We start from the raw sequence: 60,948 nt of genomic DNA, 5'->3' as shown, positions 1-60,948 counted from the left end.
GGCCATATCCGATGGAGAGGAAAGGGAGGGATTAGAGTGAGAAAGCGCGCGTTGACCATGGAGTACATGGGTCACTTTTTTGCGGATTAATACGTGGGCCACCTGGATGTGGAATAGCGCGAGCGAGCCAAATCGTGCGGCAGCGACAGTGTGCGCCCGGCGGGTCAGTTTGGCACGCGCCCGCCCGGAAGAATTTGGGATATAATTGTAGGCGAACATATGCATCATTAGTTCATCACTAGCCGTGTCCGACCCGGTCCACCCTATTTAAGTTGATCGTTCTCCGCACCGATCTATGGATGATGGCTGCATGTGTGATCACCATTTGTAGCCAGCTGCATCGTTCGTAATCAGGTAGTTTTAACGTGTGAGTCACCGCAGACAATGAGACAATAGATGCGACGAGACGACTCATGGCCTCCACGCAGTGGGCATCTCTCTCGGATCGTAGCAATTTAGTTTTTGTTTGAACGTCGACGACTCCACCCTCGGAATAGTCGGTCACGCTGGCCGCAAATTATAAGAGAAAGAACCGCGCGCCCGTTCGGAACAGACAAACACTGAACCCTGTACGTAGCTATACACAGCGCTGCTCGTCCGCTATGCATCGCTCAATCGCCAGGCTCGTCTTGCTCCTTGCCATTGCCGCCGTGTCCTGCGGCTTCTTCGTCGTTGCCCATGCGAGCTGCTGGCCGCACGAGAGGGACGCGTTGCTGGCCTTCAAACAAGGCATCAACGACACCGACGACGTCCTGGCCTCGTGGCAAAAACGGCACCATGACTGCTGCCAACGCTGGACAGGCGTCACCTGCAGCAACAAAACCGGCCATGTGACCGAGCTCGACCTTGGTGAAACGGGTTTGGTCGGCCAGATAAGTCCTTCCTTGCTTTCTCTCCAGCATCTCGAGTACCTGGATCTCAGTTTGACATACCTGCATGGCCCTAGTGGTCATGTTTTCCCTGAATTCCTGTGTTCTTTACACAACTTGAGACATCTCGATCTCTCCTACATATCATTCTCTGGTAGAGTGCCTCCTCAGCTAGGCAACCTTTCAAAGCTGGAGTACCTGGATCTCGCCTGGACATCCCTGCATGGACTTAATGGTCGTGTTTTCCCTGAATTCTTGTGTTCTTTACACAACTTGAGACATCTCGATCTCTCGAACACACTCTTTTCTGGTAGAGTGCCTCCTCAGCTTGCCAACCTTTCAAAGTTGGACTACCTTGACCTCTCCAGAACGCTCTTGTCCGGTATACTGCCGCCTCAGCTCGGAAACCTTTCAAACTTGCGACACCTTGGCCTCGATTCCATGGAAAATATACACACAGCGGATATCTCATGGTTAACGCATCTACGCATCCTAGAATATGTTGATTTGAGTGACATAAATCTCAGCGCCGTCGATGTGTTCCTTGTGGCAAACACAATTCCAACTCTAAAGACCCTTATTCTTATCAACTGCTCACTTCCAAATGCAAACCAGACGCTCACACACCTAAACCTCACAAAACTTGAGAACCTTGATCTCTCCATAAACTATTTGGGCCATCCAATTGAAACCTGCTGGTTTTGGAACTTAAAATGCATCAAGCACCTAGCACTAGTTTCAACCTATCTCTATGGCCCATTCCCTGATGCGCTAGGAGATATGACAACCCTCCAACACCTAGCGTTCAACGATAATGGTAATTCTGCCACAATGACGGTAGACTTGAAAATTCTCTGTGATCTAGAAACCCTATGGCTTGATGGTGGCCTCGCGCTTGGGAACATAACAGAATTTGTAAGGAAGCTGCCACAATGTTCGTCTAGCAAATTGTTCTTCCTGAGTTCGTCTGACAACAACATGACAGGAACATTGCCAGATATGGTGGGGCACTTGACCAGCTTAAGATATCTTTACCTTTCTAATAACAGCATTACTGGAGCCATACCATCTGGGTTAAGGAAACTCACTAGTTTGGGCACGCTACAGCTCAGTTTGAATCAACTAACTGGCCAGATACCAATGTTACCAAGAAGCCTCACCGAACTGGCCATCTCTATGAACTCCTTGTCAGGACCTTTGCCATTAGATTTTGGAGGTCCAAATCTTACACAACTAAGTCTGTCCTCCAATTACCTTACTGGTCATGTTCCTAAGGCTATATGTGAATCGAAACGCTTTGCTATATTGGATTTATCCAATAACCATTTTGAGGGAGAATTCCCGCGTTGTTCTGCAATGAGCATTGCATTTCTACTCTTAAGTAACAATAACTTCTCCGGAAATTTTCCATCTTGGCTCAAGGCCAGCCATTTTCTGATTTTCCTTGATCTTGGGGTGAACAAGTTCCACGGAATGTTACCTGCGTGGATTGGAGAATTGGTGAACTTGCGATTCCTGCAGCTAAACCATAACATGTTTTACGGGGATATTCCAGTCAACATCACAAATCTTAAACTACTTCAATACTTCAGTTTAGCGAGCAACAATATATCAGGATCAATTCCGTTGTCCTTGTCCAAATTAACAGCAATGACCCTAGACCATCCGCCGAGATTGGAGTCTAATTGGTTAGAAGAGGAAAAAGAAGAGGAAAAAGGGAAGGATATTTTATCTGTGGTGATGAAGCAGCAGGAGCTTAAATATGGCACATCTGCATTTAACGAGATGGTCAGCATTGACTTGTCACTCAACCGCTTAACTAGTGAAATTCCAAATGAGATAGGTTCTCTTAATGGATTGTTGAATTTGAATCTATCGAGGAATCTCCTGAGCGGGAAAATTTCTATGAAGATTGGGTCTATGAAATCACTAGAATCGCTGGACCTCTCAAGGAACAACCTTTCCGGTGAAACCCCATCAAGCTTGTCAGATTTGACGTATCTAAGCTCCTTGGACTTGTCATACAATAGTCTTGCGGGAAGAATTCCGACAGGAGGTCAACTTGACACCCTCTACAATGAGAACCCGTTCATGTACAGTGGCAATAGCGGTCTTTGCGGGCCTCCTCTTGAAAAGAGTTGCCCAGGCAACGATGAGCCTGAGCATGGTAATCAGCATCAGGGAAGTGAAAATGGTTATGATCCAGTGTTGTTCTTCTACTTTGGGCTAACAGCTGGCTTTTTGGCGGGACTCTGGGTTGTTTTATGTGCTCTACTGTTTAAAAGATCTTGGAGGAATGCTTATTTCCGCCTCTTCGATAAGCTATATGAAAATGTGTATGTGTTCTCCGTTGTTACATGGGGAAGGATAAGCAGTAAGGCAACTGCAAGTTAACTTGTGTGCCAAATCAAATAAGGCCGACCTGGTGCTGGTATCATTCTACTATTGAAGTATATGAATGCATAGAGGTATTTAGTAGCTTGTATAAGTATTTGTGTAATACGAACTTTTTTATGTATGTATGTGACTGTTATTGGTCTGTAGTCGTGGGCCATGTCAACCCCAGCCGTTTTGGCTCGCTGTTATGTTCCCTTCCTTGTTGATGTTTCGCAATCTGGAACTGAATGTGTTGTAACGGTAGACAAAAACGAGCTGAAAGCCCAGCAAGTAGAGGAGAATGCACGGCAGCGCGAGAGCGGCGCACCCACCACGCGACCAATCTAGATCGGCAGGCTGCACGCGTCGCCAGAGCCTGCTCGTGCCCAGGCTCTCTTGCTCACATCGCGCAACCTTGTGTCATTCCGGCAGCTGCTGGACGCGTGTTGCTATCTGAGGTAGCATGCACGACAGGCAACACTATCAACCTGAGGACCGACCGCCTTGAAGTTGAAGGACCCCCAGTTATGCCTGAAGGGTTCCTTGCACTTCAGGGCCCTTTAAATTTCAACTAAAGAGCCCGAACTGGGGCTCAAAACAGAGCAAATACCTGAACATGTTGCTGCAAACGAGGATCTTAACGGGTAGGGCGATGATATCGCAGAGTATTAGGCTGTGACAGAGCACCCATCGGTCTCAATGTGTCGCTCGGTTGCTCAGATCGCCTTGGTCCTCCTAATCGCCACCGCCGTCCTCTTCCTCGTCGCCGCCGACACGGTGCAGCTCCACCCGGCCGCCTGCTTGACAAGCCGAGAGGGAAGCGTTGCTAGCCTTCAAGCAAGGCATCAACGACACCTACGACGTCCTCCACAATTGCTGCCGGTGGATAGGCGTCGCCTGCAGCAACGTGACCGGCCATGTCGTCGAGCTCGATCTTAGCCATACATATTTGCTCGGCCAGATAAGCCCTTCCTTACTCTACCTGGAACATCTGGAGTACCTCGATCTCAACTACACGTTCCTGCAGGGGGCAGCAGGCAGCTGATGGGCGTGTCCCAGAGTTCTTGGGTTCTCTCAACAACTTGAGGCACCTTGATCTCACCGGCATGTAGCCTTGCTAGTTCACAGGTAGTGTAGTGTGTGGGAAGAAGTCTGTTGTGTGATGCTGCCAAAAGCTTCATGCAGCTTGTATTGCATAGTGCTATTTATAGGATACAAGCTAGGTACAACAACTAGATTTCTAAAGCCTTCTACAACTTTCTACTGTAAACCTAACCTTCTACAACTTTCTAGTGCTAACCAAAGTTAGCTTCTGCCTAGGGCTTACATATGAATTGTACTCCTAGAACATACTAGAACATACCAGCACCTACAGTATTACTAGAAGGTACTAGCTAACTCCTAAGCAAAGATTACTCTAACAGTTCTCCTCCTAATCCTTGTTCTTCATGCTTGACTTGATTTGGACCATTCCAATTCTAGCTCTTCCTGAAACTTCACTCGGCCAAGTGGTTTTATCAAAATATCAGCGAGCTGATCTGAAGTATGGATGAAGTTGGCATTGATGCTTCCATCTTCCAAGCAGCCTCTAATGAAGTGATACCGAATATCGATATGTTTGCTGCACTCATGGAAGACTGGATTTTTGGCTAATGCCAGGGCAGACTTGTTGTCCACCATTAGCTCAATTGTCTCGGCTTTTCTTCCTTGAAGTTCTCCAAGAAGTCGAGCCAGCCAAATTCCTTGAGTTGCTGCAGTTGTGGCTGCGACATACTTTGCCTCGCATGAAGACAGAGCAACCACCCTTTGCTTGAGAGATTGCCAACTCACCAAGCAGTTGCCGAGGAAGAACAAAGTGCCGCTCGTGCTCTTCCTAGTGTCAATGTCACCGGCTAGGTCACCGTCACTGTAACCAATTAGATGTGCATCCTTTGTCTTCCGTCGGTAGTGAAGACCATAGTGGGTCGTGCCAGCGACATAGCGAAGAATTCTCTCCACCGCCATCATGTGCTCCTCCGTGGGTCGTTCCATGAATCGACTGACAAATCCAATAGCATCCACCTCTTTTGATGTACTTTTACGGCTAAGCTTGAGCCGCTCCTCCATTGGGGTGCGTGCTGGATTGCATCCTTCCATTCCGCCCAGCTGCAGGATGCGCGAGGCATAGTGTGCTTGACATAGGCTGATGCCATCGCCATGCTGCTGGACTTCAATTCCGAGATAGAATGACAATAATCCAAGGTCACTCATCTGGAATTTTGTCTTCATCTCGGCCTTGAAACTCTCAATTGCTCCCTTGGACGAACCTGTGATGATCAGATCATCCACATATACTCCAATGAGTAAGATTGCGTCACCTGTGATGCGCCGGTAGATTGTGTGCTCGTGCTCGCTCTCCTAAGCGTGGAGTCGATCTTCGCATTCTATTCCCGCGGAGCTTGCCGCAAACCATAGAGGGCCTTGCGCAACCATAGGACTTTTTCTTCTTCTGCGGTGACGACGAAACCCGGTGGCTGCTTCACATAGACCTCATCCTTCAATTCTCCATTGAGGAAGGCTGATTTTACGTCCATGTGGTGGACGGGCCACCCCTCCTGGGCAGCCAAAGCAAGCAGCAGCCAGATTGATTCCATGCAAGCGACGAGAGCAAAGACTTCATCAAAGTCTATGCCAGCTTGCTGGACAAAGCCGTGAGCGACCAACCGTGCTTTGTGTTTGATTACTTCGCCGGCTTCATTTTTCTTCAACTTATAGACCCATTTGAGGCCTATTGGTTGATACCCGTGTGGCAGGTCAACAAGCTCCCATGTGTTGTTTCGCTCCACTGCTTCAATTTCTTCGCGCATGGCTGCCTGCCATGCCTTGTCGCGCTCAGCTTCTGCGAATGAGCACGGCTCCCCCGTGCTGGCCAAGTGTAGCTCAGAGTCGAGATTGCGTGGTGCGAGCCCAGGTACTGGTTCGTCTCCAATCAGGTTTTCGACCCTGCGATAGCGGACAGGTGTGTCTCCATGCGCAGCATCCAGTCGGTCATCATCATCTGCTAGTGGAGTGACGAAAACCGGGGTTGATGCGGTTGCAGCACTTGTTGCTGGAGCTGATGGAGGAGTATGTGGGGCGTTGGTTGAGGAACCTTGAGCCCCACGTCTCGAAGACAGAGATCTGTCCCCTGCTGAACTGGACACCTGGCTAGGCACTCTTGTGGCATGACGGCTGATATACTCCACGTCGAAGTTGCTGCTGGGGATTCAGCTGTGAAATAATTAAGACAATATTTTAGCATTGAGTTTCTTTTTTGTTAACTGGAGCTTGATCTTCCCTTAAATGCAAATATCTTACCAAAAATTCAATGTTCTGCTAAAAAAGGAGGGATGTTCTGCTAGCAAAGTATCGATCTTTTGGTTATCTTGGACAAGCTTTTGAGACTGAATTTACAGAGTTCATTTGTTATGATTCTAGATAAGTTGATTCCCAATGACTTATTACTAACATAGAACATATGCTGCATTATGGAAGGAGTCTGCGGGGAGCAGCTGCTAACGCATTTGTAATAACAGAGTATGATGAACTAGTCCATGTGTTACTTGATCACTTCAATAGAGGATTCCTGGATTTTCTTATTATATGTCTTGGAGCATACTGATGCATTGAAAGGTTGTGTAGTGTTACCTAGTTTTAGGGTTGCAGACCGAAAGATCTCGAGATAGTTCAACTGAAAAGTAAATTAAATATCTTGATGGTATAATAGGACATTGGTAGGAATTATTGATGACTACTTCAATGGGTACTTCTCTAAAGAAATATCGAGTATCAGGTATTTATATATTTTTAAAGCTTGCATATACCAGTGTTCTGACCCAAGCACTAACCAAGCTAGATTATGCCAAGATGGCTGGTCTTGCATGATATGCTTGCACATCACATCCAGGTAGAACTTGAGCAGCCCTAACCACTTGTCAGCTTTGTGTGTCGTTCGGCTGTTGTACCTATTTTACTCTTAGCAATGGTAAGAATTTATTGTCCGCTGTCGTGCAGGTAATGGAGAGCTGAGCCTTCTTTGACCTGTGGTAGCTGGACGTGATACCGGAGCTGTCAGATGTTGTGGCGCTTGCGAAGGGGAGAAGTGGAGTCGGCCTTTATGCAGCGACAGTGGAGGAGCAGAGGTAGCTAGGAGGGATCCTTGGCTGCGAAAAGTATAATGCTTGTTTTGGACCTGAGAATGGATAGTTGCATGTATCTAGTAGCTACCATATATGTTGGCATAATCTAGCTTGGTTAGTGCTTGGGTCATTTTGGTTCCGGCGGCTGCTAGCAAGTCCGTATCAACTTTCCCAGATTTGCTTTTGTCTAATAATATACACTCTTTTTTCCATGATTTGCCATAACAAATTGTGAGCTATGGCATCTTTTTGCCGAACTGTCTTTTTGAGGTGCGGCCTATACCAACATGGGTGTTTTGAGCATTTCCTCCAGTGATGTATGTGCCAAAAACTTTTGTGGTTGACAACCTAATCCTTTTGTATGCATGTGATGGTACCTGTGTACCGATTCGAGCAATAGATTCCACCGAGTTGAGAAAAGACGACCAAATATTGGCTCCTCCTAATCACCCGAATGCTTTATATGAGGTGCACCTCATTTGAGTTAGTTACTCGATGTGGTCAGGAAAACTAATCACCGGAATCTTAGAAAAGAAAATGGAATAGCTGCATGAAACGTATTAAGGAAAAAAAATCACGGTTTCTTAAAATGAAGGAAAGCAAGGAAAGCAAGTCCCTACCCAAGCCAACGGTGAAACATAAATCCCGTTTATCTTGCCTTGCTACGCGTGGCATAAATTACTCCAGACTTAATGCTCTTCCAAACAAACCCACGTCCAGATACCAACGAAAATCAGGGGTCCAAAAGACTATCCACGACTCCTAGAAATGAGATTAAACGCCCCACGTAATTAGCTAGCAGGTTCCTTATTTAACGTGACCTTCCTCCATGTCACCAATCCGTGGCAGCAAAATGATCTGGACGGTCCATTCTCAAGTAAAAACTTCTCCTTAATGGTGATGAATAGATGGATTGGAACAGAAGATCTATCGGCAAGAAATGGCGGGAGGCGAAAAGCAGCGACGAAAAAGTGGCGCCAGTGTTTCGAAATTTGAACAAAAACCTCTAGCCTTGACCCTTCTCTATAAATATGAGATGGGGTGGAACCAACGCGTGCGTCGTGTGTGACGACTTAGACTTTGACTCTTTACTCGTCGAGGAGAGGAGATGAGATGAGAAGAGACTCTGCCTTGACCATCGTAACGTCTTCTCGCCTGATAAGTCGTGGTCCGTGAGGGGCAGTTGTAGGCGGTGGTTGCCATCGTCGGATGGATCTCAGGCTGTGAGCTATCATTCACCCAGGAGGTATGCATGCACGCGCCTTTTGTTTCCATGTTCTGTACAATCTCTTCGGTTGGTTCAATTGCCTTGTTCGATCTATTGACGGATGGATCCGTGGAGTTTGTTGTAGTTGCGATCGATGCAGACTTTGAAAGGCCCCTTGGAGCGGGAGGAGAAAAAAAAGGAGAAGCGATCGATGGATGGATGGACGGTGTACGTCCGGCGGGCGAACCGATCGACGAAACGGTGCGTTCTACAAACTTCTTTTTTCTTTTGCTTCTATTTTTGAATCCAGTGGCCCATCCCGATTGATGAAACCTCAATTGATTAATTAGTTCTTGCGCGCGTGAACAATTTGCGTCCATACTCATCACCCCATGATTTGTTGCTTCATGGCGATCAAACATACACGCGCGTGCAGGCGAGGATTGTACACGGCAAACACGCACATGCTGGCCGCGGCAAACTTCCGTACTGCAAGTAAGCCTGCAATGTGAGACGGGGCGATGCGATTCAGTAACATCGCTTTTCATAGTTGGCAATGAAGATTTGAGTCCAACAAGAACAAAACGTGCAACTAGACTTTCTTTGAACAAATATGAGCATTTCATAAATTAAATTAGTTTGCAACAGTTATTTACATAGCCCAAGTTACAGCCTCCCAGAAAGCTGTAACGTTTCGCTTCGTGTTCCCGAACTGGACGAGAGAAAAAGCTCCAAACTGCATCTAATGGCGTCCACCGGTCCAACTCCCCGGACGACCTCGCCGGCGTGCCTCACCATCTGCTTCCTTCGCGCTGCCCCCGGATCCGCCCGAGGCAGGGGAGTTGTCGAACGGACGCCGGCCGAGACAGGGGAAGGGCGGAACGGACGCCGGCGCGGCCTATCAGCGGCGGCGAAGGCCGCCTGAGGAGAGACGGGGTCTCGGGAGGATAAACGCCAAGCGGGTTGGTCGCCGCCGGTCTACGAACATGTGCAGACGCGGATCGATAGGGAAGCAAAGGCATGCAACAAAAAGTTATATTTACTACCTCCGTTTTGATATAAGTGTCTCAGTTTTGTTCAAAAACGGGTGCATCTAGACGTGTTTTAGTTCACCATAAAGCTTATACATGAATTTATATACCCCCTGATAAAAAGAGAAACCATGTGATCATCAATTTCCGTGACTGGATGTTTCTACCTTTTCCTGGTTTACTCTTGCAAGTCATGGACATGATCTGCTTCTTGCAGTCCTACAAAGTGAAGTAACTATAAGGTTAGGCCATCTCGTCCTGCGTTGTCCGAAACAGTCCGCACGGACATGCGAACAGAACAGGCACGCTCCATTGGGGCGATGCAAACGGAAATAGCATTCTACTCAACAAATATGGTGCACAAATATCTCATAGAGAATAATTATTTATCAGAAATAGCATTCTACTCAACAAAGTACTCGTCTACGAACCTCTCTAAATTCTAACATCACGCTATGATAAATTGAGATGTGCACACATTGGTGCACGTATACTCTCTAGAACATAGTACATTGGTGCACATACACTCTCTAGAACATAGTTCAGAGGTCTCAAAACAGAATGTGCAAAGCACATTCATTGGCTCATCTTGTGGTAGGGGAACAGTAGTTCTAACTACCTCTACTGCTTGACGAAGTCCTTGAGCTTGTTCAGCCAGAAGAGGTACTCCCGGCTGTCCTTGTTGATCATGTACTCATGCAGGAAGTTAGTAGTCAAGGCTGAGATTCCACGCAGCTCCAGGTACTTGTGGAATGCCCTCTGAAGGTTCTCGTCGAGGTCGCTGCACAAGACAGACCAAGTGGGGCACAGCATCAGCAAAGCAATTCTTAACCAATCAGTAGGGTCTTCAGTTAATCAGGAAAGAAAAGACAGAGAAGTGTACAAGATCAGCAAGTTTGGTTATAGCATGAGCAAGTAGTTGTTAGCTGGGAAATTAAAATGGCTAAGCCATGGTTTTGTGTTCTTACTTGAAATCGGGGCCCTCATATGCGATTAGCTCCTCATCATCGTTCGATGCAGGCTGCTTCACGGACAGGGTGTCGATCAGGATCTCGTCAGGGTAAGCCGTGCAGGTGAACTCGAGGCTTGGGCCGTCGCTCTTGGAGACGGTTACTGTGAGGGGGATGGTGGACTTCGGGGCCTTCTCCCCGTCTTCCTGATCATCGTCTTTCTCTTTGTCATCCTCGTCCTGGTCATGCTCCGCCTCGTCTCCGGTGACTAGGCTGGGCATGGAGACCAACACCTCGATCTTCTCGCCCTGGTAAGTTCTTGAGAGAGTGATCTCGTTGAGCCCCTTCTTGTCGGTGATTTTGAAAGGGAAGTTCTCTGGGATCTCCTCAACCTGTTTCACATGGAAAAAATGAGGTTCTGTACAACACTCATAAGATGAACACGAAAGTTGCTCATAGTAAAATCAGAAGTAAAATAGTAGTGTTTGCTCCAAGATAAGCATGCCAGAAACTAATTATTTTCCAACCCTCATGTTTCCCCTCTGTGTGCACCACTTAGACTAAATCATGACAATTCATGGAATAGATACCAAGCAAAGACAGAGCAAGTTGCTTGAATTCCTTCATACCCTCATGTTCCCCCTCTGATAGAAGATTGTGCACCACTTATTTAGACTAAATCATACTAATTCATGGAATAGATACGAAGCCAAGAAAGAACAAGTTGCTTGAATTACTCAACCTTCGGAAAGTACTTGAAGATTACATTACTGATTTCACACACCTTTAGACCCTATACCTTCTGTCCTACTACATCTAAAGAAAACAGCTTGATTTCTCAAGCAGGATTTAAAGAATAAGTAAAATCTTGCTTTTATGTTGGAACCCAACTCAAAGGAAGAGGAAGTAACTAGACCACCGATTCATTGCCCCCATAAACTTGACTTAGTGTATGAGTTGACCGGTTCAGGAAAGCAACCAGTAACCCCTTATCATAACAGAGAAGGACATAAAACCATTCGGGGCAGTTTAACAATTCATCATTTTAAACAGCAGAACATAGATGGTTTGGTATGGCTAGCATGCGAGGTGTACAGTGAAAGGTAAAAAACATTCCACGCAAACATATCACTCAAACTGTACTAGCATAGAACCTTCTGAAATGAGTGGAAATGTGGAACGGTTGTGGAAAGCAACCAGCACACCTCATCATCTCATACAAAGAGATAAAAACCATGCAGCAAATTTAACAGTACATCAGTTTAAACAGCAGAGTGCAGAAGCATGCAAGCTGTGAAGTCACAAGAAAAACGACATTTTAACTGCAAAAATTCAGTCCAGCCAAGCACATATACTGTAATACAACCTAAGCAGGATCAAAATTATAACAGCACCTCGGCTATGAACAGAGCCACACTACAGCAGCAAGACTACAGTAAGATGTCACGATACCCAAAAGTAGAGAGTTCTCATGGCAGCAAAGGCAGATGCAAATCCTTATGCAAGACAATTGAATTACAAAAACTAATCACCCACCACTATAGTAATTCAGACGAACTCAGAATCATGCACAGTGAAGGTGAAATCTAGTGAGACAGCGATAAGAACTGCAACTAACACGGTCAGCAGTGAACTAAACAAATAGAACATAACCTAACGTAGTGAGGTGAACCCCTGAAAAGGAAATCTACCGTGACCATGATAGGAATTGCAGTCAACATGGACGGCGAGAAACTGAAATAGCTAGGTAAGCCTGCAGATCATACTACGAAAGCAGGGCCGGCTCTGGACCAGGGCAAGAAGTGCAACGGCCCGGGGCCCAACCAAAATGGGGGCCTATTATTTCGGGCACAGTGCATATAGGAAAAGGAACAAGAAAAAAATTAGGCCCATCTAGCATGCACGCAGCTTAAATTGAGCCCATTTATAGAGTTCGCCCTGTGGCCCTCCAAATCCTAGAGCCGGCCCTGTACGAAAGACAACTCTAGACTTGGAACTACACTACCAATTGCAGCAGGAAGATATGGGTATGACAAGATTAACAAAATTCACAAAATTACCTAAAAAAGCTTCCCTTTTTGAATAGTGAATCGCAAAGGGCAATTACCCATAAGAGGGGCTGCGGTTAAGATGGACAGCTAGGAACTGAAAAAGAAACGAACGAAACCTAGATTGGCCAGAACAATCTTCAGATCTTACATGACCATTTCCAATCCTACCGCTGCAGGCTAGCCCCAATCGACACCTCTACGAAGTAGCTCCCCTGAAAGCATCTGACTGAAGCTACTACGCAGATGAGAGCCGGGGACAGATCGGAACAGCAACGAATGTGTAGGATTGGGATGCGGGGAGGATTCGGCGGAACGCACCCGGTCCTGGTCGTCGCAGTCCTCGGCGAACTTGATCTCGGACTTGATGACGCGGAGCAGCTCGTCGTCGGAGCTCGGCCTCACCGCGGCGGCCGACGAGAAGGGCATCGGCCGCGCCGCAGCGGCGGCCGCGGCGGCCAGGGGGCGGAGCAGCGACGTGGTGGATGCGCGGAGGAGGGGGAGGGAGGAGGTGGCGGCGCGGCGGGCGGCGGCGAGGAGGGCCATGGCGACAGGCGGCGTCGGCGGTGGAGAGGGGTTCTTCAGGGTTTTGGTCGAAAATGGTGGTGCGTTGGGTACATGTCGGTCGGTATCTCCATCATCTGATTGGGCCCGAGCTACACATCTCGTGTTTCTTCACAAAATTCGAATTCAACATTTAGAGTTTCAAAAAAATCTGGAAAAAAATATTAATATAGACAACGATGTACTCTACCGCTTGCAAATTTTCAGGATGAAATACGTTATATTAGAGGCTACAAAAAAATGACAAGTTCTGACAAATGTTGGAGGTTTCAAAATTTGTATTGTTCACGTTTTCAGATCCATGGATTTGTGAATTTTGCACAGCCAGAAATACTGAGTCCTTTGTATTGCTTTTTTCCACAGTCTTAGGGTACATCATTGTCTACCTGTAGATTTTTTGTTCCTAATTTTTGAAACTATAAAAGACGTCCTCGACGAGCAGGCCTTCTAGGCGGCGAAGAAGGCGGAGCACAAGGCGTAGAAGGACGCCATTCGGGCGCAAGAGCTGGATCGAGGCGCAGTACGCCGGCCCGCAGACCATCGACGACGTTGATTACCAGTGGGCCAATTTGGTCTTGACCGAGCCATCAGACTCGTCGAAATCGAACTTCGATTTCTCTGATTTTTAGATTAGTTTTTATCCTAGTTTAATTTGTTGCAATGTCTCTGTTGAATTATGTACTTGTTTTCTATTTAAAATCTACTTTCAGCACTATATTTGATCCTATTTTTAGTCATATGTGTGGACAATCTAGTTTCTAGCGGTGTATTTTAGCACGTCTGATAAATCATTGTTTCCGCGCGCTACTTTTTTACGCATTCGGAAAATCTCGAGCTGTGCACACGCCCAGAAAAGCCAAAATTAGCTTTGTATAAAAAAATTAGCGGGCCGAACTGCGTGTGTTGGAGATGTTTTTATTGTTGAGCGCATTGTCTGGCTTAGTCATTCTCGTGGCGAACTAAACAAGCAAGAGCAAGAGCAGACATCAGTGATAACTATAAGCACAAGGGTTAGCTTCGAAGTAAGCTACACGGTGCCATCTTTACATAGTGAGCACAGAGGCACAACAGGAGCAGGTCAAATAGTGAGCAAGGTACCCTAAAATAGTTTCAACTATTAATCGGTACTGCTACCATCTTACTGCCACTAAATACATAGCTACAAAATAGGATATTGAATTAGCAGGCACGTAAGCATGTGTACCACCACGCTAGTCTACAAGATGATACTCGGAGTTCATCTTATGCAGAGGATAGCATCAATCTTTCTTGAGAAAACTGCACAGCTTCGTCAGAAACACCAGATTATTCCGCTTGTCCTTGCTTGCTGTCTTCGGCAAGACGCGCGCGCCTGTCCTTGCTGATCATGTACTCGTGCAACAGCTTTGTGGCCGTCTCCTGCAGCTCCAGATACTTATGGAACGTCTCCTGCAGGTTCTTATCCAGCTCACTGCACGCACCAATAACCAAAGAACAGTTAGCAAGCAGTTAATCCAAGTTTTTGGCTTTACAGAAATCAAATTGTCCAAGCTTTAGTCGGCTCTACTTACTGGAAATCAGGACCCTCGTCGTATGTGACTGCATCGCCTTCGTCAGCCCCTGGTGGCTTCCGCCTCATGGACAAGCTCTCAATGACGATATCATCAGGATTAGCAGTGCAGGTGAATACCAGGCCTGAGCCATCACCCTTGGAGACAGTGACCCTGACAGGTAGGCTGTATTTTCCTGGGGGTGTATTGCCTTCACATTCCTGATTCTCCTTCGAAGATGACAGCAGACCCTCATCGTCCTTCCCATCCTGGTCAAGTTTGGGCGTGGAAACCAAGACCTCAATCTGCTCACCCTTGAAACTTCTTGTAAGAGTTAGCTGATTCGGGGAAACTTGATCGATCAGCGGCCGGGGCAAACAACAGACATGCTCGTTTAACCACCACCTGTGAGATTTGTTTGAGCACAAGATCCTCGCGATTTTTTTTTTATAATACACATTTTTTTTTTGTTTATTTCAGAAATAATACTCGGTTTTGAGATATTCCAGGACTAATACACTGTCGGGTTCAGGAAACCCGAAATTTATAACTCAGGGTAGAGGAACCCGAAATTTCAAAATCAGGGTAGAGTAACCCGAAATATGCGGAAATCTCGGGGTCGCCTAACACGATTCACTAATATCGGGTTTCTAAAACCCGATTCTTTCTTTTCCTTTTCTTTCTCCTTTTTCGCCTCTCGCCAAAAGAATGAGTCGGGGTTGTTGCCTGCCCCGATTTTAAGTATTCGGGTTCTTCTACCCCGATATTTAAAAATCGGGTTCAACGAACCCGACGGTGTATTATTCGTGGAAAAACCTAAAAACGAGTATTATTACTAAAATAAACAAAAAAAAAGTGTATTATTTTTTAGAAAAATGCTCCAAGATCCTCAAGGATCCATCGCCATTATTATTAGTTGCATCACCAAGAACAACTAGCTAGTAGCAGGCGGTGGAGGAATTGTCTCCATCTAATAGAAAAATATTGAGCTCCGCGCCCAAGGATTCCTAATGTACTATTAACAACCGATCAGGCAATGGCCGTGGCACGCTTTGTTCCGCTGCCCCTTTGCGGGGCGGACAACCTCTCGGCCTACTCCGACACCATCGTTGTGGAAACAAACACGACCTGCACAACTGCCGTAGCTTGGCATGGCCGGTGTCGCTCCTTATGCGGCTACTGGTGCCCCTCCTCCAGCCTGCCCGTCCCACTTACCGCCATCCTTCCTCCGGCTACCGGCGCTCCTCGGCCCTCCTCCCCACCTGGGAGGTTTGTTTGACGAGGACAAAAATGGGGCAAGCATGATTTGGTTCCCCACACGCCGGAGATGCATGCAACAACCACCGGCATGTCTGTCGCTCGGCGCTTGGGGCCTCAAGCCTGTCCAAGCTCGCCGACATGGATAAGGTTTGGTTTCCCATCTCGAGTTTCTTCCTTGCTGCTACCAAGTAAATGCCACGGTGACGCGGATCTCTAGAGGGCGGTGTTACAAACAGTCGGCGGTGGTGCTGCCAGAAGCAAGTGACACTGCTGCCGGCTGGGGTCACGTTCGAGTTCTTCACGGTGCTACAAATGTTCCGTGGTGGTTCTGCTACTTTAGTTTTTTTTTTTTTTTTTTTTTTTGCTCCAGACATTGCTTCTAGACGGGAGCATTACAATACCAACCCGACATGAATATTACAACCAATGAAGCATTTTTTTCACATAGAGAAGCTGCTAGGGCTGTCCAGACAGCCAGACCAAACGACATGGCCTGGCCTCGTTGTCCTCAATGGGTTTAGTAGATGCATCCAAAGTTTGGCAAAGTTAAGACATCCTTTTATACACAGAGGGGGTAGTATATTACTACAACGATTCGAAACATAGACTAAGAACCAGCAGCACAACCCGAAAAGGACGGCCGACTCAATCAGCAAAAGATGAGCCACGCCTACAGCACATAGCCAGGCCATGTCGTCCTAGCCGGCGACTCACCATCCCCTGCACCAAACGACCAATGCAGAGTTTCAGCATTGCAGCGCTCAGACATATAGGGTTTCCTAGCAAGCTTTCTCACCAATTCAACTACACGTGTGGAATTATTACTGTAAACATCACGGGATTGCTTTTCTCCTACCAACAATAAAAGCTCAGGATTACGGACAGCCTGACATTACCAGCAAGCAATCTACTTAACACCATATTTCAAACGAGCTTCATGCACATACAACATATTGAAAAACACACAGGCTCTTTTTTTTTTCAAAACCAAAACAAAGCATCCGAAGACACAAAACTGGAGTCTCCAGGCCAGCACTGAGCATGTTACTCTAAACATCACGGTATCCTTCTCCTACTTAACAATAAAACATAAAGATTCCATACGGCCTAACATTACCAACAATCCACCCTGGCTCAGCGTCCCAGAAGCTACCTGCCACCACCAGACAATGCACAAGGCTCAGCCGCAAGCACGTCCTCTGTCCACCACCTGCATTGATTTCATAAAGCCAAAACATTCAGGTCAGGAACACAGAGACAGACCGACTACATCAACAATAGTTTCACACATCATGCGTCAAAGGCACAAAGAATGGATTCAGGTCTACCCATGAACATAATTACGCTTGGAAAGCTTCAACCCAGGACTCTGGGAGTAGCAACTTTAATACGAAAATCACCAGTGTGCGTCGGCACGACGATGAAGCCGATGATGCTCAGCTTTCTTTCTTCACTCAGTATCCACTGTTGCCATACCTCCAGCGGTGCTCCACCATCTTGTGTGCATGAGGCTCCACCTGCAAGATCACCAAAATCACAATCACATAAAGAACTGACATACCTAGTAAAACGTTAATCCACCTTAACCACAACATTGATCTCACCATCACACTCAATGCTTGACGTGGCATGCAGATCACGAGCAGCTTCCTCCCACACGCAGAGCAAAGCATTAGCCATTCCACGGGTTTTGTAGCCTTCTGCAGAGTCAGGGTTGATCTTTAGATACAAGGACTGGTTAATCACAGGGAGCAACTATATAGGCTAATGAAAACCTGCTTAAGAACATCTGAAACTTTAGTGTTTTCTGCGGCCAATACTACTGCACATGTTCTGGAATCCTCCAAGTCGTCATCCCGGTGCTCTACATTTAAAGAAAATGCAATGATATTAGTAGGCAGTAGCAACATAAATTCCACGAGTAACACTTAAACTCCTTTAACAAAAGTGTTAACAGAGACGGAGAGACCCCGGAATCAAACATTTTTTGTGGGTTTCCATTAAAGTATCAATCCAGGCTTGCCCATTAACATCACATCTATTGTTCACATCACTAGTTGTTCATATTCTTGCTAGCATTCATCGATTAGCTCCGTTAATACTTCATATCAATACAACTACTGAAAATATTCATCACCTCTTCTCAAAAAAAAAAAAAAATATTCATCACCTTTGATATACACGCAAAGTTTTGAACATGAAAAGAACTCCACTCGCTGAAAATGAAAAGACGAGGATGAGAGGTCTCACCGACAAATGATCTGCATGGTGTGTTTGATGAAGACAGTATGGTTGTAGCCGAAGAAGACTACTGTCGTCACCACAACAGTGACCACTTGAGGAGGATACCACTGTATACAGCACCCATAAGACCAGAAGAATACACGGTTGCTGAGTTCAGATTCAGCCTTGGCCAACATCTTCTTCAAGTTTCCCTGACGAAAAAAGAAAGACACGATTAGAGTAAATTCCACACAACAATTTTAACCTTGTTGACTAAAAGGGGAAGTTTATCGGAACATTACACACTAGCATTTTTTGCAGCAAGGTTGTTCTGATCTAATATGTGGATTAACTAGTCCTAGTGGACATACTAAAAAGATATTATTGACTACTCCTATGAGTTAATTAAACAGGCAAGATTAACATTCCAGTTTAACAAAGTACTCACACTTAGCAACAGTGTACTGCTGCAATTTGAGTCAAAGCACACAGGGACCATTAAATTCGGAAATCAAACCATTTGAACTATTGATGCTTACTTGATTTGCTTCTTCCAGTTAATTAACCTCAAAGATTGAACTGATCTAATCTATGAGTAAACTAGTACTGACAACAAACAAGTGTACTGACAACGAACAAAAATGCTTGCAGATGCATCATCATTTCACGTTCAGGAAAACGACACCGCCATGCTTACCTGTATCTCACAGCCACTCGAGCACTCAAACTTGAGGGCCTACTTGGCCAATATGTAGAACGTGTGCCTCGTCTTCCCATCCTCCAGCACAAAGGTTGGGAGCCGCCGTACATCCACCAAGCCACATAGCAGTGTCGATTCTTGTGGGCTCAGGTCTGAAAGAAAATTCACCGCAACTTCACTGTCAACCTCAAATTGAAGTTCGGAGTGACAACAAATATGATGGGAAGAAAATGTGATAGTAAGAGGTGAATCGGACAGAAACAAGTATAGTGCTTGCATAGCACAACACCCAGGTTGCACCATGGTTTTAACAAGGTACTCCAAAAAAGAAGATACTGGTATTTTTGCAGCAAGGTTGGCTCCTTGAGTTAACTAACCGCTAGAGCTTGTGCTGGTCTACTCTATGGAGAAACTAGTCCTCCTGGGTAACACACTGACAGAAAATAAGTGTGCTGTTATCGAACTCTGTACATGTATTTTCTTTCAAAAATGGACCAACATGCATCAATCTAGGTAATTTACATATCACATAAATGGACAACCAAAGGCATCCTAATTCTGATCTAAAAACTATGTACGCACTGATATTGCATTTCTAGCACAAACGGACTGCAATTCCCAAATCAGAGCCCAGCTCAAGTCAAATCGAGATCGGCAAAATTATTTACTGGTTCGTTCTTCTAGGGAATACAGAGAGACAGGAAGAGAGAAGAGGAGAGGAGACTCACCGGCCACACATCGGAGACCGCCTGGACGCAGCACATCGGAGTACTGCCGCGGCGTAACAGCCTAGTGGAGGACGCCGGGAAGGAGGGATCCCCGTGGCGCGAGCTGCGCGTGGAGGACAACGGCAGCCAAAGCCCTCCATGGCCTGCGTCGTCGCCGGCGTGCAGCGGCAGCCGCCCTCGGCCACGCGCGTGACGCAGGCTTGCGAGATCGACGGATCCGCGCGCAAGTGCAAGGCAAGTGCGCCGGCGAAGGGGCCGGCCGCGCCGCCGTGGTTAGTTGGCGACCGGCGCCGCCTCTGTCGCGGTCGCGGGAGATGCAAAGGAAATGGGGAAATTTTGTTAATTAATTAAGGATGCCATTTGAAATACTAGAAAATTTGGAAGGTCACATCCCGTGAACCAGGAAAAAAATTAATTGTCACTAGAAAATTTGGTACGAATCGGTCGAATTTAATTCGTGCCTAAAATGTAGGAGAATTTACCAAGTGAGCAAAAAACAATCGGGAATTAACTTTGGAGCGAAATTATAGGGGATCCAGGTTGACGGTTATTCTCCTACCCAATCAACTAGCATGTTTGTAGGAAAGTAATACGGAGATTAATTAGGGGTGCAGATATTTGGAGAATTAAACGTCTCTCCTACTTCCTCCTTTCCAATTTAATTGACTCCTTTCCGATTTATCTAGATAAAAAGATTTAAACGTCTCTCCTACTTCTTTTTTTCTAGTGAAATCTCTTTCACGTGACAAATTGAAGGGTTAGCTTGCATAAGGACAACTAAAAAAGGCAAACTCTTGGCAGTTTAAAAAAGACATAGTCATAGTATACTCCACTTAGTGGCAATTTAAGAATAATATGCACTTGCTACTCACTGGAGTCGGTACTCTATCATGAATCTAGCAAATAAATACACATATCTATATATCTTAGACCTACTTAAAAATAGAGATGTATTTGCTTGCACTTGTATTATGCACATAATCTATGCTACACCCTCCATCCTGAAAATGGCTTCTGCTAGATAAGCATCTATTTGGACATGTTTCACTTTGTAGATTTTAGGTGTGCGGCGCTGATAGTGGAGCCAAGCAACCGGTGTCGAAATGCATGGCTCGTCCGAGGAGGGTGGGCTTGGAGGTTGGTCTTCAATCGGTGGTAGTGTGAGGGCGGAAGATGGTTCATTTGATGGGACATGGGAGGCCCCTTCCCGCGCCTTGAAGGAGCATACACGCATCCATCGAGGCTAGTAGTTCTCGGCTGTGGTCTCCTCGTAGTCATTCGTGTGTGGCTATCAAATGACACCGCCATAAGGTACTCCCAATATATCCACATCATTAGGCAACCTTGAGGCGACATCTCTAGTGTGAACGTGCTCGCTTCATCGCCGTCCCCACCCCATCACACCCTCCGCATGACCAAAGTAGGCGATGGAGTAGAAAATTTTGATATCCCATGCTGATTATCATTTTGTTTATTATTTAGTTGAAATGTATTCTTCTAGAAGAAAACTAATTAAATTTCTCTGATTTCAGTTGGCCAGTCTAGGTACAAAGTTGCTTAGTTAGTGGGCCCTAGATGCTTCTATCTATATCACTTACTAAGCTAGCCAGCTTCAAATTTGATGTCTAAGTTAGGCTTGCAGCTACAGAATACAAACGAGCTAGTCAGGCTCCTTCCCAACCTGGTCGAGTTCTACGCACTGTAACACTCAGCAACATGCATGTATTATCTCATCTCCTTAGCTAACATGTGTGATTTAACTAACAAGAAATTCCATCCACCTGAATATAGCTAGGTACTAGCACTTTTATTTTATGCGGAACGAGTGTTGGCTGGGTTGTTGATGCTTCTCTGATGGAAGGTGGGTGGCGTCGACGGTGTCATAGGCAGTGAGCAAGGGACTAGCCATCCGTCGCTGAAGGAGGAGCCTAGTTCTGAATGATACTCCCCCCACGGCCTAACCCTCTCCACCCTCATGCGGTGGTGCGCTGAGCTGCACCGGGGTGCCCGACACCTTTAGTGGTATCGGAGCTTAAGCCTAAATAAGAAATAAATTTTCTAAATAATGTGGGTTTAATTGATCAGGTAATCCACGGACTTCTATGCCTTTTAGGTCAAACGGGTTAGGTTATGGCCAACGGGCATGCATAGTTTGTTGGAATGAGGCATATCGCGCCCATGCGTGTGCCCTGGGGTGGGAATCAACGCTATGTGTGGGGTTTTTCCATCGTGGCCACGAAAAACCCGTTTTCCATTTTCCGAGTGCTGAAACTGTTTTTTTTAAGCAAGTACATGGGGCGCGAACTAGGCTTGTGGTAAACCCGTGCACGACGATAGAAGAACACATACACAATGCGCTTCACACACTCGCCCCACGCGCTAGCTCTCCGGGAAGTCGTAGGATCCTCCACCGACTCCCGCCGATGTCGCTGGTTGAACTATGCATCCACTTTTCCATGCCCTGATTTTCTTGAAAAATCATTTTTAGCTCCGGAACATGTCATTTTATGTGCCCATCTTTTACGGTTTTGCGCGCCTCCCAACAGGAGAACCGGGACGTCCGGTGCATCACATTATGAGCACAACTAATTAAAAAACACATATAAATGTGAGACCTTTGGGAGGTACCAAGTTGCAAGGAAAAAAATTCAAACTTGGAATAAGACAGTCATTCCCGAAAAACATTGAAGAAATGAGTTATCACATAGAGTTCTATGGCTTTTAGGTCAAATGGGTTAGGTTATGGCCAACAGGCATTCATAGTTTGTCGGAACGAGGCCATATCGCGCACATGTGTGTGCCTTGGAATGGGAATCAACACTATGTGTGGGGGTTTTTCCATCGTGGCCACAAAAACCCGTTTTCCATTTTCCAAGTGCCGAAATGTTTTTTTGTGTGAAGCAGGTCATGGGGCGCGAACTAGGGTTGAGGGAAACCCGCGCACAACTATAGAAGAACACATACGCAAGGCGCTCCACACACCCGCCCCACGCGCTAGCTCTTCGAGAAGCCGTAGGATCCTCCACCGTCTCCAGCCGATGTCGCTGGTTGAAATACGCGTCCACTTTTCCATGCCCTGATTTTCTTGAAAAATCATTTTTAGCTTCGAAACGTGTCATTTTATGTGCCCATCTTTTTCGGTTTCGCGATCCTCCGAACAGGAGCACCGCTACGCTCGAAGCGGTGAAATGGGATGTCCGGTGCATCCCTTTCCGAGCACAGCTAATTAAAAGTAGAATCATAAAAATGTGAGACCTTTGCGAGGCGTCATTTTATGTGACGCAGTTGCGAGGGAAAAATTCAAACTTAGAGCACGATAGTTATTCTCGAAAAACATTTACAAAATGAGCTATCAGCTACGGAGTTCTATGGCTTCTAGGTCAAACACGCAAGGTTATGGCTAATGGGCATGCATAGTTTACCGGAACGAGCAATGTCTCACACATGTGTGTACCCTGGGATGGGAATCAACAATGTATGTGGGGGGTTTTCCATCGTGGCCATTAAAAAACCTATTTTCCATTTTGTGAAGAAGGTGGCGCAAACTAGACCCATGCACAATGATATAAGAATGCATACACAACGCGTTTCACACGCCCGCCCCGCGTGCTAGCTCTCTGGGAAGCCGTAGGACCCCCTTCCCCCGCCCTCTCCTGCCGATGCCGCTGGAAACGGGCCAGATTTGAACTACGCGTCCAATTTCCCCGCCCCTGATTTTCTGGAAAAATCATGTTTAGCTCTGGAATGGGTCATTTTATGGGTCCATCTTTTTCGGTTTCGCGCACCTCACGTCCGGTGCATCCCATTCCGAGCACAACTAATTCAAAAAAAAATCAGAAAAGTGTGAGACCTTAACGGGGCGTCATTTTAAGTGACCCGGCTGCGAGGGAAAAAATCAAACTTGGAAAACAACAGTGATAATGGAAAAACATTCATGAAATGAGCTATCACCTATAGAGTTCTGTCTTTTAGGTCAAACGGGCTAGGTTAAGGCCAACGGGCATTCATAGTTTTCCGGAACGAGGCCATATCACACACATGTGTGTGCCCATGGACGGGAATCAATTTTGTGTGCCGGATTTTGATATCGTGGACACATAAAACCCGTTTTCCATTTTTGAAGTGCCGAAATGGTTTTTTTTTGTGAAGCAGGTACATGGACGCGAGAGTTGAGGGAAACCCATGCATAACGATAGCAGAACGCCTACGCAACGCGTTCTACACACCCGCGCCATGCGCTAGCTCTCTGGGAAGGCGTAGGATCTCCCGGCGTCTCCTGCCAATGTCGTTAGAAACGGACCGGATTTGAACTACGGACCCACTTTTCCATGCCCCTGATTTTTTTGGAAAATCAGTTTTTAGATCCGGAACATGTGATTTTGAATGCCCATCCTTTTCGATTTCGCGTGCCTCCCAACAGGTGCACCGACGCGATCGTCGCGGTGAAACAGGACGTCCCGTGCGTCCCATTTTGAGCACAACTAATTGAAAAAAATATCAGAAAAATGTGAGACCTTCACAAGGCGTCATTCTATGTGACCCAGTTGCAAGGTAAAAAATCTAACTTGGAATCAGGAAGTTATTCAAGAAAAACATTCATGAAATGAGCTATCACCTACAGAGTTCTATGGCTTTTAGGTCAAACGGGCTAGGTTATGGCCAACATGCATGGATAGTTTGTCGGAACGAGGCCATATCGCGCACGTGTGTGTGTGCCGTGGGACGGGAACCAACGTTGTGCACGAGGTTTTGCATTGTGGCCAAGGAAAACCCTTTTTCCAATTTTGAGTGCCGAAACGGTTTTTTTGTGAAGCAGGTGCATGGACGCGAACTAGGGTTGAGGGAAACCCATGCCCAATGATAGAAAAACGAATATGCAATGTGTTCCACACACCCACCATGTGCGCTAGCTCTCTGGGAAGACATAGGATCCATCGTCTCGTGCTGATGCCGTTGGAAACGTGCAAGATTTGAACTACGCGCCCACTTTTCCCCACCCCTGATTTTCTAGAAAAATCATGTTTAGCTCTGGAACGGTTCATTTTATGTTCCCATCTTTTCGCGCGCCTCCCAACAGGTTAACCGCCGCGCTCGACGCGGCGAAACGGGGCGTCCGGTGCATCCCATTTTGAGCACAACTAATTTTAAAAAATCATAAAAATGTGAGACCTTCGGGAGGCGTCATTTTATGTTACCCAGATGCGAGGAAAAAAATCAAACTTGGAATACAACAGTAATTCCAGAAAAACAATCATGAAATGAGCTATCACCTACGGAGTTCTATGTCTTTCAGGTCAAACGGGCTAGGTTAAGGCCAACGGGCATTCATAGTTTGCCGGAACGAGGCCATATCACCCCACATGTGTGTACCCATGGATGGGAATCAATGTTGTGTGCCGGATTTTGATATCGTGGCCACAGAAAACCCACTTTCCATTTTCCAAGTGCCGAAACGGGTTTTTTTGTGAAGCAGGTACATGGACGCGAACTAGAGTTGAGGGAAACCCATGCACAACGATAGAAGAACGCCTACGCAACGCGTTCCACACACCCACCCCATGCGCTAGCTCCCTGGGAAGGCGTAGGATCTCCCGGCGTGTCCCGCCAATGTCGTTAGAAACATGCCGGATTTGAACTACGGATCCACTTTTCCATGCCCCGGATTTTCTGGAAAATTAGTTTTTAGATCCGAAACATGTGATTTTAAATGCCCATCCTTTTCGATTTCGCACGCCTCCCAACAGGTGCACCGCCGCGCTCGTCGCGGTGAAACAGGACGTCCCGTGCGTCCCATTTTGAGCACAACTAATTGAAAAAAAATATCGGAAAAATGTGAGACCTTCACAAGGCATCATTCTATGTGACCTAGTTGCAAGGTAAAAAATCTGACTTGGAATCAGGAAGTTATTCAAGAAAAACATTCACGAAGTGAGCTATCACCTACAGAGTTCTATGGCTTTTAGGTCAAACGGGCTAGGTTATGGCCAACATGCATGGATAGTTTGTCAGAACGAGGCCATATCGCGCACGTGTGTGTGCCGTGGGATGGGAATCAACGTTGTGCACGGGGTTTTGCATCATGGCCACGGAAAACCCGTTTTCCATTTTTGAGTGCCGAAATGGTTTTTTTTGTGAAGCAGGTACATGGACGCGAACTAGGGTCACCTGAAATTCATGCACAATGATAGCAGAACGAATATGCAACGCCTTACACACACCCGCCCTGCGCTCTAGCTCTCTGGGAAGACGTGGGATCCACCGTCGTCTCGTGCTGATGTCGTTGGAAACGTGCAAGATTTGAACTACGCGCCCACTTTTCTCCGGGCCTGATTTTCTGGAAAAATCATGTTTAGCTCTAGAACGGGTCATTTTATGTGCCCATCTTTTCTCGCGCCTCCCAACAGGTTAACCGCCGTGCTCAACGCGGCGAAACGGGGCGTCCGGTGCATCCCATTTTGAGCACAACTAATTTTTAAAAATCAAAAAATGTGAGACCTTCGCGAGGCGTCATTTTATGTTACCCAGATGCGGAGAAAAAAATCAAACTTGGAATACAACAGTTATTCTGAAAAAACAATCATGAAATGAGCTATCACCTACAGAGTTCTATGTCTTTTGGGTCAAACGGGTTAGGTTACGGCCAACGGGCATGTATAATTTGTCGGAACGAGGCCATATCGCGCACATGCATGTGCCCTAGGATGAGAATCAACGTTGTGTCCGGGGTTTTGATGTCGTGGCCACGGAAAACCCGTTTTCCATTTTTCGAGTGCTGAAACGTTTTTTTGTGAACCAGGTACACGGGGTGCGAACTAGGTTTGAGGGAAACCCATGCACAATGATAGAAGAATGCCTACGCAACACGTTCCACACATCCGCCGCGCACGTAGGTCTCCGGTAAGTCGTAGGATCCCCTGCTGTCTCCCGCCGATGCAACTAGAAACTTGCCAGATTTGAACTACTCGCCCACTTTTCCATGCCCCTCATTTTCTAGAAAAATAATTTTTAGCTCCAGAACATGTGATTTTAAATGCCCGTCCTCTTCGGCATCGCACGCCTCGCAACAGGTGCACCGCCGTGCTCGACGTGGCGAAATGGGACGTCTCGTGCGTCCCGTTTTGAGCACAACTAGTTGAAACAAAATTAGAAAAATGTGAGACCTTCGCGAGGCGTCATTCTATGTGACCCAGCTGCGAGCAAAAAGATGTAACTTGGAATCAGGAAGTTATTCAAGAAAAACATTCACGAAATGAGCTATCACCTAAAGAATTATATGGCTTTTAGGTCAAACGGGCTAGGTTATGGCCAACATGCATGGATTTTTTGTCGGAAAGAGGCCATATCACGCACGTGTGTGTGCCCTCGGACGGGAATCAACATTGTGCACGGGGTGTTGCATCGTGGCCACGGAAAACCCGTTTTCCATTTTTCGAGTGTCGAAACAATTTTTTTGTGAAGCAGGTACATGGGCACGAACTAGGGTTGAGGAAAACCCATGCACAATGACAGAAGAACGTAAACGCAACGCGTTCCACACACCCGTCCCACGTGCTAGCTCTCCAGGAAGCCGTAGGATCCACCGTCATCTCGTGTTGATGCCGTTGAAAACGGGCAAGATTTGAACTACGCGCCCAATTTTCCCCGCCCCTGATTTACGAGAAAAATCATTTTTAGCTACGGAATGGGTCATTTTATGTGCCCATCTTTTTCGGTTTCGCGCGCCTCCCAACAGGTTAACCGCTACACTCGATGCGGCGAAACAGAATGTCCCGTTTATCCCATTTTGAGCACAACTATTTTAAAAAAATAAGAAAAATGTGAGACCTTCGTGAGGCGTGATTTTATGTTACCCATATGCGAGAAAAAAATCAAACTTGGAATACAACAGTTATTCCCGAAGAACAATCATGAAATGAGCTATCACCTAGAGTTCTATGTCTTTTAGGTCAAACGGGCTAGGTTACGGCCAACGGGCATGTATAATTTGTCAGAACGAGGCCATATCGCGCACATGCATGTGCCCTGGGATGGGAATCAATGTTGTGTCCGGGGTTTTGACGTCGCGGCCACGGAAAACCCGTTTTTCATTGTCCGAGTGCCAAAACGTTTTTGTTTGTGAACTAGGTACACGGTGGTGCAAACTAGGGTTGAGGGAAACCCATGCAAAACGACACAAAAACATCTACGCAACGTGTTCCACACACCCGCCCCGCACACTAGCTCTCCGGGAAGCTGTAGGATCCCCTGCCGTCTCCTGCCGATGCCGCTAGAATGGGCCGGATTTGAACTATGCGCCCACTTTTCCATGCCCCTGATTTTCTGGAAAAATAATTTTTATCTCCGGAACATGTGATTTTAAATGTCGATCCTTTTTCGGTTTAGCGCGCCTCCCAATATGTGCACCGCCACGCTCGACGCGGCGAAACGGGACATCCCGTGCGTCCCATTTTGAGCACAACTAATTGCAAAAAAAAATCAGAAAAATGTGAGACTTTCAGAAGGCGTCATTCTATTTGACCCAGTTGCAAGGTAAAAAAATCTAACTTGGAATCAGGAAGTTATTCAAGAAAAACATTCACGAAACATTCATAGACCGACACAGGTTGATCCAAAGGTAGCACATCCTCCAGCCCAACCCGGCCCAGGAAAGGTGGGGCCATCAGTTGACATGCACGTCGATCACGCCCTTAGTTTAACGAGTGGGTTTGTCCCGGAAATGGGTGGAGGAGGCGGATCACAGACATTCACCGCCGGCGAACTCCGCAACACCCTCTTCAGGAACTGCCCCAACACCGCGGGAGGGGACTCGTCGCGGCGGAACAGGACCTCGCCAAGTTCTTGCCCTCAGGTTCATCAAGACGCAAACTCCCATTGGCCAAGATGACCACAACCTTGATGAGGATCGATGGCGGCACAACATTATCCAGGGAGGTGCCACAATATCTACCGCCAACATTTCCGTCGGAGAACACGCCATGCTTTCCACGTGCACCTACGGCCTGCAATCACCGGCAACAACATCAACCATAGCTGCGCTATTTGCGGAACGAGCTTCCCAGAAACGCGACGCCGGCGTGGGAAAACGGATATCCGACTAGAAAGCCTCCTTGAGCTCCTCGTTTTTCCTCCTTCCACTCCTCACCACAGTGGACCACCCTAGCTCCGAACCGGGAACATCGAGAACCTCTAGTGCGGAATCAAACGGAACCTCGAAAGAACACGAATCGCCGTCCGACGCCCCACCCTCGTTCTCCCTGAGACTGGAGAATCGTGATCCACTAGAGGGGGAGCAGAAGACGCACTCCATCGAGATACATCAAGAGAGACCACCTCGAGCTAGGAGTGAGACGACGACTGCGGCTAGGGCCTCCGGCCATCGATCATCTCCTGATCCCTTCACAATAGTTGCCAACCTTAAAAAATGGGGAGAATTTCAACTTTCCGGCCTATATGCCCAAACTGATTCATTAGTTTAAAGTAGATTTGTTCCCAAACTGATTCATTAGTCCTTGCATACATTTACATATGGGACATAGAGCGAAGAGCACGTACATACGTAGCTAATTAATCACATTCGAATGTACCAACCTGGTAGTTGCAGGCATGCGTTTAATCATATGATCCATCTTGCAGCCGGATGGAAAGATAAAGCCCACACGATGATCTCTCCGTGATTAACTCAACAAGGCAATTAAAGAATATCAGAACCAATTAAGCCTATGCAAGTCAATTGCTCCGGCCCCGCGTCTGCCGTGGCCTCTTTCCTTCCTTCTCCCGAGAACCCAGCGGCAACATGTCCTCAATCCGGCGAGGCGGCGATCCAATGACTACTGCTTCACCTCGCACTCGTTACGCGGATCGGGCTCCCATCCGTCGTCTCTCCGGATTCCCCGTTGTTCCTTCCTTCTCGCAGCTTCCCGCGATGGCGCTCTATAAATCCCCCCATTCCTCAAGTGTTGCCTTATTCCTTCTCCACAGACCTCACGGCCTCCACAGATCTCATGTAGTACTGGTCATACGTTTTCCGGCGATACAGTCCGGCAAAGGCCGGAATACATAGCCGTGCAGGACATGGTGAGGAAAGGCGATGCTGGTGGATAAGACGCAGGCATGCTGCCTAAGAACTTTGTTTTTCTTGATCTAATTCTTGAGTATATCTGCCTTTCCTCGCTGCCGTCGGCCACTTGTTAATCAGTGGTATGTTTGTTGTTCCTTCTTGGTATCTGATCTTCAGTTGTCGGTCTCTTTCTGCATCATCGTTTCAGTGAATTTTTCTAAGTTGGATCTTGAGGTTCAGCTAGCTAGGTAGATAGGAGATGATAGAGATATTCTGAATGGATCGAGCTTCATAAGGCCGGCATCAATATATAGGTCTAGGAACAAGTGGAGAATTGCGTATGTTTTAAGAATAGATTTTATTTGGTTTACTAGTAGTACAAGTTTTGATCTCTGTAATAAAATTCTAGGAACATATTCACTCCCCAAATTCTGTGGCACAAACGTTGCAGCATGCCAAACCATTGTATTGGCCGGGCACTTCTGGTTTGTGATTCGGATTTTATTCTGTATACACGTACGGTTACAGCTTGCGTCTCCTAAACATCTCTGAACCTGGTTGTCTTCTTCAGAAAAAACCCGCGTTGTTGGGCCAAGGTCCACTCATTCTCCGCTACTTGTCGCAGAACACCACCCTCCGCCGCCGCTCCTCACCTCGCCGGCGTACCCTCCACAGCCACCTCGTCTCTCCCCAACTCCAATACTTCAGCCCCTCCTCCGAAACCTCCTCCCATCTGCCCCTGTTCCTCCCCCACTCGCCTCACCCGCATCAGGTCGATCTGCCCAAGACTCGCTGAGGGGAGGCGCGGCGCCGTCCAGGAGCCATGGCATCACGCCATGCTTGCTAGTTGGGCGCCGCCGAATTCGCCTGGCCGCGTCACTCGTATGGCCGAGGCTGTTTTGTCCGTCTATCTTCACGGTGCCGACCACGAGGACGCACCGGCGGCTGTGACGTGAGCCATGGAGGTCCTTCCTCCATGGCAGCTGCGAGGATGGAGTTTTCCTGAGCCAACGGAGTTTCCCGGCCATAGAGAACGGTCTTCTCATGTAGATGCAGTTGCAGTTGACGGCCAGCACAGTATTACTCTGAACCTGACCAAGTATTCTATGGACGCACTACTAGGTTTATGTGAGCTAGATGCGCAGGTGATGTTTTTGATTGGTGGCTAATGACTAGATTGTGGCATTCTTTTTTTTTTTCTCTGTCAACACTGCTATCGTACCTAATTGGCTCACACATATGCATATCTAAATTAAATTGTCTTTTGACTTAATCATGTGCCTTTCAGGCCTACTTGTATAGCTGTAATGAGCATGTTTGTATGAACTATGGCACACCCCTGTAATGTCATTGGCTTGCTTGGTACTACTTGTTACTCAAATGTTCTGATAATAAACTGCAAATAGGATATACAGTAGTGTTTTTTCCCTTTCTTAAGAAAACATGAATAAACAAAATGTGATCTTTGCTGGAACCTTATTAAATTTTAGTGCTGTTACATAGCTCACGTGTCAAATAACCTTGTAAGCATGTTGTTTACTTATAGTTGATTCTAAATAAGAATGTAAAGAGTCATTTGTTAGAGGTTCATCTCGCAGATCTTGAAGACAACCCTGTTTCATTTTCAGCGAGATCCATAGCCTTTTATAGTTGCCGTGGTATTATCCATATTTTAAACATCCTAGATGTATCACAACGCACTGTATGGCCTGCATGATAAGAGTTCACATCATCTCCTAGTTGTGCATAGAATAAATATCTTCATTATCCTTGTTCTGAACCTGTGATCCTGTTACTAATTGATGTCTGTCTTGATGGTATTATAGGCAAGTTGACTGACTCTGGTTTCTCATTATCATCATCTGGTGTACCAGGGCTCCGATGGGCCTACAGAACACCTCCGGTCTGCGCTGCCGCCGCCAACATCAGAACCCGTGACGGCGCGGTTGCCTTTCTTGCCGGTGCGCGCGCGCATCGGTTGGTTCGTGCGCCGCGCTCCGTCGCGCTCGCCAGACCGCGTCGCGCGCGTTGCCGATGCAGTTGGGAGTGCGCTGCACGTCGGCCACCAGGACAGGACTGCGGCGGCGCGAGCCATTGAGGGATGCTCATGCCGCTGTCCTCTAGGAGGGGACGGGATCTTGTCCTCGGCATCACCGACGCAGCTCCCCACTCTGCATGGACTGCTGCGCGACTTTCTCGTGGCCTGCGTCGCTGGCCATGTAAGGCCACCGTTTGTTCGCAGGTGAGAACAGTTCTCGCTCTGCTGTGCTTTTCCTTACTGTGTTGATGCAAGTGGAGGTGCTCTGTGTGCTGATCGAGAGAGGAAAGAAGCTAGTATTGTGGTGTCCGGGAAACTGACAGATTTATGAATTCTCCTTTGAGTTATCTACTAGTACTAGCCTCCACAAATTTGGTGATTGATCAACACTAAAATCTCTCAAGTAATAGGCTACAATATACAATCATCGAACGCTTCTCCAATAATCCAAGAGCAAAACATGCCCATAACTTGCTTCTTACCAGACTGATGAGGCGTAATAATTGAGTGTAAATAAATAAGCAAACAGCTGACTGAATTATCGCGCTAAAGTCCAGACAAATAGGAGCCTTCTAATCTGTACTCCTGATTCAGTCACTTGTATATAGTGAGGTGATTTGAGGATTTCTTGTACCAATTGAAAATCCAAATTAGGCCAACAACTAACTAATGTTGCTCTGTTCCACATTTTTTATGCAGTCACCGGGAGATGCCTGAAATTCATGTGTCGCAACAACACATCTCGTTTTCAGTTTGTAGTTTGTGCATCTCGATCATCATTTTTGTACAACAATGCAGGAATTTGACTGTCCAGTTCTGAGCTGATTATGGTGTGAGATTAAATGTTTCTTGTTGTAGTCAGTCGTTGGGTCCTGCGGGTAGCCCCAAACCAAGTAAAGAGATATAATCCTTTAGTTAAATAATTTTGCAGGAAGAGAACAATTTTGAGAAAGAAATAAAAAAATACTATTTCATCTTGACATGCAACTGTACTATAAATCATGAAACATTATTCTTCTTATTCGGGGAATATTCTGTCATAATGCTAGTGTTTTCATAATAAATTGGTGTTTCTCCAAGGTACATCTTATAAAAAAGAATCATAAGAAATCATAAAGTTAATAGAAAATACATCTTTTTATAAATATATGCTACTTCCAAAGTTTCCTGCTGTTACTTACTGGACGAAGTAGTTGAAAACAATTCTGCATCTGTTGTCTTGTAGCTTTGATTGTAAGAAATTTGGATTAGTCTTAAGCTTATCACCAGTTAAGGTGGCCAAAATAGTCAAAGTATAAAACCCTATATATGATGTTATTTATGTTGTGTTTTTTTACTAAGCCAGAGAACTGAATATTGTCCTACTATAGAGTCCTTCACCTTAAGACCACATGCAGAGGTGTAGAAAGCTCCATCTATACTTATTTTTACATGAATGCACATTGCAATTTGGGTTTCGTGGCTATGATGTGGGTGGTACTTATGCATGATTCGTGAGGAATATTTAAGGGTACTATCTTTCACTACCTTTCAGAAGGGGGGATTTAGATTTTCAACTTTTAGTATCCATTACTGTATAATGTATATATTGTTATTATGCAAGATAATAAATGACAGTGGTAACATTTGCAGACCATTAAGAATTTTTTTGTCTGAACAATTAACTTAGTAACAGAAACTGGATTGTTAGCCCAAATTCGTAGGTGCAAAATGATAGTTATATAGATAGAAACATGAGATATCTGCTATTGGATCTCTCTAATGTTGATCCCAATGGTTTGAAGAAATACAACAACTTCTAGATAGATGAGTGGCGAACTTGCGTAGGTAGCTGATTTAGATGTCAAGTCGAGTTCTAATTCTTTATGGACCAGTACTGAAACTGTCCATGTTGCTGATGGCTCCAGTATACCTATGAACGAGCAGATAGAGGCATATGTATGCAGCCTCTAGCTTTCCCAAGTCCAACTCTTCGGCATTATTGATCCAGGCTATGGTATTTTTTTAATCCACTTATTATATGTCCAACAATTCCTTTTGCCATTGTTTCCATTGGCGTACAAAGGGGAAGTTGCATGAAGTAACCTGCTAGCCTTGTTGGTGCCATTTGGCATCAACAAATGGATTGCGAGATTTTGCATGTGTGCTTGAACTAGGGTCCTCGTGTAGGCACTGGTGAATCCCATATGTGTGTCGTTAGTTATAATCTATGATTGGTACTCCTAAAATCTGGGATAGTCAACCAAATATTATTTACCATAATACTGCACGGTGTACATGTAGTCGTGTTGATTGTTCCTTGCATCTAGAGATTTGTTGCCGATATTGTGCTTTAAAGAATTATGTACTATCTTGATGAAAGCTTTTTGATCACTATAAACGTTAAATCACTGAAATTGATGTTTCTCCCATGTATAGGTATGCAGAATCCTTTGTGTATAGTGCATTGTATCAGGTACTCCATAGAACTAGCATAGGGTAAAAAGTCACTATGTGTACTGAAGAAATTAATTTTCTGTATCGGCCGTTCATTTGTGTTTCCTCCTGCAAATAGGACTAGCATCATAGCTATGAAATTCAGTTCAGTTTTCAAGCATGGACATGTTTTTGGTCTTGTACAGTTTTTCGAGAAATATAAGGGAGGAAAATAGAGAGGCGGGTGGCTGGAGCTCGTCTTTCTTTGTTTCAACCTGTGCGGCCATGAACCTGGTTGAGATCTCCTCCCTGTTGTGACTTCAGGTCATCATCACTTGTTGCTCTTAGTGAGATTCCTCCGTCCATGCTCTTACCGTGTCTTCCTTCTGCATGTGTGCTTCCTGGTGATTGAAAATTTCTCATTTATACTCTATACGATATTGATTTGTCTCTGGATTGGTAGTTAGATGATGCTCCAGCCCTCGATCCGATCTGTAGTCTCTCTGTTGCAGGCTGCCCCTAGCTATCTATATTATATAGTTCTGCTGAAAGAAATGTAATTTAGTAGTTAAGTCGTTAATATATTTGTACAGTATGGACATACAAATACAAACTTATCATCCACGATGTTGTTGTACTAACTTTGATGATGCTACGTGATACTCCCCCTATCAAGTACTTAGGATAGCTTTTCCTTGGTCAAGATGTGTGGGGTACTATTTAGCTATTTCTGATTAATAATATGTGTCCATGTATATCAGTAAAGCGGATATTACTTTTTTTCCTTTTGAGTCAGATTACTCAAACTGTGTTATTTTTAGTTTTTACATACACAACTTAGTGATTCATGCACTTTAGAATGATTTGCTGCTATAATCAAGTATATATTGGGGATATTTTTGAACTTTGATTATACAGGGAGTTATATCAATGAGCACCTAGTTGCAAAAGTCAGTACGTTAGGTAGAAGTAGAGTATGGTTATTTGTAATAATTGTTGCTGGCATGTTCGTATCTGTTTTAATTTTCTAATATTGTTCCAAATTTTCTTGCGTTACAGTCTGAAATGTTACAAGCCAACCTTTTCTTCAGAACAAGGCATGTTTTTTTCTCTATTTTCAACTGGTTTATGAGGGTAGGTGGTTGATACATTATTTCGTAGCATAAACACTGATATGAGAAAACAACAAAATAGTCACAACGAGTCTCCATGTCAGGTCCAAATACAAACTTGCTTTGGTAATTCACACATGATGCCCACGAACATGCCAGATCCATGTTTAGTTGTTCTTCATTCTCAATCAAGTTGATTCATTCATGACTAGCTCTTTCTTTCTACTTGTTACCAAAACACGGTGTTCTGCGACTCTCTGCAGGGCTGGACCTTTGCGTTTCATTTTGTTGAAAAGATAGAAGTTTTTGTTGCATGCGTACTAGCAGGTGTGTTCTGACGCGCCTAGAACAACCATTCGACGACGAATGCTTCCTGTGATGGTGGGGCGCATGTCATCCGGAGCCAAGACAATATTGAATATTTCCTACCAGATTACCTTGGTGAAAGGGCAAGACGGGGTTTGGTGCTGCATCTTTCCAGGTGCTTGTCCACCGAGTAGGCACACTGGATGGTGTTGGAGCCCGCCGCGAGCGAGATGATCCACCATCTTGGTTAGCTAGCCAGTGGAAAAATTTCACACGTGGCAGTGCCCAGCTTCTCGAGATGAGCTTCCAACCTCTGCTCGAGCTGGAGCCTTTGAAGGTCACTAGGTAGTAGGATTTAGCGGTGTACTTACCGTCAGTAGTCCACTTCCATATAAACTTGTCTGTCTCCAGGTTGAGAATTGTGTGTTGGACTTACTGCCAAAGCATCAAGTATTGAACTATTTCTTCGATGCCAAGAATCATGTGTATGTCATGAGCCCAGCCATTCGCGCGCAGGCCACCAGTTATCGTCCTCACTTTTCGCCTTTTTTTTTGGGTTGCAGGCATGGAGCTGAGGCGCAATCTCACTGATGGAGCGTGCGCCGATCCAGTGGTCTTCCCAAAACAACGCGGTCTGGACATTACCCACTGTCATCAAAGTGGAAGGGATGAAGAGGGCATGTTCCTCTACCGAGAATTGGAGTTCAAGGATGCTCCAGGCTCGGTCGGTTCATGCCGCTGCGGCTGTACAAGAGCCAACGAAGGCGGAAGGCAGGGCCGGCCTCTCTCTTCCTAAGGCTGCTCTGCCTGTCTTAATCTAGGTTTCTCTGCCATATGGAGGTAGACCCTTCATTACTGGACTTGTTTCAAGTGTTTTTCTGTGTGCTATATTGTAATAAGATATCATGGAATCAAACTACTACTCAGTTATTAGTTATTACTCTATACCTTAGAATTTCTGGCCTTCTTACAATGTTTTTCAAGTGTGAGGTTCCTCGAAATAGCACCACACTCCAAAGCATTACTTTTATTTAGTCAACTTCACTCTTGAGTACTCTACACATTGAGGTGTTTTTTTATTGTTAAATCTATTTGTCTGCTTGATATGCTCACTGCTTGGAACCTTGCGAAGGTTTCAGAACTCAATTTTAATTGATTGCCATTAGGTTTAGGTGATATATAATATATATGGGTTGCAATGCATGATTCAGAAGGATCCTATAGCACATCATGTGTTGTATGTGACCGTCGTAGGAATGTTTTCATATAAAGTTTGGCTAAATCAAGTTAATTTGCTTTTACTTTAACCTCCCAATGTTACTTTATTGCTCTGATTCTATTCCGCTGTCCTGCAGGTAATTGGCGAGTCGAGCCTTCTTAGGCCAGTGGTGGCTGGACGTGATGCCGGAGCTGTCCCATTTCGTGGCGCTCGCATAGGGAAAGAGGAGGCGGCCTTTATGTAGTGGCAGTGGAGAAGCAGAGGTGGCCACGAGGGAGCCTTGGCTGCGGGAAAGTATAAAACTTGTTTTGGATATGGAAATGGATAGTGCTTCTCTGATCTTACCGAAGCTCCAATGTTCTGCTAAAAAGGAGGGATGTTACGCTAGCAAAGTATCCATCTTTTGGTTATCTTGGACTTTTGACTGAATTTACGGAGTTCATTCGTTATGATTCTGCATAAATTAGTTTCCTTTGACTTTTGTTACTAACATAGAACATATGCTGCATTATGTAAGGAATCTGTGGGGAGAAGCTGCTAACACATTTAGAGAAGGTATGAAGCTTCTAGATACTCTGAAAACAAGACCGCTAGTCTGTAATAACAGAGTATGATGAACTAGTCTAGGTGTTACTTGACCACTTCCATAAAGGATTCCTGGATTTTCTTACTGTATTGTGTTGGAGCATACTGATGCACTGAAAGGTTGTGTAGTGTTGCCTAGTTTTAGGGTTGCATACCCAAAGATCTCGAGATAGTTCAACTAAAAAGTAAATTAAATATCTTGATGGTACAATAGAACATTGGTAGTAATTATTGATGACTACTTCAGTGGGCACTTAAAGAAATATCGAGTATCAGGTATTTCTATATTTTTAAAGCTTGCATATACCAGTGCTCTGAAACTCCAAGTTCGATACCAGTGGCATCCTTACACTACAGTTTCGAGCGGGAGTGTATTATTTTTTTGCGGTGCTCATATCATTTCTTTGGCTTATTCAGATAGGTGTTTTATAGATGTTTTACCTACATTAGATGGCCTACTTTTTGATCTTTTGTTAGGGACTACAAATCTCGGGCATGTGCCTAGCTTTTCCATGATTGTGTTATCTATTTTTGTTGCGCATAGTATGCATGGGCTTATTGTACTATTAGTCTTGGTTGTTCTCTTCACAGTTTATTCTAAGATGGTTGCGCTTCTCCTTATCCATGTATCATACATGCTACATGTGCATAATTCATTGATTTTGATAATTGATATTTTTGCTTTATAGGATGTTGTCCAGCTGCTCTTAGGTATACTCTATTCTGCCTCGTGTTATGTTATTTTCTTCTCTTACATGATTATTTTGCAGATATTGAGTTGTCTGATTTCTCCATGCTATGTCTTTTGGTCTTTCCTTGCTTATTTTTTTATATATAATACATGCATGTTTTTAACGAGAAAGCTATATAAGAGTGTGGAGGGTTACCTTTGTAATTAGACTGATAAGCTTTATTCGCTATGATGGCATATAAGATAAATAACCTTTTGCACACATGCTAATGTAGCTCTTTACCCTGCTGCCACTGAAGCCTGTATTAGTGTATTTCAGAAGTTAGTAGAGAGTACACTGCAACTTAGGTGATGTTGGGTCCATAACATTCCGCTCTTATCTCGAAGACCACAAGGTTCATGCTGCCAAGCTTCATGAACTAACCAACCGCACCAACAGTTTGAACTGATGGAAAGAGCTAGTGCAATCCACTCATACATTTCAACACATGCAATGGGTTGTACCTCCTTACAAGTGACCGCCAACACCTAACTTTGCACGACCGTCTTGTAGTTCCCACGATGTTAGCTAGGCAAGTTTGGACAGTTTAAATGAAGTTGTTTTCTTGGAATAGTTTAAGCTTCCCACAAGCATTTGTGTTCTTTTGATTGATAAAACAGAAGAACATGTATACATTTTCCTGTGGATCGGAGTATCTTTGTTGTTGCGGTCAAGTCCTTTTTCATTTATTTAGAAACTGATATACTTGCTCTTGTACGTGTAGGTATGCATGACTAGCAAAATCAGAAGATAACTGAAGAATAATGGATGGTTTTGGGCTGCATGTCATCGTGAAGCCATAACCAGAAATAACAATCAGAAGGTCATGACTAGAGGAGAGGGCAATTTGGAGGAGAACATCCATGAGCCAAAGGTGGCCAGTCTTGCACGATATGCTTGCACATCACATCTAGGTAGAACTTGAGCAGCCGTAACCGCTTGTCAGCTTTATGTGTCGTTCGGCTGCCGTACCTATTTTACTCTTAGCAAATGTAAGAATTGGTGAGCATTTCATGTCCGTTGTGCTGCAGGTAATTGGCGAGCTGAGCCTTCTTTCACCACTGGTAGCTGGACGTGATGCCGGAGCTATCAGATGTCATGACGCTCCAGAAGGGGAGAAGTGGAGTCGGCCTTTATGCATCGACAATGGAGGAGCAGAGGTGGCTAGGAGGAAGCCTTGGCTGCGGAAAGTATAATGCTTATTTTGGACCTGAGATTGGATAGTGACTCTCTGATCTGGGCATGTTGCCTGTGTTAAGTAGCTAATATATATATTGGCATAATCTAGCTTGGCTAGTGCTTGGGTTAGTTTGGTTCCTGCGGCTGCTAGCAAGTCCGTATCATTGCAATGCAACTTTTTCAGTTTTGCTCTGGTCTAATACTATGCATTCTCCTTTTAATGATTTTGCCATAACAAACTGTGTATCTACCGATTATGATATAATCTCTCTGTGGATATGTCTTTTTGATGTGTGGCCTATACCGGCATGGGTGTTTTGAGAATTTCCTCCACCGTTGATGTATGTGCACAAAAGCTTGTGTGGTTGACAACCTGGTTCTTTTGTATGTGATGCTAGCTGTTGCCGAGTTGTGAAAAGACTATCAGATATTGCCTCATCCTAATCACCAGATATATGGTAGCTGTTGCCGAGTTACTGGACATGGTTAGGAAACTAATCACCAAAATTTTAGAAAAGAAAACGGAATAGGTGCGTGAAACGTATTAAGGAAAAAATCACGGTTTCTTAAAATGAAGGAGAGCAAGGAAGGCAAGTCCCTACCCACGCCAACGGCGAAACAGAAATCCCGTTTATCTTGCCTTACTGCGCGTGACATAAATTGCTTCGGAGTTAATGCTTTTCCAAACAAACCACACCCAGATACCAGAGAAAATCAGGCATCCGGAAGACTATCCACAATTTCTGGGAATAAGATTAATTGCCCCACCGAATTAGCTAGGAGGTTCCTTATTTTACATGCCATGTCACCAATCCGTGGCCACACACGATCTGGACGGTCCATCATCAAGTAAAGGCATCTCCTTGTCTCCTTGATGGCGATGGATGGATGGATTGGAATAAAAACTATCAGCAAGAAATGGCGGGAGACGAAAAGCGGCAGCGAAAAAGTGGCGCCACAGTTTCGAAATTTGAACCAAAGCATCTTACCTTGGCTTCCTCTATAAATATAGGATGTGGTGGAACCAACGCGTGCGTCGTGTGTGACGACTTAGACTTTGACTCTTTACTCGTCGAGACGAGGAGAGGCTACTCTCATGGTTGATTTGCTTTCTTCTCGCGTAACAAATCATGGTCCATGAGGCACAATCGTAGGCAACCATTTGTGGTGGTTGTCATCGTCGGATGGATCTTAAGCCATTATTCACCCCGGAGGTATGCACGCGCCTTTTGTTTCCCCGATCTGTAAATTTCTTTGGTTGGTTACTTGGTTTGATTGCCTTGTTCGATGGATCTGTGGAGTTTGTTTGTACTTGCGATGCGTGCTTTGATGGTCGTTTTTGATTTGGTTTCCGCACAGGATGAGGTGTTGGAGCGGGAGAGAAGAAAAGAAAGAAGAATAGATGGATGGATGCCGGCGTCCAGCCACCGAGCGAACCTGACGCGGTGCGTTTTCTAAAGAGTTTTTTCTTCTTCTGCTTCTAGATACAGTGGAGCGTGATTGCTTTTTGGGTACCAATCGATTAATTAGCTGTTGCGCGCGTGTCAGAAGAATTAGTTTTGACCGCCGCCCGACTGCTCCATGCGAGCCACAAACCAATCCATCGGGCAGAATACATACGCTTGATCGTTTCCATTGCTGTACGAATACTGAAACAAGTAACATCGTTTCCATCTTGGTACGATATGATGCTCCCTGCGTGACAAAGATTTCTAGCGCTCCACTAATTAATCAGGTTTGCACGGCCAGGATGCCATGCAAACACGCCTGGTGCATGTGCGTACACGTGTTTTGACCTGCTGAACTGCACTGCTAAATTGTTGATTGCTCCTCACTCGGCTGTGGATCCCCTCTAATGGCGTCCACCGGTCGAACTCCCCGGACGCCCTCGCCGGCGTTCCTCTTCATCTGCTTCCTTCGCCGCCTCAGTTATATGCCGCCCCCGGATATAACACCCTTAGTTTCAGCGGAACATTAAGAGAAGAAAGTTTCTTCATCCTGTTGAACATTAATGAGATGTATTCTGCACTGCTCCAAGGGATGCTAAAATTTTCATCTGGGCCAACTCTTGCACGGACAAACCAGTTGCCATTGTTCTTGCCACAGCCACAAGAGATCCATAAAGACATATCACGAATCACATCATGAAGTTTGACACGATAATTCGATTCTCCAACGCCCTCTAACAGACATGCACCTATGCTCATCAGACTATAAGCTTTTGTGTAGGGACTTTGTATGCCCCCCACATCCACTAGAGCTAAGCCAATCCAGCATTGAGCGAGCTCTTGCCTGTGAATTTCATAATCCTCTGGCCACAGTGCACAAGTCAAGAAACAGTTCTTCAGCCTCTCGCTTTTCAAGTTATCATAGCTAAACATGATTTTTCTGAAAACTTCTTCCTCCATCTTCAGTGGATCTTCATTTGTGTCAATGCAGCATGACTTTTTCATATGTTGGATGGCAGAATCCCATTGATCCGGATGAAATTTTCCATACATTGCCCTTCCCATAGTTACCAAAGCTAAAGGCAAGCCCTTCATTTCAGTCACAAGTATTCTTGCACGATCTTCAATACGAGGAGAAAAAATAGTTTGGTCTCCGACCTTCTCTCTGAATAGCTCCCATGCCTCATTCTCCTGCAGATGTGGAACTTTAATCTATTTTTTCACCTCCATCCCACCACAAACGCATGTAAATCTTGTTGTGAGCTCAACTTTTCTCTTGAGTTTGTTCAAAGTTTCAATTCCAAGGGGAAGTGGTATGCCAACAGCTTCCAGATCAATTCTTTACCAAAGGTCATCCAACAGTAACAGAAAGCTTTTATTCTCCAGGAAGCCACGAATCATGCCACTTTGGGTTTCCACATTACCACCCCCTTCCAGTTTTAGCTCAGCTAAAATTCGTGTTTGGACCTTTAACACTGAACATTCCTTGGAGGCTGTCACCCATATAACAGTCATCCTTCCTCTGAAAAAGTCCAGGATTTTTTTCAGAAGATGTATTTTTCCCACTCCACCTGGACCCCATATTCCAATTACTCCCAACGTGGGATCATCCTCAATGAGACGGAGAGTGTCTTCTATCTTCAAGGCATAAAAAAGAGACATAGGTTAGTGATCATAAAACATGTTTATGACCAGCTATAGATTCGTAGAAAATTTGAGCTTTGGCACAAATTAACACTTACCGAACGTAACCTGGAAAATTTTCTTGCTGCATCATCTATAGCAACTTTCCAGGAACTTACATCCGTTGTTCCACGCATTGACTTCCCATAACGTACCAGTTCCGATGGCAGGCCATTTATTGTCCGTACCAGATCAGTAGCATGTGGCCCGATGTTGGGATCAGAATAAAGATCCCCTTGGTAATTTATTGACTGTCTAAATGGCTCGCGTGCTTCCTCCTCTTGCAAAATAGGCAGTTCAATATCTTTGTTCACACCCATCAGATTACCAACGGATCTGTATCCTGATAGTGACATGATTACCACTTTCCTCTTCTTCTCTCCAACGAATCCAAGAGGATATGGAATGCCAACCGCTCCAAGGTCCAGATTCCGACGGAGGTCATCCACAATCAACAGGAAATTTTTGCCCTCAAGCTGTTCACGTATCCTGGTGGCTTGGGTTGCCTCATTGCCATCCTGCTTCATACCGAGCCTGCTTATGATTTCAGATTGAATATTTGTTACGGAGCAATCAATTGGGCTTCGAACAAAGATAACAAAATCGAAGAGACTTTGTTCAAGAAATGAATTGTTGATCTTCTTGAGGAGATTCGTGTTATCATCTTTGTCTGGACCCCACATTCCAACTATCCCCTCATTGGGATCATTGCTCACGATGAACTGGAGAGCAGACCGGAGAATAACCCATCTGCTTAGCGGTATTGGAGCAGGATCTACCTGCATACTCTTGACAGGACGTGGATCTGGCGAGCGTGTGATATTATTATCGCCTGGTGGATTGCTGGTGATCGATTTCACCTGTTTCTGCTGCTCATCCGCTCGCTTACTGATCTTATAGTTTTCCAAGAAATTTGGGGAGCAGCATCCCCAACATCGGTACCTCTGTTCGTACAGCAGACGGTTTTCCTCTTCTTCAGATATGGCACTATTCGCCGATTCCAGCCATAATCTTGCCTGTTCTGTTGGCACGGCTTCCAACCTATGCTCGTCATCTCGAATCCTCTGTTGGACGCCTGCCACATTTTCTTTCAAAGCCACAGCTTCTCTCTTGTGGTCCATCACGTTTGTGCCAGCAGTGAAGCAATACAATGCATGTTTTGCAAAGAGATTATAGAATGGACCTATAACTGTGTTGATAGCAGATCCGAACCAACCACCACAAGCCGCCATTGTTGGCACTTCACTTAATAGTAAGAGGCACTCCAAGTCAAGTGATACGGTTGGGAGATGGTGTAGTTGGATCTGGGGCCAGCCGAGCCCTTTGCTTCGTGGTGGCTCTCCTCGGTCACATGCACCCTGCCAAGGTAAAAGCCGTCACTTTTAAACAGTACACTCTGGTTTGGCATACGAGAAGTTGTAATTTGGAGAACACTAGAGCAGAGCTAGTTCGGAATACACTACAACAGAGCTACTTGATTGTGACGGGAAAGTAGGGTACAGCAGAGCGAAATCTTGTACTGTGATAGCGGTATAAGAGACTAGCACTATGCATTCAGTGAGAAACAAAATTCAGCGAGACATCAGCATATATTTTTTTTGAAACGGAGACATCAGCATATTCAGTTAAACTTAATAAGGGCACATCCTGCACTCTACAAGGTCGGTGTGTCTCCTCAGCCCCAAGCACGTAGCAATGCATGGAAGGAACAGCATAACAAAAAAATGCAAGACCCGACGAGAAGAAAGGAAATCACAACTGTTGTTAACAGAAGCTTACATAATCCGCTCCGATTCAGGCTGGTAGGTGTCACTGAGCAAATCAGTCAAACAGAGGCAAGCTGCCGCTGGGCGCAAGAATACTCCAGGCGGGCGGCGCGGAGAACGTCTACCGCCGGTGGTTCTCTGCCGAGAAGGGCGAGAAAGTGCTGACGGCCCCGCAGTGCTACCACCACATGTCCGCCACCACCGGCGCCGGGACAATCGCCAGTATGCTATTCATATCGATGAAGAGGGCGGCCTTCCGCAGCTACTGGTTGTTTTGGCTCTAACCTCCCCGAAGGGCGGCACGGTGCAGGTAACGTACAAGGTTGGCAGATAGTGGCGCCGAGCCGGCGAGTAAGAAATCCTATGGCGGCGAGGAGAGGAGAGGCACAATGAGCGGAGGGATTCACCGGAGACGGAGAGAAGTGCACGGCGTGAGACAGGAAGATAATACTATGGTCATATCGAATTGTCCCAACTGCTGAAAAGGATGATCGAACATCTACAGTAATTTAATATTGTTATTATTATAAGTAGCTGTCCATGTCTCCTACGTCGCATCTGAAATAATCAACGCTGTTAGATGGAAACGTATGCTCTCCGTAGAGTAGCAGTTGGGAAGGATTAGTCCATGAGCGCTAGTTGCTGATTAGTATACCTCTGAATCTGGTAGCTTAAGCGTCTTGGTCTCTCATCTATAATTGATGCTAGTATATCAAACTATTACCTAACAATCAGTATTGTGCATTGGCGAGCAGCATGCGACAGTGACGGGCAACAAAAATATTGCCTGCTTGCCATTGTTAACTCCACATTGCCGGCCGATCCACATGTATTGCTGCCGTTCAACTGCCAGATGCTCTAATGTCCAGCAAGTAATTTACGGGATGTGGAAAGCTACCAATAATCTAAAATGTAGTCCAGCAAGTATAATAAGTTCGAGGAAATTCATTTGGTTTAATTTGAAGGCCAATGTTCCAAACATCCATGACACACCCGGCTTCTAAAATTTTGCTACTACTAACAAATACCCTCACACTAAACCAGCAGGTTTTTTTCCGAGTACCAGCGGAAGAACTGGGCGTTTTGTATTGAGCTTAAAAGTAGAAATTTTGATGCAGTTTGTAAGGAAAATCGGACCCAAAAAGCTTTCAGCGAACGACCCACACCCAGAAAGCACAGGACAGGCACACACGCCTTGCCCAACATCGAACCAAAAAGGCACAGATCAGGACACACAGCTCAATGCGTCGCAGCTGAAAACAAGACAACTTAGAGCAAACCCTAGCTCCAGGATGGCACACGTCGACGTATGGCGCACCCACAGCGCCTGGAAGATCGGCGAGCGGACAACAAGACCTTGCCGGACCTGAGGATAGCGTCATCCATGAAACGTAAGCGCTAGTGTACATTGCGCCCAAGACGCCCACGCTCCAAGTAGCAGCCAAGCTTGACTCCAATTGCCGACATGGGACTCCACAAGCAACCCAGACAACGCCTCCAAGAAGGGAACGACGCCGAAGCGCCACCGCTGCCTGAACCAGCAAGCTGGGTCTAGGGTTTTCCCCGATGCTAAGGAGGGGGCATGGTGAGAGGGCCTAGACGATGCTTTCAAGAAGGTGACAACGCCCACATGCATCACCGTTGTCCTACAACGGCATATCGATTTCTGCTAGCCCTTCCACTCGCACCATATTCTACACCAGGAACCAAAAACGTGACACGACACCAAGAGATACCAGCACTTGGCACCGATGAGGGAGGCGGCGACCACCTAGAGCTTCATTCCGGCCAGCCCCAATCCCTGTCGTTCATCCTTCCACCTCCCCGCCACGCTAGTGGACATACAACACAACTGTGATATCCTAGCCCATGGCTCAATAGGATTGATAGGATACTCATAAAAACAAGGTGCAACTTCTTTTCCGGAATCCCAACTCCAAAGAACTCTGAGGTTAAGCGTACTTGGCCTGGAGCGATTTGAGGATGGGTGTCCGACTAGGAAGTTGATCCTGGGTGCGCACAAGTGAGGACAAAGTGCGCATAAAAGATTAGTCTAGAGATCCTAGAGTGGCCTGGCCGGGGGTGGCCGGGGTGTTACAACAATCCCGAACGACATCTAGCCAGAGCAAAACCGCAACGAGGCGACGCACAACCCTGGCCGGACCCAGGTTAGGCCCCCGCGTTTGATGCCGCAGGATAGCCATCCACGCTGAAGCGTTTGCACCCCTGCACCAGCACTTACTCATCGCGCCAGCCCCCAGATCCCTACCTTCATCGGCCCAGGCAGGGACGGAGCCAGCTTCCCACCTTAAGGGGGGTAAAATGCTGTTGAAACTTGACCAGGGATGCAGAGTTAGCTAAATCAACAAGAATTAGAGTTCTAGTGAGAATTATTCTTCATAAAATCCAAACCATGGGGGTGCTAAGCCCCCTTCGTCCCTCCTATCTCCGTCCCTGGGCCCGGATCAAGCCCGGAATGGGCCCAGATCTGGCCTTGCCGCTTCCACGGCGAACCTCACTAGGGGGGCCTCGCTGCCTCGCCCACGCGCAGAACCGCACCGAGGCCCAGCCGCAACCCTGCCCCACCTCGCATAACCTCCACACCACCCATCTTCGCGCGAAGACAAGTGGCCGGGGGTGCTTCCGACATTCCCCTCCGTCTTTGATGGCCGGGTGCCACCACTGCCGTCGACGGTGGCTTTTCTGCTAGGGTTTTGGTCGCCTCTGGAGTCGCTCGCATGAGCGACCCGGAAGGCACGGTTCCTAGAGGTGTGTGACAATTATGTCCGAGTATAGTTCTAGAGCGGCAGGTTGGGCGTCGTCCCGATGGCTAGCGTCTGTGCTGACCGCCGTTATTCGCCCTGTCATCCCCGATGGCATGCGAGGGGAGGAGACACACCGGATAGAAGTCAACGGGAATGATTAGGCAAACTAATGGGAAGGGACGTGTCTTCTCTTTGGAAAAGCTTTTGGTTTCGTTTGGAACGAGTAAACGCCGCATATGTCCTATTCATTGTGTACCTCTTTTTAACAAGTTAATTGGGTACCTAGCTCGGATCTCAGCAGCAGCAGAATTACACAAGTTAATTGGAAGACTGTCTTTGCGCATACTTAGAGTTGGGAAAATGAAATTCAGTTTCAGCTGCTGGGTCTCCTCGTCCAACCCCTTAGACAACAAAGTAGAGTAGTAACCGTGAGAGTCTCTAGAAGATACTGCCAAAGGTTCAAAACCGCAAAATAACTACCCGTTCATGGTTTTGAGCCAAAGAAAAAAAACGTCCGCACCGGATACCATAAAATCGACAAAACCATAATTTTTTTGCAGGTTCTCGCGTACTGGGTACTGACTCCTCAGAACCCCATACATCTAGTGTCGAGGGATTCTTTTCCGGTAAACCGAAAAGGAAAAGGAGGGAAATTTGAAGTGGTTGTTTCCCTTCCGCCATGGAAGCCGGCCAAATTCCGGGCACCATTGGCCATAACCCGGCGAACCTGGAGCCAAGGCCGCGAGGCAGACCTGCCCGGCATCCAGTCCCAGCAAAAAACACCGCTGCCCATGGTCAGCCATGCCCCGCACGGCCGCGCGCCACAGCTAGCTCTGCGTGAACTACCTCATGGCCGGCGATTCGGTGCGGAGCTAATGGCCGGCGACGCGGGAGAGGGTCAGACCAAGCTGCCTCGAGGGCGAAGCGGGGTAGCCAGGGCCGGAGAGGGCGGGACATGGGGTAGAGCAGGCGGGGATAGGGCGACGCCAGGAGGCTGCGGCTGAACGCCTGAGCTCGATCCTCGCCTGGAGCTGCAGGATCCTTGAGGGCACACCGCGCATGGGGGCGGAATCCCATAGGGTCAGGGGCGGAATCCCTAGTTGGCGCTCCGTCCATATCTAGATAAACCCAAGACACTTATACGTCGCATCTGAAATAATTAACCCTGTGTCCCTGTTAGATGGAAACGTAAATTAACAGTTGGGAAGGATTAGTCCATGAGCGCTAGTTGCTGATTAGTATACTTCTGAATCTGGCAGCTTAAGCGTATTCGTCCCTCATCTATAAGAAAAATATTGCCTGCCTGCCTGCCATTGTTATCTCCAGATTGCCGGCCCATCCAGATCGGAAGCTGAACTTTAGTGCTATACTAATGCTGCCGTTCAACCGTCAGATGCCCTAATGTCCAGCAAGTAATTTACGGGATGTGAACTTTCGCAAAAAAAAAAAAAAATTACAGGATGTGAAAAGTTACCAATAATCTAAAATGTATAATAAGATAGAGGAAATTCATTTGTTTTAATTCAAAGCTGGGACTCGTTTGGCGCCATCTCGTCCCCTCAGAGGCTCAGACGATGACAAGGCCAACGTTCCAAACATCCATGACACATCAGGCTTCTAAAAGTTTTGTACTACTAAGTACCCTCACACTACACAGCACGAGTTCCTCGGCAAGCTATCTAGTACTATCATAAAACATTCGCCAGTTTTCTAGAAATAAGACATCAGCATATGCCCTGCAAAATAAATAAAAAAAGGGTTGCATCTGAGACTAGCACTATGCATTCAGTGAGAAACAACATCCAAAGGGAATTATAGATGCCGATGTGACTCCTTCCAAACCACCACCAAGCAGATTCACAACACCAGCATAATTTGGGTCGTCTAGGCCAGGCACCATTCTGGGGAACTGCAATGACATTTAAAACCATCACTACAACAATATTCAAAGGCAGAAAGTCACAACCGATCTTACATGTTAACATACTGAGACTTAGCGCTGACCTTTTTGTATCGCTCATATGAGTAGAAGCTCATGGCAGAATAAGGTAACCGATGTACAATTGTCACTAGGTTGCCTTTCCAAAATGCCCCGAAGCCTTCTTCTCGAACAATCCGTGAAGCCTCGTGCCATATACTACACTTCCTTAGAGCTGCAGCATCTGAATGCATACCTGCCACCTGTCGGATCAGTACGTCACAAGCTCATATAACAGATTTTATCATCAATGTGTGGTTAAGTGACACAAATTCAACACTGTTAGGTTCAGTGTTCAGTAACATTTTGACGCAATTGTGACCGCATAACTACAAACAAGGTTCAACTTAGGTTGGTAAAACTACACCATAAGAAACTCAACGAAGGGAGTTAACTGGGGTATACAACAGTTCCAGACAACCAGTTAAAGTGAGGCACGAATTTATACATCCCATACAGAACAAAGTCGAGCAGAAAATCAGTAAGTCGAACAGACATGTGAATCTATTATGGTACTATCATCATTTAATTAGTTTTAAGAGCCTCCATGTTGAAGACTAAAATGCACAGCGAGCATGCCAGACACCCCATGAAAGAAGAAATTCTCCGTTCATGCTCACACAACCACATTAATTGCTACACCCCCAAGGTTTAAACCATGCATTTTTTCAGTTCCCGGTTCCTCACTAGATAACAGGGCAGATAGAATCCAACAAATTTAATGGGGAAATCCTTTCTCTCTGGTAAAATCTATCTCGTAAGCACCAATGGAATTATTACAGAATCACGCATAATCCAACAAATACGTCTCGTATCTCTTAATTAGCCATCCACCGTACTCGTTCACTATGTGGGTTATCTGACACAAATTTAACACTGTTAGGTTCGCTCACATTTAAAAACAACTCCATGCGATTGTGCAACTATGGATAGTGTATTGCACAAGAAATTTACAGACAAGGATTAACTTCAGATGGTCAAACTACACCCTGTAAAACTGAACGAAGGGAGTAACTAGGGACCAGATGCGCAGAGTATCAGTAAAAATTAACAACAACGATAGTTCCTTAATGTCAACCAGGTATAGATAGTTTCAGACAACCAGTTGAGGACTTGAGGCAAGGAAAGAATCTATACATCGTATAGAACGAACTAAGTTGAGCATACATAGGAATCTATAACGTTATTATCAGCATCCAGTTCTTTCGAGGAGCCTTCATGTTGAAGACCGCAGAAGCACATTCTTCCTTCACGCTCACATAGCCACATTAATTGCTGCACCCCAGGTTGAACTCGTGTTTTTCAGCTCAAAATTCCTCACTAATGCAGGGCACATAGAATCTCCTTCCTTTCTGGTCAATTCATCTCCTGGTCCACGCTGGTGCTTCGTGCGCTCTAAAATCCCCACTCGGACGACAAATTCGCAGGGCAGGAAAAAAACATTCCCCTCCCCAATCCGTACGGACAACAAAAGGGGGCGAGAACGTGTGTACCTGGAAGAGGATGGTGAGGCGGGCGAGTGGCGCGGTGCAGGTCTTGCTGACGACGCCGGCGAGCCCGCCGGCCGCGAGGTGCGCCGCCGTGCCGATGTGGCGCTGCTGCTGCTCCGGGCGGCGGGCCGCCACGGTGGCCCGGCCGCCGTCGACGACCACGCCGCCCACCCGAGCCTCCGTCTGCATCGGGAGGGGAGTGGGGATTGCGGCGGCTAGGGTTGGGTCGCGGTGAGGTGCTCGGAGTTGGAAGCGGCGACGGGCGGGAGCGCGTAGTCTGCTCCGCCTCCGCACGTTTATATTTATTTTATTTTATTTTTCTTGTGGAATTTTATTTAGATGCTTTGGCATCTCCATTGTTTCTTGGGGCCGGGGTTATATATTTTCGTCTTCGTTGCATGCATGGAATGAAGGCCTGAAGGGAGTGGAAAAATTGGCAAAATATCAATTGAACTTAACAAGGAAGTCATTAGGGAAAATTTGTCTGGCCATATGGACCAAGGATATTGGGAGGCAATAACGAGCACTAGTAGAAAAAAGGTCTTCCATCCCAACCCATTAGTCTCCAAATATTTTGACCCGGGACTAATGGGTCTTTAGTCCCGGTTCTGCTGGTGAACCGAGACTAATGCTCGTGCAACCGGGACTAAAGGGCTACGGTGGGCTGCGGCCAGGGCAGCCCTTTAGTCCCGGTTGGTGTCCCCAACCGGGATTAAAGGGTTTTTCTGGTTTTTGGCTCCCCACGCACCTCACCACCCCCCCCCCATGGATCGCCTTTTTTAGCACTGTAAAACAGAAAATAAAATGATAGAAAATTCAAAAAATAAAATGTTTTCAGATTCTTGTATGTTATGCAACCTAGTATTAGGGAAAATTAACAAATTTGAATTTTCACTTTTTTTGCAAAAAAGGTTTGAAAAATGGTAAAACCGCATTAACTTTTGCATACGACGTCGAAAAAAAAACGTATAATATGTCAAAATGATCGTGGGAAAAAGTTACATCCGAATTCACCCGGGTTTACCCGGTTAGCCAATTTTTAGATTCTCAAAATTCCAAATGAAAATATGAAAGCAGGAAGATTTTAGTTTTTGCCAGAAATTCAGTATTTTATATTTTTTTAAAATTTTAAATTAATAATTGCATCTTGCATAAAGATTACTATTACTTAACCATAAAGTTAGCCAATTTTTAGATTTTCAAATTTTCAGGTTTTAGGTTTGGCAAAAAAAATATTAAAAAAATTAAAAAATTAAAAAATTAATTATAATATAAATTTAAAAAGTTAATATTTATTTATTTATTCAAGATTATTATTACATCATTACTTTTGTTTATTAAAATAATTATTTGGAATTCAAATAATAAAGAAGTGTGACATCGACCAACATGTTAATAGGATTGATATGATACTAGTATCAACAACATGCGCGCGAAGCACTTGGAAACGGGACGGGAAGGAACTCAGAAGTTAAGCGTGCTAGTGCTGGAGTAGTGGGAGGATGGGTGACCGAGCGGGAAGTTTGACCACAGGTAAGGAATTTGACTAGAGATTATGTGTAGTTAGTGACTAAACTTGGCCAATAACTGAAATACTAGAAATTCTGAAAAGAAAAAAGGAAGTGAAAAATAATTAGAAAACCAAATGGATTAAAAAAAATTAACGAAATAGCCTTTAGTCCCGGTTCGTGTTACAAACCGGGACTAAAGGTCCTTCGCCTAGGCGCACATCAGCCGCCCATGTGGACGGGCCTTTAGTCCCGGTTCGTAAGCAACCGGGACTAAAGGGGGGGGGGGGGGGGGGGCTTTAGTCCCAGATAATTAGTCCCGGTTGCGTAACCGGGACTAAAGCCCGTTACCAACCGGGACTAAAGCCCCTTTTTCTACCAGTGGAGCTCGGTTATAGAAAGAGGGGCAATAACGAGTTGAACTTAACATGGACGTTTTATAGAATTTGGAAGATTCTAAATAAACACTAATTTTCTTGAAAGTGTTTAGAATGAGCTCGAGACATGAAAAACACGGCGAATTTTATAGAAAATGATCTCTCATACAAAAAAATGTTTAAAGTAAGACTATTTGGTTTTTGCCAGGATGTACTACCTCTGTTCAAAAATAAGTGTCTTAGTTTTGTATAGATTCGGATGTGTCTAGACATATTTTAGATGTAGAAACATCCGTATCTAGAAAAAAGTTGAGATATTTATTTCTTGACGGAGGGAGTAGTAGGAAAAGCACTTTTGTGGTGTGAGATACTAGTTAAGAAGCTCGGAATAGAAAATCATGCGGGCAAGATGTCGTGATATGTCAGCGTTGTGGTAAATAAGATAATTTGTACAATGGTCCCGAAAAGCTTTTTGATGAAGCCCTTGAGCAAGGAGGCAGTAGATGCATTTTATTCATCAGAACTGCTGCTTTCTTCCGAGACTAAGGGGGCCTACTTGATTCAAATGATTGTCGTATGAATTGTGGAGAATCACACTATTCCTATGTCCCGTTTGTTCGATTCATTAAAGTGGATCATTTAAGAATATTTTCTAATAAATCCATCGGACTATATTCATCCCCGACCGTGTAGTGGATACATCGAGCAGGGCGGCCGCACCGGCTCCTTGAAAACAAGGGGACCAAAATGTATGTGCTGGTCTTGCCTGGCTTAGTTGCCTAACATGGACAACACAAGAGATAAAGTTGAGTCCAGCACGGCGCATCATCCCATGGAAGATCTTGCAGCGATACAACTCATGTTTTCTGCTACGCGGTCGATTGCGCCGTGCGGTCACGTGAGCACGTCGCGCTTAGAGAATTCAGGGTGGGCCCCACCCCACCTATCTCTTCCAACCACCCACCTCGGTTCCTTCTTCTCCCGACTTTCCCCCTCTCTCCTCTAAAATATATCTCATGGCTCTTGCCCAAGTCCTTCGGGGAGTGGGTGGGAGCGTACATCTAGCGACAGAAATGGCCAGCTCCCAAATCCTTGGGGGAGGGGAGGGGGTGCGGTCGCTGGCTCTGGAGAAGGAGTAGGGGGACTTTAGACATAGAGGAATGGCTAGCGCGGGGGGGGGGGGGGAGGAGGGGAGGGGTGGTCCGACGGAGGAGGAGCTCGCCGTAGGGTAGGGTGGCGAGGCGTCACGATACCGTGCTGGTCCCGGGTGGCGGAGGCAGGCTGTTAGGTGGCGGTGACGCCGCTGCTGTCCTGTCCGAAAGTGACCGCCTAGATGAAATGAACGGTCGACCATCAGCTAGTCCTGCCTGAACTGAATTGCCTCAACGGAGCGGACCAATTAGCTAGCCTGATCCGCGAACAAAAAGAAAACACAAACAAACAGGCGGCATAATTTACGGCGTCGACACTTCGCAGCCGTGGAACATCCGGCCGGGCGGGCAGGTGACAGGCTCAAAAGCAGTCAGGGTACCACGGCAACCTTTGCATCAGCGAACGAGCAAGCGGGATTTTTTTTTTTTCGAATGGACGTCATTCTGTCGATCTCTTGTACACAGAGATGTACTACAAGAGCTAGACTATTGCGTGTGTTCTTCCAGAGCGCATGGATTAGTTCCTTTGCTGTGTACGCAGAGGCATGTCAGGAAATCAATGCGCTATGGGCAACTTTAGGTTACGACAGCAGTTCAAGAAAATGCACACACACTGTCCATCCCTTGTACAGTACTATTACAATATTGCTTGTTCAAAAAAAAAAAAGTACGATTACAATATTGTACACAGATGCATCTCGCTAGGATGCACTTAACATGCATGATACCACTCCCAGACGAGATGCCCAGCAAGTCTGATTATCAGGTTTCATACAACTGAAAACACATCACGTCTCTGGCAACACTTCGGTCCAGCTCACAACTTAGGACCTGACCAAACTGAACCTCAAATAGAGAGAAAGGAAAATGCGGAGCAAAGACACAACACAGCTCTGAGACGAAAGAAGCATTTCCCGTGCACACTGTATAAGCATGCCTGATAACATTCCCAGACGAGATGATGATACGTTTGTGTATCTTTGTTTGAGCCCAGAGAGAAACATGGAATGGAATGGACAGATTGCTCATGTTATTAATCATCATATTGAAGCTTGGGTTGAAGGAAAGATTTGACACCTTCTTCCAGTTCCAATCGCTCCCAGGATTCAGTATCACCCATCAGTAGAACCTTCAGACTTTGTGGCAAACTGGCCATGTCAAAAGGAAGCTTCTTCAGCTCTGGACAACGTACAATCTCCAGCACCTCTAGGGATGGGAATGTCACATTAGGATCCGCAATGGTGACCAACAATTTGCAGGTCCAAAGACCAAGGTGCTTGAGGCAAGGAAATGTCTGGGAGCTCTCTTGTCCACTCCACATGTTGTCGACATGATACCTTGTAAAAGCCTTCCGCATGCTATCATTGAATTGTACATTGAGTTTTTCAAGGCAAGGCAGATACATCGCCCAAGACAGGTGCTCTAGCTTGGTGCACCCTAACACTGCCAAACGAGTGAGCCTTGGAAATACAGATGCTGGAGATGTTCCCATCCATTTTACTGTTGTCAATGCTTCCAAATCACACATGGCCAGGTCAGTGAGAACACCAAAACTGTAGGGTTGTTGTCCAGGCCTCTGTATTAATGTTATATCTGTCACACACTGGTCGTATGCAATATCCAGTTCATACAAGGTCTTTTGTGCGAAGTCCAATGATAAAATATCATAGAGGTGGATGAATTCCTTTTTTGGGGCAGATGGTACCAGACGTAAGGACCGGATGGGTAGGTCAGCCGCATCATGAAGTGATGTCCATGCATCCGAAAGTTCTACCGATGTAACAACAACTTTCAAGTGATTTAGTGTGCCCAAATCTCTATATACATTAGATCTAATACAATCAGACACCCACCTAAGATCTACATCTATTATTTCCAATGCTTCAAGTCTAGATATGACCTCCTTTGGTATTATTTTTATGCAATTGTCCTGCAGGTACAGGAACTTGAGCTTAATGAGGTTTCCAAAGCTGCGAGGCACTTCCTCTATATTATGATTATTTGACAAATCAAGATGTATCAATTCTATCAGGTGACATAAGCTTTCAGGTATCCCGTTGAGTAGATTACTTCTCAAATCCAGATATGTCAGTTTAGCGGCATTCACAAGTACTCCACCTATTATTGTTTCATCCAACCTATTTTGTTGAAGGCATAAGACCCTCAGTTTCAGCGGATCACCAACAGAAGGAAGTTTCATCATCCCGCTGAGCATTAATGAGATGTATTCTGCACTGCTCCAAGGGATGCTAAATTTTTCATCTGGGCGAACTCCTGCACGGACAAACCAGTTGCCATTGTTCTTACCGCAGCCACAAGAGACCCATAAAGACATATCACGAATCACATCATGTAGTTTGACATGATAATTCAATTCTTCATAGCCCTCTAACAAACATGCACCTGTAAGATCACCCATCAGACTATAAGCTTTTGTGTAGGGACTTTGAATGTCCCCCACATCCACTAGACCTAAGCCAATCCAGCATTGAGCGAGCTCTTCCCGGTAAATCTCATGATCTTCTGGCCACAGTGCACAAGTCAAGAAACAATTCTTCAGTCTCTCGCTTTTCAAGTTATCATAGCTAAACATGATCTTTCTAAAAACTTCTTCCTCCATCTTGAGGGGGTCTTCATTTGTGTCAATGCAGCATGACTTTTTCATATATTGGATGGCAGAATCCCATTGATCCGGACGAAATTTCCCATACATTGCCCTTCCCACAGTTACCAAAGCTAAAGGCAAGCCCTTCATTTCAGTAACAAGTATTTTTGCACGATCTTTAATACCAGGAGAAAAAATAGTTTGGTCTCCGACCTTCTCTCTGAATAGCTCCCATGCCTCATTCTCCTGCAGATATGGAACTTCTATCTGTTTTCTCACCTCCATCTCACCACAAATTTTTGTATCTCTTGTTGTGAGCACAACTTTTCTCTTGAGTTTGTTCAAAGGTTCAATTCCAAGGGGAAGTGGCAAGCCAACTGCTTCCAGATCAATTCTTTCCCAAAGGTCATCCAAAAGTAACAGAAAGCTTTTATTCTCCAGGAAGCCATGGATCATGGCACTTTGGGTTCCCTCATTACCGTCCCCTTTTAGTTTCAACTTGTCTAAAATTTGTGTTTGGACCTTTAACACTGAGCACTCCTTTGAGGCTGTCACCCATATAACAGTCATCCTTTCTCTGAAAAAGCCCTGGATTTTTTTGAGAAGATGTGTTTTTCCCACTCCACCTGGACCCCATATTCCAATTACTCCCAACGTGGGATCATCATCAATGAGATGGAGAGTGTCTTGTATCTTCAAGGAACAAAAAAGAGACATAGATTAGTGCTCAGAAAACGGGATTATGACCAGCTATAGATTCCTAGAAAAATTGAGCTTTGGCACAAATTAACACTTACCGAACGTAACCTAGAAAATTTGCTTGCTGCATCATCTATAGCAACTTTCCAGGAACTTGCATCCGTTGTTCCACGCATTGACTTCCCATAACGTACCAGTTCCGATGGCAAGCCATTTATTGTCCGTACTAGATCAGTAGCATGTGGCCCGATGTTGGGATCAGAATAAAGATCCCCTTGGTAATTTACTGACTGTCTAAATAGCTCGCGTGCTTCCCCCTCTTGTAAAATAGGCAGTTCAATATATTTGTTCACATCCACCAGATTACCTACGGATCTGTATCCTGATAGTGACATGATTACCACTTTCCTCTTCTTCTCTCCCACGAATCCAAGCGGATATGGAATGCCAACCGCTCCAAGGTCCAGATTCTGATGGAGGTCATCCACAATCAGCAGGAAATTTTTGCCCTCAAGCTGTTCACGTATCCTGGTGGCTCGGGTTGCCTCATTACCATCATGCTTCATACCGAGCCTGCTTATGATTTCAGATTGAATATTTGTTACGGAGTAATCAATTGGGCTTGGAACAAAGATAACAAAATCGAAGAGACTTTGTTCAATAAATGAATTGTTGATATGCTTGAGGAGATTCGTGTTATCATCTTTGTCTGGACCCCACATTCCAACTATCCCCTCATTGGGATCATTGCTCACGATGAACTGGAGAGCACGCCGGAGAATAACCCATCTGCTTGGCGGTATTGGAGCAGTATCTACGTGCATACTCTTGACAGGACGTGGATCTGGCGAGCGTGTGATACCATTATCGCCTGGTGGATTGCTGGTGATTGATTTCACCTGTTTCAGCTGCTCATCCGCTCGCTTACCGATCCTATAGTTTTCCAAAAAATTTGGGGAGCAGCATCCCCAACATCGGTACCTCTGTTCGTACAGCAGACGGTTTTCCTCTTCTTCAGATATGGCACTATTCGCCGATTCCAGCCATAATCTTGCCTGTTCTGTTGGCACGGCTTCCAACCTACGCTCGTCATCTCGAATCTTCTGTTGGAGGCCTGCCACTTTTTCTTTCAAAGCCATAGCTTCTCTCTTGTGGTCCATCACGTTTGTGCCAGCAGTGAAGCAATACAATGCATGTTTTGCAAAGAGATTATAGAATGGACCTATAACCGTGTTGATAGTAGCTCCGAACCAACCACCACAAGCCGCCATTGTTGGCACTTCACTTAATAGTAAGAGGCACTCCAAGTCAAGTGATACGGTTGGGAGATGGTGTAGTTGAATCTGGGGCCAGCCGAGCCTAGCAGCAAGCGCAAGGCTGCAGCCCTTTGCTTCGTGGTGGCTCTCCTCGGTCACATGCACCCTGCCAAGGTAAAAGCCGTCACTTTTAAACAGTCCACTCTGGTTTGGCATACGAGAAGTTGTAATTCGGAGAAGACTAGAGCAGAGCTAGTTCGGAATACACTACAACAGAGCTCATTGATTGTGACGAGAAAGTAGGGTACAGCAGAGCGAAATCTTGTAGTAGCGGTGGTGAGCAGTTGAGGTACCTTGTGGGGAGGGGGAGTCGTCGTGGTCGAGCTCGAGGTCGCACTCCTGGGGGTGTGGTCTTGATGTCACCCGCCCGCTACGAACCAAATCACATTTGGACGCAGCGTCGGCGAGGGGAATTGACCGTGGCGAATGATCCGGAGCTGCGCCGGCGAGCGGTGAGGGAGAGTACCGAGCGGCTGAATCTGGAGGCCGCCTACAGGGGACAAGCCACCGGTCGGAGAGGAGCAGAAACCAGCCGGTCGGTGCAGATCTCGCGGTCCACGGGGACAGGGGATAGCCTCGCCGGCACGCCTTGCAGCGAGCGTCGCCGTCGGCAGCCGCGGGAGAAAACTCGCTCAGCGCCGGCCCTCAGCAGCGGGTAGGAGAAATCGAGAGGAGATGGGCAGTGATGAAGTGACAGAAAGGGGAATGAAGCGAGAGCTAGGCAGCTTATCTCGTGGCAGGAGTGCGATGTGTGTCTCGTTGTGCTTATATTATTGTCAAAAATGTAACAACTACAGTAACCTGGCTACAAAGATCTCATCAGTACGCGTCGCACGGCCGCGAGTTCTGGACTCGATAACGACTGCTCTCGGATCAGAATTGGCAGCGGATCGATCTAGCTAGGTTAGTTACCGATAAACAGCCATACGTACCGGCCGGCGCCGACCAGACTTGGGTACATTACATCTCCATCTTGGACTTGAGTTATGCGGTGGAGACCTGCCATGCAACGCCGCAGCCACGGTGCATTTCTTCTTGCGACTTAGCTGGTTATACATCTCTAGCAAATAGTGTACTCCACCTCATCAATCTTTGGAAGCGATCGATCAATCAGAATTAGCAAGGTTAACTGCCAGGCTGGCTACAGCGACCCGATCGGTTACAAAAACAGTCATGCACGGGCCGGCCTCGGAGCTGTGCGTTTGTTTCTCCATCGGCTCAACTCGCTCGCGCTCCAAACGTCCACGTGCTTGCCAAACGGAGCACCTTTTGCCCAGGTAACTCCATCTTTTTTTCTTTTTCTTTTTCCCTCCGAACCCATCTTGGCTGATCCATCCCGTCCATAAAATGATGTTGGAGGTTTGTCTAAACTAAGATATATATCTATAAACTAAAGTGTATGTAGAAACATCTAAATTTAGACAAAATTTCGACATCCTTTTATAGACACAGGTACTAGTAGAATTTTCAACATGACCTATGCTAATTATTTTCCCGACCGCACCTATTTTCTCAACTTCCACACCAGGCATCATCACAAAATATAAAAGAACACCTCTCAGCCACTTTTTTTTCACACGGCTTCTGGACTGGAGCATTACCATATAATTTCACATCAATATTATTACAACAGATGAAGCATTTTTTTTCACATAGACGCACAATACGGCCTGCCCACGGCGTCCTCCTCGGCACTTCATCCTCCCCTGCACCAGACAAAAGGAAACCATCAACTGCCAGCACTCGCAGCACATATACAGCTTAATTAGTACCAAGCCTTCTCAGCATTATTTCAAATAGACCAACAAGCAGCACCACAACAGCCCCGAGATGGACGCCTGACCGAATCAGCCAAAGATGAGCCATGCACGGCACATAGCCCCGTTATCACTATCCAGATCCGCCACACGCGGCCGCTTATGCAGCTCCTGGAGACTCTGCCTCTCAAATTCTTCTATGGCAGCTGCTAGCGCCGCCTCCTCCCACTCCTCTATCTCTGCGAGCTGCGGGTCCGCCTCATCCGCTGCTGCCCTCCTGGCTGCCGCCTCCTGCCACTGCAGCTCCTCCCACTCCTCTATCTCCGTGAGCTGCGGGTCCACCTCCACCGGCGGCGGGTGCGGCTTTGGGGGCATTGTGAAATGGGCTAGGGTTCGGTGATGAGTGAAGTGGGAGAGACGGGGACGTACTATTTATAGAGGGCGTGTAGGCGGGAAATCTCTGTGCTGCGTCGCGTGGCAGGAAATATCCCGCGCGGCGTCGTGTGGCGGGAAAATTTCCCGCGCAGCATCGCGTGGCAGGAAATATCCCGTGCGGCGTCGTGGCGGGAAAATATCCCGCGCGGCGTCGTCGCGGGAAAATAACTTGCGCGGAGTCATATGACGGGAACCTATCACGTGCGGCGTCGTGGCGGGAACCTATCCCGCGCGAAACACCCGAAAAAAGGCGGGAAAAATGCAAAAGGCAGCGAAAAATTGGACCTTTTGCACCGGTTCGTGGCTGGAACCGGTGCAAAACTTTTGCACCGGTTCCAGCCACGAACCAGTGCAAAAGGCCCCCAGTATAAACTGCCGCGTGCCCACCCATCTTCCCCATTCGCGCGAGGAACGAAACCACGCCGGCAGGCTATCCAATTTCGGAGCCACGCCGCCGCCGCAGTCCGGCCGCCTCCCGCTCCGCCGCCGCCCGTGCCGCTGCCTCCTCCGCCCGTCCCGCGCGCCGCCTCCGCCCCGCGCGTCGGCGCCGTTCACCGGACTCCTCAGCGCACGACGCGCCGCGCACGCCGCCGCCGCCCGCCACCGCCCGCGCCGCCGCCCCGCGCCGCCTAGCTTCTTCTCCGGCCCGGCCGCCGGCAAGCCAAGGTGAGGGCGCCCCGGACGCC

The 60,948-nt window shown here is 46.2% G+C and overlaps 6 protein-coding genes, 1 long non-coding RNA gene and 1 pseudogene across 12 annotated transcripts; 2 read left to right on the top strand and 6 right to left on the bottom strand.

The window, feature by feature from the left end:
- The first annotated feature begins 590 nt into the window (after positions 1-590).
- Positions 591-4,035, top strand: LOC127325573 (uncharacterized). Its single transcript, XM_051352357.1, has one exon. The coding sequence runs from the start codon at positions 603-605 to the stop codon at positions 3,261-3,263; it is 2,661 nt and encodes an 886-aa protein (XP_051208317.1). The 5' UTR covers positions 591-602; the 3' UTR covers positions 3,264-4,035.
- Positions 4,036-9,984: 5,949 nt separating this feature from the next.
- On the bottom strand, positions 9,985-13,184 carry LOC127325575 (uncharacterized protein At2g39795, mitochondrial-like). The gene is made up of 3 exons (XM_051352360.2): positions 12,960-13,184; positions 10,609-10,982; positions 9,985-10,421 (listed from the first exon to the last, which is right to left on the bottom strand). The coding sequence occupies exons 1-3, from the start codon at positions 13,182-13,184 to the stop codon at positions 10,262-10,264; spliced, it is 759 nt and encodes a 252-aa protein (XP_051208320.1). The 3' UTR covers positions 9,985-10,261.
- A 1,323-nt stretch (positions 13,185-14,507) lies between these two features.
- LOC127325629 (uncharacterized protein At2g39795, mitochondrial-like) lies at positions 14,508-15,952 on the bottom strand. Its single transcript, XM_051352436.1, has 3 exons — positions 15,947-15,952; positions 14,753-15,036; positions 14,508-14,652 (listed from the first exon to the last, which is right to left on the bottom strand). The coding sequence occupies exons 1-3, from the start codon at positions 15,950-15,952 to the stop codon at positions 14,508-14,510; spliced, it is 435 nt and encodes a 144-aa protein (XP_051208396.1).
- A 456-nt stretch (positions 15,953-16,408) lies between these two features.
- On the bottom strand, positions 16,409-19,981 carry LOC127325577 (uncharacterized). 4 transcript variants are annotated; one of them, XR_011753954.1, is made up of 8 exons: positions 19,643-19,981; positions 18,912-19,066; positions 18,242-18,426; positions 17,767-17,855; positions 17,596-17,691; positions 17,320-17,508; positions 17,109-17,201; positions 16,409-16,711 (listed from the first exon to the last, which is right to left on the bottom strand). XR_011753954.1 is itself a non-coding variant. In XM_051352361.1 (8 exons), exons 5-8 carry the CDS (start codon positions 17,669-17,671, stop codon positions 16,662-16,664), a joined length of 336 nt encoding a protein of 111 aa, XP_051208321.1. In that variant the 5' UTR covers positions 17,672-17,691; positions 17,767-17,855; positions 18,242-18,426; positions 18,912-19,066; positions 19,643-19,981; the 3' UTR covers positions 16,409-16,661. The 4 variants fall into 4 exon arrangements, 1 of the variants encoding a protein (XP_051208321.1); XM_051352361.1 differs by having other exon boundaries at positions 17,392-17,508; XR_007867255.2 differs by lacking the exon at positions 16,409-16,711 and having other exon boundaries at positions 17,063-17,201.
- A 16,531-nt stretch (positions 19,982-36,512) lies between these two features.
- Positions 36,513-39,587, top strand: LOC127325578 (uncharacterized). 3 transcript variants are annotated; one of them, XR_007867259.2, is made up of 5 exons: positions 36,513-37,181; positions 37,285-37,344; positions 38,064-38,085; positions 38,385-39,019; positions 39,137-39,587. It is a non-coding gene; the product is annotated as an uncharacterized lncRNA (long non-coding RNA). The 3 variants fall into 3 exon arrangements; XR_007867258.2 differs by having other exon boundaries at positions 36,708-37,181; positions 38,830-39,019; XR_007867260.2 differs by having other exon boundaries at positions 36,710-37,181; positions 37,307-37,344; positions 38,830-39,019.
- A 1,622-nt stretch (positions 39,588-41,209) lies between these two features.
- Positions 41,210-43,747, bottom strand: LOC127325580 (uncharacterized; annotated as a pseudogene).
- Positions 43,748-48,708: 4,961 nt separating this feature from the next.
- Positions 48,709-50,725, bottom strand: LOC127325581 (uncharacterized). Its single transcript, XM_071827776.1, has 3 exons — positions 50,418-50,725; positions 48,951-49,127; positions 48,709-48,855 (listed from the first exon to the last, which is right to left on the bottom strand). The coding sequence occupies exons 1-3, from the start codon at positions 50,601-50,603 to the stop codon at positions 48,724-48,726; spliced, it is 495 nt and encodes a 164-aa protein (XP_071683877.1). The 5' UTR covers positions 50,604-50,725; the 3' UTR covers positions 48,709-48,723.
- A 3,352-nt stretch (positions 50,726-54,077) lies between these two features.
- On the bottom strand, positions 54,078-58,797 carry LOC127325579 (probable disease resistance protein At1g61300). The gene is made up of 3 exons (XM_051352362.2): positions 58,364-58,797; positions 56,853-58,176; positions 54,078-56,748 (listed from the first exon to the last, which is right to left on the bottom strand). The coding sequence occupies exons 2-3, from the start codon at positions 58,023-58,025 to the stop codon at positions 54,484-54,486; spliced, it is 3,438 nt and encodes a 1,145-aa protein (XP_051208322.1). The 5' UTR covers positions 58,026-58,176; positions 58,364-58,797; the 3' UTR covers positions 54,078-54,483.
- Between the last annotated feature and the right edge of the window lie 2,151 nt (positions 58,798-60,948).

This window comes from Lolium perenne, chromosome 3 (genome assembly GCF_019359855.2).
Source record: "Lolium perenne isolate Kyuss_39 chromosome 3, Kyuss_2.0, whole genome shotgun sequence".
Classification (NCBI taxonomy): domain Eukaryota; kingdom Viridiplantae; phylum Streptophyta; class Magnoliopsida; order Poales; family Poaceae; genus Lolium; species Lolium perenne.
This window is presented reverse-complemented; position numbering and strand designations above follow the sequence as displayed.

Bases quoted from the DNA above. Each gene is read 5' to 3' on its own strand.
- LOC127325573 (XM_051352357.1), top strand. From the start codon at position 603: ATGCATCGCTCAATCGCCAGGCTCGTCTTGCTCCTTGCCATTGCCGCC.
- LOC127325575 (XM_051352360.2), bottom strand. From the start codon at position 13,184: ATGGCCCTCCTCGCCGCCGCCCGCCGCGCCGCCACCTCCTCCCTCCCC. The intron at 10,983-12,959 runs GTGCGTTCCGCC...CATGTGAAACAG, and splicing joins ACTGCGACGACCAGGACCGG to GTTGAGGAGATCCCAGAGAA. The intron at 10,422-10,608 runs GTAAGAACACAA...TGTCTTGTGCAG, and splicing joins TATGAGGGCCCCGATTTCAA to CGACCTCGACGAGAACCTTC.
- LOC127325629 (XM_051352436.1), bottom strand. The intron at 14,653-14,752 runs GTAAGTAGAGCC...TGGTGCGTGCAG, and splicing joins GACGAGGGTCCTGATTTCCA to TGAGCTGGATAAGAACCTGC.
- LOC127325577 (XM_051352361.1), bottom strand. From the start codon at position 17,671: ATGGCTAATGCTTTGCTCTGCGTGTGGGAGGAAGCTGCTCGTGATCTG. The intron at 17,202-17,391 runs GTGATTTTCGTA...AAATCAATGCAG, and splicing joins CGTCGTGCCGACGCACACTG to GTGGTGGACAGAGGACGTGC. The intron at 16,712-17,108 runs GTAATGTTAGGC...CGTTTGGTGCAG, and splicing joins TGAGCCAGGGTGGATTGTTG to GGGATGGTGAGTCGCCGGCT.
- LOC127325581 (XM_071827776.1), bottom strand. From the start codon at position 50,603: ATGCAGACGGAGGCTCGGGTGGGCGGCGTGGTCGTCGACGGCGGCCGG. The intron at 49,128-50,417 runs GTACACACGTTC...CTGATCCGACAG, and splicing joins GCCTCACCATCCTCTTCCAG to GTGGCAGGTATGCATTCAGA. The intron at 48,856-48,950 runs GTCAGCGCTAAG...ATGTCATTGCAG, and splicing joins CATATGAGCGATACAAAAAG to TTCCCCAGAATGGTGCCTGG.
- LOC127325579 (XM_051352362.2), bottom strand. From the start codon at position 58,025: ATGGCGGCTTGTGGTGGTTGGTTCGGAGCTACTATCAACACGGTTATA. The intron at 56,749-56,852 runs GTAAGTGTTAAT...TGTTCCTTGAAG, and splicing joins AATTTTCTAGGTTACGTTCG to ATACAAGACACTCTCCATCT.